The 72,089-nt window shown below is 43.8% G+C and overlaps 1 protein-coding gene across 1 annotated transcript; it reads left to right on the forward strand.

The window, feature by feature from the left end:
• The first annotated feature begins 3,966 nt into the window (after positions 1-3,966).
• Positions 3,967-29,786, forward strand: Clec4f (C-type lectin domain family 4 member F). Its single transcript, XM_036181921.1, is given in 9 exon segments — positions 3,967-4,042; positions 4,453-4,554; positions 6,665-7,606; positions 9,456-9,607; positions 10,253-10,371; positions 10,950-11,100; positions 29,154-29,253; positions 29,364-29,467; positions 29,775-29,786. Coding segments are annotated over 9 exon segments (1,758 nt in total).
• The last annotated feature ends 42,303 nt before the right edge of the window (positions 29,787-72,089 follow it).

Below are 72,089 nucleotides of genomic sequence, written 5' to 3' on the forward strand. Positions count from 1 at the left end.
CTGTGGGATGATGTCCCTCTCCTGCCCAGACTCTGCCCTTCTGCTGAGCAAGGGATCCCTAGTGTTCTGCTTTCCAGGACCTCCCAGCCTCTCAGGATGTCAGAGGAAATAGTTTCTGAGTTGGGTCCAGCTTGACCCTTCTTGTGTATGGGGAAATAGAAACCAAGACCAGCCTTTTCCTCTCTCTGTGGTGCCTGGGAAGGCATTGCCTGTGGCTCCCAGCCCCACAGCGGGAGGGGCTTGGCAGACCCTGCTGGGGTTGAGGTAGGGCTTCTGACTGACTTAGAATGGGTGCACACAAGGCCAACATTCAATAGGCAAGAGATGAAAGGTCAACAGTCAGTGGTTTTGAGAGCCTACATGTTCTGTTCTTCCCTGTGTAGTTTTACACACACACACACACACACACACACACACACACACACACACACAATCAAGAGTTTGAATGAAGCTTGCCTATTTCTTCCCTACCCAGCAGATCTACCTCCACAGGTCTATTTCCCACTGAGTGGACAGCAGCACAGAGCTATGACACAGGCTTTTCCTTGACCAACAGGGCCACTGCTGGTCCCTGTCAGAGTGGCTTCTCTGATACTGGTCTTGCAGAGGTCTCAGTCACTGCCCATGGGCCTATGGGAAGCTGGCTTGAAGATTTGGGGGAGAGATAAGGGAATGAGATACAGGAACTAAGTATGAAAACAAGAAACACCGTATAGTATACATGGGACAAGGTATCCACAAGTTTGTAACTGACAACTCCTGAGAATTGTGATACTGGCCACTTACTGTCATTGGGATTGTAAGCTCCCCGAGGCAGGGGATTAGACTCTGCCAGGCTCCCCTGACTTTGGAGGAGTGTCTTGGCTAGCAAATGGCACTATTGGCTCTACTCCTGGTTCCCCCCTCAGTGGGATGGGAATACCACCCTGAAGAATGCCATACTGTTCCCTGGAGGCTCCCCTTCTCATCCTATGGCCAATGAGCAGCAGGAAGCCCTAAAGCAGTGTTTGTTTTCATTTCATGGTTTTGGGTTTTGGAGACAGAATCTCTCTCTGTAGTCCAGGTTAGCCCCAAACTCACTATGTAGTCCAAGTTGGTCCCAAGCTTGATGATCTTCCTGCCTCAGTCTCTGGAATGCTGGGACTACAGACATGTCTTGTCATGTGTCTTAGCTATTTTTCTATTGCTGTGATAAGGCACCATGGCCAAAGTTACTTATAAAGAAAAAGTTTCATTTGGGGCTCATGGTTATAGAGGGTTAGAATCCATGACCATCATGATAGGGAGCATAGCAACAGACAGGCAGGCATGGTACTGGAGCAGTACCCGAGGGCTTACATCTTGATCCACAAGTATAAGGCAGGGTGAGAGAGCTAATTAGGAATGGCATGGGCTTTTGGAACCTCAAAGCCCACTGCCAGTGACACAACAAGGCCATACCTCCTTCCTTCTCAAACAGTTTTACCAACTGGAAACCAAACGTTCAGATACATGAGCCTATGGGGGCTGTTCTTATTCAAACTACTACCACACCAGACCCAAAGCATTGCTTATTCTCCTGGAAGAAGCGTTACAGATCTCATTTAAAGCAGTACTTTGAGGCCAGTCTTCTCTGTTTCTTGTAAATTAATTCTGAGAACCTGGAGATATTGAACCTGATTGTTAATGAAGGCTTTATTATTGGTTCTCAATATGTGTGTAGCAACCCCTTTGACAAACCTCTACCTTTGAAAATATTCACGATTCATAATAGCAGCAAAATTACAGTTATGAAGTAGTAACAAAAATAATTTCATGGTTCAGGGCACCACGCACGACATGAGGAACTGTATTAAAGGGTCGCAGCATTAGGACAGTTGAGAACCGCTGGCTTAGATGAAGGTGGATCCTGCTTCGTGTTCTCTGACAGCTCTTCTGTTTGTTCCTGCAATCAGTCAGTCCCTTTCCAACACCCGGGTGCAGCATTTGATTGCTCCGATGTTAACTTAAGGTGGCTTCTTTTATTGATTTATTAATACAAAATGGTCGTGAGTCAGATATTAGGGCAAAACCTGATAGAGGCGCAGAGCAATGGAGAAAATGATCAGCGACCTCTACTCTCCATGCTTTTCCTCTGAAAGGGCTGGCACATCTCCTTTGGTCCCTCCTTATTCCTCTTACTCCTTTGAGTTCAACAGGAAACTCCATGGCCCATTCCTGCCAGCAGAATGTGGACCCTGCCTTCCAAATCAAGGCCAAAGGCCAGACTCCCAACTCCACTGGCCCTCTCCAAGCAACAACACAAACAAATCTCCCTTAACTCTAACTCCCCAAGATAGCAGAGACCTCACAGTCTGAGAGCTCTATCTCACAGGTCTGCCTCCATTTCAGAAACCGGTGACTGTTAGGTTGCCAAGGGACCTGCTCTTCTGCCTATCTTTATAGCCAATGTCATAACATTCTCTCAGTTTTGATGGTTTTCTAGAATAAGCCATAGAGCTGTATAAACACTAAGTAGACTATTAGAGTTTATTGGAAGGGATAGCCTGAGCCAGTGGAAAGACATGGGACAAGGTTTAGGAGGTCCTGAGCACAGAACTTCTGTGTCTGAGGAGTCAGGGTGGGATTGATCCCTCTTGGATTTTCTTGTTCAAGTTTTTTGTTTGTTTGTTTGAGACAGGGTCTCATGTGTTCCAGGCTGGCCTCAAACTCTCTCTGCAGCCCAGGATGACTTTGAACTTCTGGTCCTTTCCTGTCGCAGTCTCCTGAGATGGACAATCAGTGGCATGAAGGCTGCTTGGGATGGAAGCCAGGGCCTTATGCGTGCCAGGCAAGCTCTTTACCGACTGAGCCAGAGCCTGAGCCTTACCTTGTTTTAGGTATTAGTGTTCTTGTGACTCCCTTGAAGTGGGATGGCTGAGGGGAGCGGGGATGGAGACTTGTCATCACATATGGTCTTTCTGGGACCAGTGGCTGTCTTGAGAGAGTGCAAATCATCTCACCAACAGGAGCTCACGTGTGCTCAGAGGAAGCTCATTATGGATAACCAGGGGCGCTCCTGTCACTCAGGAGTCGGGGTTGCAGAAACTCTGGACCAGGATCCAGCCAAAGCTGGATATAAATATATACAAATATAAAGCCCCTCAGGTCCTTTCCTATGACCTGTCTGCAACGTTCCGGAGTTCTGAATGGGCAGTCACCCACCCTTTGCCCATCCCCCAATCCTCTCCACCTCATGCCCTGCTTTTGTTTGTTTGTTTTCGACACAGGGTCTAACTATGTGGCTCTGGCTGCCCTAGAACACATTTCTGTAGACCAGGATGACCCCAGACTCATAGACATCCTCCTGCCCTTGCCTCCCAAGGGTTACCTCAAGCCTCAGGGAAATCAGAGGTCAATATTGTGTGTCTTCCCTATTCTCTTTCCACCCTTATTGAAAAAGAATTTCTCGCTGAACCCTGTGCTCACTGATTCAACTAGGCAGGCTGACTAGAAAATTCTAAGGATCTTCCTGCCTCTACCTCCCCAGCACTGTAACTATAGGCGCATGCTGCCATGCCCAGTTTTTGACATGGGTGCTGGAGATCCAAACTCTGGTCTTCATGTTTGTGTGGCAGGTGCTTTACTGACTGAGTCACTCCTCAGTCCCACAAGATGCTTCCCCTACAAGGTTGGTGCTCCCCTTTCTGGTGCCTGTCTCAGACCCCACTGAAGAGGACTGGGGAGTATGTGGCTCAGAGGGTGGTGTGTAGGGAGCTGAGGGGGGAGGGGCAGAGAGGAAGAGGGCTGTTGGGCTCTTGGCCTCTGGTACTCCCAGAGGAGAGACCAGTGGTGACACTGGGTTTCTGCAGAGTCAGAAGGGAGGAGGCAGGGCTGGGGAGTGGTCATGACCTCCTCAGGAGGACATAAATCAGTTGTCTCAGCTCCCACTGCTGCTGGCCCACAGGACGGACCTTTGGGGACCAGTGGTGGGAGCAGGACAAGAGGATGAAGGAGGTGGCGTTGAACAGAGATGTGGCCAGATTCTGCAAAGGCAACCAGTGTGTCTCCCTACAGCCCCGAGGTGAGGACGCTTAGAGTTCTTTCCTGTACCCCTGCCTTCTGAGCCCATCCTTGTCAGTCCCGAGACTCATCTCATCCCCACCTTGGTCCCATAGTAAAGAGGTCAGGGTGCAATAAATGGGTGAGCAGAGGGCAGAACTCTGAGAGCCCAGCCTCTATATGGAACCTTCAGGAGACCCTCCGCTGGGTACAGTAACCCGATGGGAAAAAAAGAGTGCATTTTGCATTCAGATGGGCCTGGCTTTGAACCCCAACTTTGCATACTGCCTACCCCTATGTCCTCTGGGGCTGGTGGTTTCTGAGGTCATTAGTGGGTGCACCCCTGGCCATTAATCACAGTCTCTAGAAGGCAAGCACACCTGTGGCAACAGTTCAAGTTCCTGCAACTAGGCCTTGGCTTCTCCCCTGCAGGGCTGGACCCTATACCAGCTGCTCCCAGGATGCTGAGGCATGTCCAGGCCATCTTGACATTCACCGCTGTGTTCTTCTCTCTCCTGGCTCTTCTTGTGGTGGGTAAGTTCTCAGGTGACCTGAGCCACCACCCAGTCTCTGTGTAAAGCCCCAAGGGATCCAAAGGCCAGGCCTCTGGACATTCATGCTCTCCAAAGCAACAATTTACTACCAGACTAGGCCCGGACCTGGAGCCCACTGAGCTGTGAGACGGCTCACAAGAACGGAGGCTTTCCAGAGAAACTGTGGGGGTGGTCCTCGTGACCCTCCCTTTGTCTGGGCCCTAATTGGTGTGGGGCAGCCTGTGGTGGCAGGGCTACAGATTGAGCTTACCCAGGAATGACTGCTTTACAGCTTTACAGACTTGGAGACCCACGCAGAATGAAGATCACTCGCCTCTGGGAAACAAACTTAATGAACAGGAGGACAGTGAGTAGTCACAATGAGGACAGAGCTGAGGAGCCCGGCCCTGGGGAGCCGGGTCCTGGGGAGCTGGGCCCTGGGAAGCCGGGCCCTGGGAGCCGAGCCCTGGGAGCCGGGCACTGGGTTCAACTTCTATTGCCACATCCTAATTCCACCTCCCAACCCCCTCCTTAAAAGAACATCGTTTAAACTTATTTTTTGATACAGGGTCTCATGAAGTCCAGGTTGGCCTCAAATAAAAAAGCTAAGGACTTGGGGAAATAGCAGGGGTCAACACACCCCAAGTGCAATGGGTGAGCCTCGGCCTTGGAAAACCACCTACTTGATCATGGTGTCATAGAGTCTCCCCTGATAGGCCAGGCTGTGGTAGCACACGCCTTTAATCCCAGCCCTGGGAAGCAGAGCCAGGCAGATCTCTGTGAGTTCTAGGCCAGCCTGGTCTACAGAGTGAGATCCAGGACAGGCACCAAAACTACACAGAGAAACTCTGTCTTGAAAAAAAACCAAAACCCAAAACCAAACCAAACTAAAACAAACAAACAAAAAACCCAAAAAGCTAAGGAGGATGACCTCGAACTTTTGATCCTTCTGCCTCTACCTCTCTAGTGCCAGGATTACAGGTGTGTGTCACCACACCCAGATTAAGTGGTGCTGGGGACTGAACCCACAACCCTGTGCAAAATAAGCAACTCTTCTATCAAATGAGAGATGTCCCCAAGCCCCAAATTGCTGTTTTAAGCACAGCTTTATTGAGGTATAGTAGGTGTAAATGTTGGGCACACACTTAAAATCTACCATCTGATAAATCCTGGTGAGGGCTCCTGAAACCATCTCTATGGTCAAGATGAGGAGCCAATTCACCATCTCCATCCTCCTTCCCCCCCCCCCCTTCTCCCCCATCTCCCCACTTCCCCATCCCCACCCGAGCTTACTCCCATTCCCTCCTGACTTCAACCTCAGGTAGCCACTGCTTGTCATGACTAAAGAGCAGTTTTGTTATAGAGTTTCATACAAAAAGGCATCAAAAAATCATGTTTTCCTTTTTAGTGCTTTTTCAGTTGTATGAGCTGAGGAAAATATTCTGGGTAGTGCTGGGAACTACACCCAGGCAGAGTTTCAGTTTTTCCTACTCCTTCATGTGTGTGCAGCAGCCAGTTAGCACTCCATCCACCTTGTTTTTAGGCCTGCATCCTTGGGTGGTCCATCCTTGGAGTCTAGGAAGCTGCAGGGACCAGTGGGCCACCCTAGGATCATCCAGCGCTGTGTGTGGAGGTTTCTCTAACATATCACACTGCTACAACAATCACGTCACAGAAGCAGCTTAAGGAAGAGTTTGCCATGGCTCACAGTTTGAAGGCATAGTTCCTCATGGCCGGAAGGCACGGAAGCAAGAGTGTGAGGTTGTCAGTCACATTTGCACCAGGAAGCCAAGAGCTATGGCACTGGTGCTCAGCTCATGCTCTTTTTTCTTCAGTGTAGGACCCCAGCCTATGGGATGGTACAGCCACATTCCACCCCCCGGCTCATGGGATGGTACATCCCCCCCCCCCCCCCCTTACAGGTCTTTCCATCTCAGTCAAACCTTTCTGGAAACTATCTTATAGACACACCTAGAGGTTTGTCTTCTGGATGATTCTAGATCCTTCCAAATTGATAGTATTAACAATCATAACCTGGAACATTCTGATTTGCCACCTGGACCTCCTTACATAATGGGCTTCTGTGGGCACCTCCTGTTTCCTCTTTTCAGATCATCAACAGCTTGACAGGATGGCAGAAAAGCAAGAGGCTATGCAGGGGTTCAGGGGCTATGTGGGGAGTTCTAGCACTTGGCAAGAGGAGCTACAGATGCTGAAGTACCAAATGGACAATGTTAGTTCTCAGGTCCAGTTGCTCGGGAACCATCTGGAGGATGCCAGTGCTGACATCCAGCAGGCAAAAGGTGTGCTAAAGGACTCTGGTTCCTTGGCTTTGGAGACCCAGGCACTGAGAAGCTCCTTGGAGTTGGCCAGTGCTGATATCCATAATCTGAGAGGAGATTTGGAAAAGGCAAATGCCATGACTTCCCAGACCCAAGGACTCTTAAAGAGCAGCACAGAACGCACCAGTGCTGAACTCCTCCTGCTGGGCAAAGGCCTGGAGGAAGCCCAGACTGAGATCCAGGCATTGAGGGGAAGTCTGCAGAGTTCAAATGATCTCAGCTCCCAGACCCAGAGCTTTCTCCAGAGCAGTGTGCACAACACTAGTGCTGAGATCCAGGCCGTGAGAGATCACCTGGTAAGGGCTGCTGCTGAAATGAGCTCCTTAAAGAAAGGTCTGCAAACAGTCACTGCTCAGGCTCAAAAAGTGAACGGCCACCTGGAGGAGACAGATACCCAGATCCAGGTGTTAAAAGCTGAGCTGAAAAGCACCAGTTCCTTGAACTCCCATATCGAGGCGGTCAGTGGTCAACTGAAAGACACCAGCAGGGAGTTACAGACCCTGAGAGGAGACCTGGGGGATGTTGCAGCGTTGAAGTCCAAGATCCAGGCGCTACAGAGCAATCTGCAGAAGGCCAAGGTGGAGATGCAGAGTTTGAAAACAGATCTGGAGGCTACCAAAACTCTCACTGCCAAGATTCAGGAAGAGCGGAGTTGCCTGGGGGCCCTGCAGGAAGCCGTGGCTTCACAGGGGCAGGTGCAGAGGAATCAGAGTAAGTGAGAGATGTGTGTGTGTGTGTGTGTGTGTGTGTGTGTGTGTGTGTGTGTGTGTGAATCTGGGGAGGGACAGCCTCTGGGGAGGATGCTGGCCTATGACCCTTTAGCCTCTTTTCTTACCTAAACATCTGGGGAGGAAGATCAGGACTTTAGGAAAAGCTAATAGTTGATTCTAGTAGCAGCCATCCTTTGAACTTTTCTCCTCCTCTTCAGTGTGTGTAATGTAGGTACATGTTACATAGGAGTGCACATGAGTATAGAGGCCAGATTATCTTCCTCAGTGTCTTCCCACTCAATTTGTGTTATCATCTAGATATTATCTCTATCTATCTATCTATCTATCTATCTATCTATCTATCTATCCATCCATCCATCTATCCATCCATCCATCCATCCATCCATCCATCTTTGAGACAGTCTCTTATTCCTAAGGCTGTCTTTAAACTTGCTATCTAACCATGGATGACCTTGAACGTCTTATCCTCCTGCCTTCACCTCCATGAGTTCTGGAACCACAGAAGTGCCTTACTGTGTCTGGACTGTGCAGTACTGTGGCCAGAACTCAGTGCTTTCGGTACAATAGGCAAACACTCTACCCACTGAGCTGCATCCACAGCCCTCCCACCTCATTTTTGGAGACAATGTTTCTCATCAATTCCATTAAGCTGACTGGCCAATGAGTTTAAGAGACCTGCCTGTTTCCACCTCCCAACACTGAGATTACAGGCACACCATACAGCACACTGGACTTTTATGTGGGTGCTGGGAGTTGAATGAGGTTCTTAGGCTTGTGCAGCCATCTCCCAAGTCCTTGAACTTTAAGGGAAAAATAGAGAGTATTTTAGGCTTCTGTGTTGGAGGGTCTCTGTCAGAACTGCTTCCTGCTGCTGTACAGCGGAAGCAGCCACAGATACCACAGGGCTGTGCTCCAGTAAGACTTTCAGAGAAGAGGCTGCAGGGATGCAGTTTGCCCATCTCCATTTCCACCTCAGACCTCAGACAATGCCAGAATCACCCACAGGGCAGGCAGAACCATGCATGCATGGGATGTGTCAAAGGGCATTTGGGAGTTGAGCAGAGAAGGAACGTGCACCTCGGCCAGTTTCCAGACCATGCTGGCTCAGCCAGGTTGGGACTGCATGATGAGAATCCCTGTTTCCCACACTCACCATCTTTCCTTCAGACCTCAGTTCTTGTGTTGTCCTTGATGTTTCTGACTGATTAAAAGTGTCTTCTTCCTGGGTGGGCCAGCTGGCTCAGCAGGTGAAGTGCTTGTCACCAAGACTGACCACCTGAGTTTGCTACTTGGAACCCACATGGTGGGAAGGGAGGAGCTTCCTGCAAGCTGTCCCCTGGCTTCCACATGTGTGGTGCCCTTCTAATAAACAAATTAAAAAATGTGAGCTGTGCCTCCATCCTGCTCTGTTTTCTCCAGTTTGAACATTCTTACAGAGAACGTGGGTGTGTGCTGGAGTCTGTGGGTAGAGATGAAGTCGGGAAGTGAAAGAGGTTACATGTTGTAGGATCCAAAGTGGACTGAAATGGCCAGCGGCAGTTATGAGTGGGAGAGTGTTGTACACCAGAAAGCAGGTATCCGCAGAGAGTGCTGATGGGTGACAAAGCTGAGACTCCCCAGGAGTGACAGAGACACCCAGGTGTCTTGGACAACTGCTTCTAGGATGGGGCAATGGGACTGGGGTGTGATGTCCCAAACCTGCTCCAGGAGCGCTGAGCATTGGGAATCGGCAGGGCTTGTGGTCATCCAAGGTGAGATCTGGTAGGGTGGAGGCCAGCTTTGGGACATCCATGTCTGCTTCTGACTCTTCCTCCCCACCTTTGTTCTAGATCAGCTTCTCCAGCTGATCCTGCAGGGCTGGAAGTTCTTCCATGGAAGCTTGTATTACTTTTCTCATGAGGAGAAGTCGTGGCATGAGGCTGAGAAGTTCTGTGTGTCCCAGGGAGCGCACCTGGCATCAGTGACCTCTCAGGAAGAACAGGTCAGAGCTGTGGGCCTGGGGCAGGCTGAGGAGTGGTGTATGGTCAGGGACACACAAACTTAGCCTTTTGTCCCCCGGATGGGTGGTGGCTCCTCATGTCCCCATTAGGCAAGGAACACGTATTTGCTGAGTGCTCGAGAGAACTCTGTACTGAGGTGGAAGTACAGCCAGCTAATGCCACCTGCTTAGGGAGGGAGGAAGACCTTCCAGCAGATACCAACAAGGGCAATGGTCTGGATCAAAATGTTTAGTGGCTGTAGAAGGCTGCTGAAAAGGAGATATAGGCCCTCTGAGAGCTTGACTCACTCCTAACGGAGGAGGACTCTCAGAGGAAATACTGTCCTTAGAGGGCCTTCAGTTTAGGGCCTGGAAGGAACTCAGTATCCTAACAGGGGACTATGCAAGATTCAGTTTGGTTCAACTTGCAGAACTGTCCATTCCTTGATATTCTCCCAGGACTTGTTACAGATCACCTAAGAATAAACTAGGATGAAAACTTCTGTCCCAGCAAAGCCGTACCCCTTAAGACAGTAAATATGAGGGAAGCTGCTCCAGGTGTTGGATAAGCCATGGAAGGTTCTGGAGGGGTCAGGGAAGGGATGGTCCGGAGAGTCAGTTCTTCACAGCCCTGCCTCCTTTGCACAGGCATTCTTGGTAAAGTTCACAAGTACTGTGTACCATTGGATCGGGCTCACTGACCAGGGTATGGGAGGCAACTGGCGCTGGGTAGATGGCACACCATTCAATCATGCCCAGAACAAGGGGTGAGTCTAACCTCTGTTTGGCACTGTCTGGGCATTGTCTTGGGCCATTTACTGTCCTATGTGTATGATCCTGTCCAGTGAGTGTTAGTTTTGTGTGTGTGTGTGTGTGTGTGTGTGTGTGTGTGTGTTATAGAATGTATATGTGATGTGTGCATGGAGTGTATATATGTGTTCATATATGTGGTGTGATGTGATGAGTGTGACATGTATGATGTGCAATGTTTGTAATGTGTGATATGACATGAAGTATGTGGACCTATGAGGCCAGAAGACCAGCATCAGGAAAGGACAGGCCCTGGGGCTGGCAGCCCAGTTGTCTTCTTGTTTCTCCGATTTCATCTGTTCATCTGTTTCCTGCCTTCTTGGCCCGGGCCCTTCAATGGAGAGCCTCTGAGTGTGACTGCTGTGGAGGATGCCCCTGCAGACCCCGGATGATCTGTAACAGAGGGCAGGCAGCCTCAGCAGGGCCACTCTGAGGCCTTCTCCGGCCCCAGTCCTGCCCCCATCCTGAGGTCTCTCTTTATGCATGGGAAAGGATTCCTGCTTTCTCCAGCAGAGTAAAGCCATGTTGCTTCCAGGTTTTGGGGAAAGAATCAGCCCGACAACTGGAGACACAAGAATGGAGAGTTTGAAGACTGCGTCCACATGCAGCAACTGTGGAATGACATGCTCTGTGGGGCCACCTACCCCTGGGTGTGCAAGAAGTCCATAGGTCAGGCTGCAGCCTGAGTGGGCCAGAGCTGAGTCCCAGAGCCTTGGACTCGCCATAGGGCTTCTTGTGTCCGGCACTGCCCCTTGTTTAACCATTTCATGCTTGCCTCTGGTGGCCCCTCCAGCGAGATGGCTTCTTAAAGATAAGCCTGCGTGCTTGTGCGCCCTTGGCACCCCAACATCCTTGCCCTGTCAGGTCTTCAATAAACACTCACTGAATGGAAGAAACTTGGTACTTGTTTGTCCCGTGGCTGCCCTCCTCCTTGCGTCTCCCTGGACTGGCCCTCCTTTCCTTGGGGCCCTTCTGTTCTTCCAGGCTCACTTTCCACAAGTGTGGCAGAGTTGTGCAGGCAGCGATAGGGGTCCCTACAAGAACTGCAGGGCCTTCCTAAGTCACTCCAGGTGTTACTTGAGTTTCTTTTGGGTGCAGATGGGGTCCTGTTTCTCTCCCTTGTCCCCTGGAGGTGGGTGGGGTCTCTATCCTCTGGCTTGTCTCGGTAATCTTTACAGGGATTCTATGTTCTGCTCACCTTTGGATGAGAACCTCAGTAGCTCTCTGTTGGTGTCTGTGGAACACAAGGAATCCCATGCAGGGTTCTGGATCTCTGTCTGTCGTCTGTCTTTCTCTCCTTTGGCTTCTTCATTTTCTGCCCACAAGTTGCAGTGAGCTCTCTCTTTCCCCAGAGTGGATAGAATGCCAGACCTTGGTTAATACTCTTTCCCCTGCTCTGTGGAAGAACTTTCAGAAAGAAAGCCATGGGGGCCACAGGTTCCCCATTTGCTTCTCAGCTCCCTAACTTGGCCCAAAGTTTTAGTCTGCCTGTTGTCCAGTATCTGGAAATAGTGGCTTCCTGTATTAGTATGATGAGTTTTTTAGCTGTTTATGGCCAAAGGGCTCCTCTAGCTATGTCCAGAACTGGAAATCTGGGGCTGGAGGAGTGGCTCTGTGGTTAAGGGTGAGTCTTGCTCTTGTAGAGGACACTAGTTCAGTCCCCAGTACTCTTGTCAGGAAGCTAACAACTGCCTGTAGCTTCAACTCCAGAGAGCCCACGCCCTCTTTTGGCCTCTGTGGGCACTGCACTCATGTGCACATACCCTACACAGATGCATGCACATACACATAATTAAAAATAAAGTAAATATTAAAAGAGAAGTGGAGCTTGTTAATTCTGTTATTATTTTTTGGCTGAATAGAACTTTATTTTGTTCGTACTCATTTTTAACATATTTTTTTGTTTATTTCTTCTTCCTCCTCATCCTCTTCTTCCTTCTTCTTTGTGTGAGTGTGTGTGTGTGTGTGTGTGTGTGTGTGTGTGTGTGTGTGTAGCCATAGGAACCAAGTGGCTCCATGTTTTATTTTATTTTATTATTATTAAAAGTTCATATAATATATTCTAATCATAGTTCCCTTCCCTCATTTCCTCCAGATTGTCCCCATTTTTCCATCTACCCAACTCTATGCCTTCTTTCCCTGTCTCTTTAGAAAACAACCAGGCAAGTAAAAAAAAGAAAATGGATTTAAAAAACAATAAACAAGCACAAGAAACACACACACACACACACACACACACACACACACACACACACACACTTGAGAGAGAGAGAGCAAAACCCATAAAAATACAAAAAGGGAAACTATGATATAAAGACCAGTAAGGTAAAAAATGCCCAAACGAAACAATACGAGACAAAAAAAAAAATCTACAAAAACACCATTGAGTTCATGTTTGTTGGCCACCTATGACATGCAGCCTACCCTTAAGTGTAGTTTGTATACCCAGTGAGACTCCATTGGAGAAAATTGATTTTTCCTTTGTAAGGCTTGTCAGTTGGAGATAGCGTCTTGGTTAGGCATGGCAGCCTGTGTCCACTTCCCTCTCTAAATGTTCAGACCCCATCTGGCTTGAGCCTGTGCAGGTCCTGTGCATGCTGCCCTGTCTCCATGTTCATATATGTGTCAGTCCTGTTGTGTCTGGGAGGCAGTTTCCATGGTGTGATCCACCCTCTCTGGATCTTACAAACTGTCTGCCTTTTCTTCAAATTGTTCCCTGAGCTCCAAGAGCAGAGACTTGATGGAGTCACCCAATTTAGGACTGAATGTCCCAAGATCTCTGTACTCTCTGCGTGTTGTCCTTTTGTGGGTCTCTGTATTAGTTCCCTTCTACTGCAGGAGGAAGCTTCTTGGATGATGTCTGAGCGAGGCACTGACCAATGAGTATATCAGAATGTCATTAGGAGTCATTTTATTGCTTGATTCCTTCCTCCCTTCCTCCCTCCCTCCCTCCTTCCCTCCCTCCCTCCCTCCCTCCATTCCTTCCTCCTTCCTTCCTTTCTTTCTTTCTTTCTTTCTTTCTTTCTTTCTTTCTTTCTTTTTTTTTTTTTAGTAGAACAATAGTATTTGGTTTTCCCTCAGGCCTATGACCTATCTAGTCTCCATTTCTTGGTCAGTTTCAGGCATGGGTTCCATCTCATGGAATGGGACTCAAATCCATTGAGAGATCAGTTGGTTACTCCTGCCATGTTTGTGCCACTATTACACCAATGTATCATTCAGGCAGGTCACCATTGTAGAGCAAAGGGTGTGTAGCTGAGTTGGTGGTTACCTTTTCCTCTGATATCATGCAGAGTACCTTTTAGTACCATGAACACTAGTCAGTAGCAACAAAGACTCTAGTTGGGCACCAGCCTAACTTCTCTGGGTTCAAAGAGATATGTATTATCTTCATCATTAGGACTTTACCACCAGTTTGTAGAGTTCAACAAATAGTCTTGGCAATAGCCTGAGATGCTTGGGCATTTCCTTTGGCCAATGATTGGAGTAGATGTAGCTCATTCCTGGAACTGGAAGGTCCACTTGGTGGGAAGATATCTAGGTGGGGCATGGCCTCCCCTGTTATTTGGTGACTCCATTTTTATGTATATACTTTAAGCAGCTTCTACTTTGGTAGGTTCCCAGTGGCTCTGTAGATGTAACCATCTTGTTAAATAAGAAACACAGAGCCAGTTGCAGAGTTAAAAGCCAAGAGGTCAGAGCAATAGCTGAGAGCTGAAAACCTTACCCTTCATTGCTGCTCTGTCTTTCCTCTCTGCAAGAGACCTACTTCTGTGTGTTTTTTTTCTTTTTCATAGACATTCTGTTCTGCTTTCTTATTGGTTGTAAACCCAACCACATGACCTCCTCGTCACTGCCTGTCTGTACAGACCTCCAGGTCTTCTATGGTTGGTATTGAGATTAAATGCATGTGTTGCTATGCTGGTTGTATCCTTAAACACCTAGCTCTGCCTCCCAAGTGCTAGGATTAAAGGCGTGCACCACCACCGCCCAGCTTCTGCTATGGCTTGCTCTGACCCCAAGGCAACTTTATTAATATACAAATAAAATCACATTTTACAAATAAAGTATCATCACATTTCCCCTTTTCTATTTTAATAAAAGAAAAAAAGGAAAAAAATTATAACTAAAATGTCTAGTCCATTTGTATTGGACAAATTCAGAGAAAATAATTCCATTATTTATCCTATTTTGGTAAGTCCAAAATGTACCTGATTCACTTTCTATCCTAACTTATATTACTAACAGAACTGTCTTAACGTCTTTCAAAACTATACACTTACAGCTCTTAGTGAGTTTTTCTGAAATCCTTAACAAAGAAAATTATTACTATAACTAACTGATCTTCAACTCTCTCAGAGACCCAAGGAGGAAATAATACTACCTAATAAAAAGTAAAAACAGGATGTACATGCAAGCAGCTTCAACAAAAAAAAAAAAATGTGAGTTGACAGAAACAGCCAGCTGCCTGGACAGTCACTTGAGGTTTCTCCACAGTGTTGGGGCATCATCTTCAGCCTATAGGCTTAGCATATATGACAGACTCATTTGTGAACTAGGATGTATACAAGGTCAACAGTTTGACCTCACATTTGGTGAGAGCAGTCCATGTACCAGCAACACCTGAATTCCATTGGTGTCATGTCATGATTCAGGATTTTAAATTCTGGAAATTATTGATTTAAATGCCAGCCTACTATTGAGAGGGGTGAGCTTAGTTATTCTTCAAGAATAACTGTTTCATTTGCTGTTCCACTGCATCTCAGAAGTCATCGTCCCACTGCCTGTCCAGCTGCCTTCGAAGAAAAGGGCATGGTACCTTTTCCAGATTGCAAAGGCCACTCACTTCAGGGATGGTGCCATATTGTCCTGGCTTCAGAAGATGCCTTTTGTTAAAGCCACAACCACACTTGTTTTGGCAAGAATCGGTAGTCCTTTGTTTCATGTCCTGTCTGTCAAGTTTGTCAGCAGTTGATTTGAGGATACTTTGTTGTCCAGTGGCTAACTTTTGCCATAATGAAAGTTAACTCCATCTGTAGTTTCTTCAATGCCCATATTATCTCTGAAGTAGATTGGTACTGCCAGGAGCCGACATGTCTCATAGTTATAGCAAAAAGGAAAAATTCCTAAGTTATTAAAACATTTTAAATGCCATATTCTGTAGATCTCTGAAGATGACCTGTCTATCTAAAATATATCTGTTCGATCTTGAAAACACACCTAATATGACTACAAGTTCAATTGTAATGTCTAACTACTAACTTTCATTTCAATATATCCTAATAGTTGGTAATAATAACATTCAAGGATTAGCAAATTGCATTACATTGTTAAATGAATGGTATAAGTATAGTATCTCGAGCAAGATTAGAAATATGTGTATGGCATATTCTAACAATCTCAATATATGTATATTTGTATATATTATAAAACAATCCAATCCAATGTAAAATATTTAAAACTAGTAATTGTCTTTTTCTTTTCTCTCTTTTGTTTTAAACAAGCATCTTAAATCTCCTTGGCCTAGCCCTTTTCCTAACCCTTAACAACAACTTGTAACCAACCCTCCTAAACGATGAAAACTATTCCAGACCCAAAACCCATTAAAAGACCAAAAATCCACCCGCCCCACACCACCTCTTTGGGAATGTGGATGTCATATTCTTAAAATTGTTTCCTGATGGGTATGGGCTAAGGTATCTTTATTCTGAAATGAAGAATTTTGGGTTAATTGTCATATTCTAGGAAAGGTACCTATATTCTTTGTTATCCACAATGCCAAAGTTCAGGGTTTATCTCAAGTCCTTATTCAAGTAGTCTTTGAAACTGGATCATCTCAGCTAGCCATCTCAGAATTGCCATAAGCACTTTGTAGTCCAAAGCTGATCTGTAGATGATGTTTGACAACTTAGTGATATTACTACTGTCCATGTGGAATTGTCGTTGTGGGGCCCCATCTTCTTCCTGGAGATTTCAGTTGATGTTAGGCCTGGCCATGATTTCCTGCAGAAAACTGATAAGAGACTTGAACACGAAGACATGTATAGGCAGCTAATTGAAGCCTTTCTTTCTAGAATTAGTTAGTACTCTATATGACCATTATTATCTTAATGAAGTTTAATATATATATATATATATTAATCTTGTAAATTTTGATATAAAATTCATACTTTAAGAAAGGTTTAAAGAATTACAATAGAATCAAAGAATTGAGATTAGTAATAGAATAGTCCCCTTAAGAAAGAGATGGCTCTTTCTTCTGGCATGATACAGGGAGTTTGCATTTTCCTTTTAACAACATGCTTTAGTTTAAGGAAGGAGAGAGCCATTTTCCAACTCCAAAGTCAGCTTTAAACTTTCATTGAATTGGGACTACAAGAAGACCAATAGTGTTAATTTTTTTAAAGAAAAGCAGAAACAAACATTTAGGAAGACTTATGAAATTTTGTAGATGATATACCAATAGGCCATGTTACTCTTTTTCCTGGGATAGATGATTTGTTCCTTTTCTTCAGGTGTCTCATTTGTCCAGTGTTCTTCAGATTCCCCAGCCTTCATTCTCCTAAAAGACAAAAACAAAAACCCTTCCCCAAGACTAATTTTGGGGAGGTTCCCTTTTGGCAAGTTATATCTGATTAAATGAAAAGGCATGTATTAATGGTATAAGTTAGTTGGATGGTCATGTTGGTTGATGAACTATCACCTCCTCTTATTAAGAGGTCTCTCTTGTTCAAATCAAACCTTTATCAATTTTGATGGTACCCACAGCTTATCTTCTCCTGCAGAAACAAAAGCAAAACCTCGTCCCCAACATAACACATATCCTGGTTTCCATTCTGAGGTCAGCACATCCTTGAAGTATATAGGCTTATTTACTTCTGTAGTTTTTTTTATTAACCAATGTCTCTCTGCAGCTGTTGTTCCTTTCTCATTAGCACTGAGAAAATTCAAAGTTAATAGAGCATTGTGAAGTCTATTTCTGGGGGTTTTTGTTACCCCTTTCTGTTTATTTATCATGTCCTTTAGAGTTCTTTTTGATCTTTCTATAACTGCTTGGCATGTAGTATTATGTGGTACACCTGTAATATGCTTTATATTATAAATAAGCAAAAAACTGTTTCATTTTAATAGAGACATATGCTGGAGCATTGTCAGTTTTAGTTTATGCAGGTATACCCATGATAGCCATAACTTCTAGCAAATGAGTGATTACAGAATCAGCTTTTTCAAAACTCAAAGCAGTTGCCCATTGAAATCCTGAATAAGTATCGATAGTATGGTGTACATATTTCAATTTTCCAAATTCTGCAAAGTAAAACACATCCATCTGCCAGATTTCATTCCTCTGAGTACCCTTTGGGTTACATCCTGCTGGTAATGGTGTCTGATTGTAGAAGGAACAAGTAGGACATTTCTTTACAATTTCCTTGGCTTGTTGCCAGGTTATGGAAAAATCCTTTTTTAAACCTTTACAATTGACATGGTGTTTTTTTAAATGAAATTCTGAGGCCTCCAGCACATTTCCTATCAATAATTTACCAATCTCATCATTACCTTGTGCTAGAGGGCCTGGCAGACCAGTATGGGATCAGATGTGAGTTATATATAGAGGATGAATCCTTTCCCTGAGTGTATCTTGTAATTGAATAAATAGTGAAGTTAATTCTGAAGCATCAGGGATAAATTCTGCAGTCTCAATATGTAATACCACTCTTTCAGCATACTGAGAGTCAGTAACTATGTTGAGAGATTCTGAGAAATTCATTAGTATCAACAGAATAGCATACAATTCTGATTTTTGAACTGAATTAAAAGGACTTTGAACCACTTTACTTAAATTTTCTGATTTGTAACCTGCCTTTCCTTGTTTGCTAGCATCTGTATAAAATGTACAAACTCCAGATATGGGTTTTTCACGTACAATTCGAGGCAAGATCCAATCAGCTCTCTTTATAAGATCAATTCTTTTGGGATATTTGCTGTTAATTTCTCCCAAAATATTACTGCAAGTTCTTTTCCAAGGTTCACTTTCTGTCCATAATTTTTCAATGTCCTCTTTAGTTAAAGGTACAACAATTTCTGCTGGGTCTATTCCTGCTAATTGACGAAGTCTCAATTTTCCTTTCAAAATGAAGTCAGAGATTTTTTCCACATAAGTTTTTAATTTTTTATTTGGTTTATTTGGTAAAAATATGCATTCCAATATAATATCTTCTCTCCGCATTAACATTCCTGTAGGAGAATGCTAGAAGATAAAATAAACAAAATGCAATCCAGCTTTGGATCAATACGATCCACATGTCCTTCATGTACTTTCTTTTCTACCAAGGCCAATTCTTTCTCAGCTTCAGGTGATAATTCTCTTGGACTATTTAAGTACTTGTCACCTTCTAAGGTTTTGAACAAATTATTCAGTTCATCATTTTTTACCGTAACAATAGTTTGTAGATGAGAAATGTCTCCAAATAATCTTTGAAAGTCATTAAGAATCTGTATTCGATCTCTCCTAATTTGCACCTTTTGAGGTCTAATTTTTTGTAGCTCTATTTTATATCCTAAATAATTAATAGAATCTCCTAATTCTATCTTCTCAGGAGCAATTTGTAATCCCCAGCAAGGCAATATTTTCTTCACTTCTTCAAACATTCTTTCTAAAGTATCTGCATTTGAGTCAGCTAGTAAAATATCATCCACATAATGATAAATTATAGATTTGGGAAATGTTTTACATATCAGTTCCAATGGCTGTTGTACAAAATATTGGCAAAGGGTTGGACTATTCAACATTCCCTGAGGGAGAATTCTCCGTTGAAATCTTTTAACCGGTTGAGAATTATTGTAAGTAGGCACTGTGGAAGCAAATCTTCCTCTGTCTTTTTCTTGTAGGGGTATTGAAAAGAAACAGTCTTTTAAATCGATAACTATGAGAGGCCATCCTTTAGGTAACAGAGTAGGCAAAGGAATTCCAGATTGTAGAGAGCCCACTGGCTGAATTAGTTTGTTAATTGCTCTAAGGTCTGTTACCATTCTCCATTTACCAGATTTCTTTTTAATAATAAATACAGGAGAATTCCAAGGGCTGGTAGATTCTTCAATATGCCCAGCATTTAACTGTTCTTCTACCAGCTCTTCTAAAGCCTGGAGTTTCTCTGTTGTTAAAGGCCGTTGGTGAACCCATACAGGATTGTCTGCTAATCATTTTAAAGGTAGAGCTGTTGGTGTCTTTGGAAGATCATTAGTTTTTGTGCCCTGTTCTTGTATAATATGGATGGCTGGTGACCACTCATTAGAATAATACCCTCTAATATGTCTCTCAGAAACATGTGCTAGTTTATGATTTATTTCTGATGTTGGAGGGTGTTAATCTGAGCCATTAGCTACCAAGAGCTCCTCAGCAATGGGTAGGGCATCACAAACCACTCTCCCATCTATGCCAGAACTCTGAATGGCTTGATCCTGTGCAGATCTTGTGTAGACAGCCATGGCTGCTGTCAGTTTGTGAGTACAGTGGTCTTGCCAACTCCAGATGCCAGCATTTAGCAGCACTCCCCTTTCTCTGACTCATAGATCCTCCCCAGCCCAGCTTCCCCTGTGTTCCCTGAGCCTGGATGGGTGGGGGATGGTGGTGGAGATGCAGATGTTTTGTTTAGGCCTGAGCACTCAGTACTCACTTCTCAGCAGCTGTTACATTTTCCTTGTACAGCCTTCCATTCTTTGTTTTAGGGTCTCCCAGCTTTGTAGCCTGAGAGGCCAGTATTAAATAATGTCCTGCTTTGGGGAAATTTTCTGAGCACGTTAACAATTTTTTATAGATGTTCCATCAGCACATTGTTTAGGTTAAGTTTAGCTTTTATAATGCAAATTATCCTACATCCTTATTTATGCTTTCTCTACTCAAGCTAGGAATTTTTGTGAATTAAAAAAAGATTCATTTATTTTTTTTTCATATATGTGAATGTGTTTGTGTGTGGTTATATGCCCGTTAGAGGAATATTCACTGTGTGCCTTCTGTGGGCCAAGTACTTTCCTAGGTTTTAGGTACTCACCAGTGAACCAATACCACAGTCCCAGTTCTCACAGGGCCAGACCTCTGGCAGGGAGAAGAGGAGACAGAGTTAGAACATATGCTCATAGGAAAGACCCTGTGAGCTAGCGATCTGGGGTGCTGGTGTGCTGGAGTACAAGAAGCCAAGCATTGCTCTAACCACCCACTGTCAAAAGACAGTAGGGCAATCTGGGCATGATGGGGCGCTCCTTTAATCCCAGGACTCAGGAGGCAGAGGCAGCATATCTCTGTGAGTTTGAAGCCAGCCTGGTCCAGATAGTGAGTTCCAGGACAGCTAGGGCTATGTAGACAGACTCTGTTTAAAAGAAAAAAAAAAGAGAGAGAATTGGGAGGTGGGAGGACAAGATTGTTGATAATTTCCCAATTTCCCAGGGTCAGTGCTCAGGCCCAGGCTGGCTACTTCTCCTCCAGAGATGACAGAGGCAGAGGGGTGAAGTTCTCCACAGACTGATTGGAGCCTTCTGAGGAGACAGAAATCCTCAGCTGATTTGGGGGAAGTGACCACCTTGTCATCCCGGGGTGCTTGTCCGCCTGTCTGCCCTGTGAGAACTCCATACAGCTGCTGTCTCTGACATGGATTACTTGGGGGTACTAGCAGGCTCTGGCAATGCCCAGCACATGTGTTATACTGTTGGTATCCCAGGGCCCCCAGTCTGGAGCTCACCATTGACAGAAGTGGGCTTCTACAAATTGCCGAGAGAGCATGACTCTAAAAGAGAAAAGCTGTTGACCTCACAGTTGGTTTTCTGGGGATGAGGAACAGTTTCTTAGTCAAGAGAGTGAGCACTCTGAAGAAAAATGTCCTAGCATTAAACAAAAAATGATTTTTGTGTGTGTTGCTGTGCTTGTAGAGATCAAGGGTCAACTCTGTGAAGTGGGTTCTCTTGTTCCCTTTACTTGGGTTCCAGGAGTTGAACTCAGGTCAAAGTTGCTCAAGGAGTGTCTTTGCCCTAGCAATCTTGCCAGTCTTGGGATCTGAAGGAGACCCAAGACAGAAGATGACAAGAGAGGCAGGACTTTGGGGAGACTCAGAAGGCAATAGGAAGCTGGGGAAAAGGCTCAGTAGAGTGCTCAACCTCAGGAGCCTGAAATGTTGGTTTGGATCTCTGAAGTCAGTGGAAAAGCTATGTCTTCAATTCTAAGGATGGGAGGATGAGGGCAGAGACAGAAGGACAGCGGGAGCTTTCAGCTAGCTCGGCCCACACAGCAGTGATGCCAGTGAGAGATTGTCTCAAACAAAAGGTAGAAGGTGCCTGAGGACTGGCACCCATGGTGATCTCACGACTGCCACATCTGCACACATGCACACGTGCACACATGCCCACACAAATGCACACTGGGGACTGAGGTGTAGTGGGGGAGATGGAACTGTGCCATGGACACTGCAGATCACAGCCTCATTCTACAGCAGGAGAACCACAGGGTCCTCCCTCTTCTACGGGTTATGGGGCTCAGCATCCCCCGTGTGCAGCCCAGGCTCTTCCCTCCCCTCTGATTGTCACTGAGGCATAGAGCTTGGATTGAGGTTTCTAGGGCTGGTGGCATTTGAACTCATGAGTAGTTGCCTGTAGCCCACTGAAGAACCACTAGTACCAGCTGTTCTTACTGAAGGCTGTGAAGGCGGAAGACACCTGTAACAGGTGTGTTGTCCACCCAGGCACTCAGGCAGGGGCAGTAGACCTAATTTTAAAGATTGGGCACATACAAATTTGCAGCACAGAATGTGGGGATGACTTGCTGGAGGACTGAATTACTTTGCACTTTCTTTTCTCTGCTGGCCTCCCTCATCATATGTCACAGAGCTAGCAAGATGGCTCAGTGGGCAAAGGCACTTCCTGAGCAATCTTGACCTGAATTCAATTCCTGGAACCCAAGTATATCAGAGCTTCAATTTACCTCATGGGCTGTGCCAAGCAAGAGGGACGGGTACAGCTCCACCTTAGCCTTTGTAGCTGAGAGAGTAGCTTCCTGTGTCTGTTTCCTCCTCTATGGCGTGACAGTGGCTAGAGAAGACCCTCTTGGGGCTAACGTGGGAATTGGAGCCACTGCATAGAACCCTGGATAAGCACTCCTGGGTGACATGATGGTCACTTCCCCCAAATCAGCCGAGGATCTCTGTCTCCTCAGAAGGCTCCAGTCAGTCTGTGGAGAACTTCACCCCTCTGCCTCTGTCATCTCTGGAGGAGAAGTAGCCAGCCTGGGCCTGAGCACTGACCCTGGGAAATTGGGAAATTATCAACAATCTTGTCCTCCCACCACCCAATTTTATTATTTATTTATTTATTTATTTATTTATTTATTTATTTATTTTACAACAGAGTCTGTCTACATAGCCCAGCTGGTCCTACTTGGGAGCTGAAGGCAGAAGGATCAGGAGTTCAACGTCATCCTTCATGACAGCAAGTTAAAGGTCAGTCTAGACTTCACAAGACACTCTCTGTAAAAGACAAGTTACTGTATAGGATGAGTTTAAAATAAAAATTTCCACATAGACCCCACCATCCACATGTGCAGAGCTCACTGTGCTTTACACATAGATCCCACTATCCACACGTGCATAACTCACTGTGTTTCCCACATAGATCCCACCATCCATGTGTGCAGAGCTCACTGCAGTGAAGATGCACTTTCTGACTCCCTACTCACTCCAAGGAGAGTTCTCTCTAGCCCAGTGCTCAGCAGATGGGGAGACAATGCTTCCGAGCTTTAGAATGTGCACAAAGTTTAGTCCAGACTTCTCTGGCCCTGTCCCTCTCCCGTGGCTCCCAGCCCTGCCTGAGTGGCAGCTCCTCTGTGGATAAAACACGCACAGGGTTCTGCACGGGCATTGTCTTGTGACTCGTGGCTCTGAAGGCCCACGTGGAGAACAAGAAGGGTCTGTCCTGAGGGTCCTTGTGAGGAAATGATCTCTGGCTGTTCCCTAGGGAGGAGCTGTGGTCAGCGTCTGTGTGTCTGTTCCCCTTCTCTGTTTCTGCTGGAGATGCGCTTTTGACCACTGTGAAGCCTGTGGTGGTGTGCGCAAGACAGTCACCCCAGCTGGCATGTGGTGAAGGTGCAGGAAGGGAGCCAGGGAGAGCAGAAGGTTGACTCTTTACTGCATTCCTTCCTGAACAAGCAGCTTCCCCAATTTTATCTCATTTTTTTAATTAGTTTTTCCAGAGGTGTGGGTTGACCTGTGACCACAGTATACTAGAGTCGGAGCCAGAAGGATGACTTGCGCCCAGAATTTCAAACCTACTTTATGCAGTGCATGATGAAATCTCAAATAAAAAAAAATTAAAAACAGTTAAAATAGTTTGGAAAATAGAATGAAAGTGGCGAGCCAGGAAGATAAAGGAGTTGCAACAAGTAGCCAGTGTGAGAGCTGAACCAGGGGGCCTCACACCAGGGAGCATGGGGGCTCTTTGCAGCCTGGTAGTTTTGTCTGGGGATGGAACCCAGGACTTTATCATTGTCGGGCAAGAGGTCTACTTCTGAGAACTTCTAGAAGCTTTATATAAATGTTTACAGAGTGTGTAAATGTGTGTTTGTACCTATGTGTATACATTTGCATACATCCAGGACCTCAGGCCCATGAAATCAGAACCTTAGGCACAGGCCCCTCAGTATGTGTATGTGAAAGAAAACAACACTCGCTTCCAGCTTGTGGGCCAACCTGAGTCCTGGTGATGTGACCCAGTGTTCATAATCAGTACCTGGGGCTTTTAGGGGTCACGGACAGGAAACACACAGGTCTGGAGCACTGAGGCCTGATACCGGCAGGTGGTGGATCCTCCTGGGTCCTGCCCTCCTCCTGATCCCTACAGAGGCATCCTTTGTCTCCCTTCTGCCTTTTGCAGCTGAAGTGAGACAGGTGGAAGGCTCTTTGATTGCACACATCTTGTTCTTCATGGGACCCTGCCAAGGCCTCCTGCAAGTGTAAGGAAGATGTAAGATCTTAGATCATGGACCTGCTTGTGTTCCAACTGGAACCTAGATCACTGTCTTTGATCTCATGCATAGCATGGCCTTCTGAACTCAAGGAGAAGGTGCAGAGGGTCTAAGACCCTTTGACCTTGGATCTGTGAACATTTAGTCTAGTTCTATAGTGCACTGAATTCACAATTGCAATAGCCTCTCCATATCCAGAAGAAAGCATCTCACAGCACCCCTCCCCATCTTCCAGCTCATGCTTTCTTTTTATTGTCCCTTCCCAATGCACCCTGAGTGATATCACAGCACGGACGTCTCCTGTAGTGCTGAGCACACAACTGTCACTTATTCTCTGCATTTTGACAAGTTAGGATTATTTATTATGAGGGGATTTTGAGACAGGTCTTCCCTGAATGCCCAGGCTGGGTTATAACTCAGAATCCTCCTGTCCTCTTCCTCCCAAGTGCTGGGATTGCAACTTTGATAACTGGTCTAACTGTGGAGCTTTAAAAAAGCTGCATAGAGGGGACTGGAGAGATGGCTCAGTGGTTGAGAGCACTGGCTGCTTTTCCAGAGGACCCGGGTTCAATTCCCAGCAACCACATGGCAAATCACAGCTGTCTGTAACCCCAGTTCCAGGATCCGACTCCATCACACAGACAAATGTGCACATAAAAAAGCTGCAAAGAGAGACAGAAGAATCCTGCAAAGAAATCATGCCACAAACTATGTTATTTCATAGTGCTGGAGTTATGTCTGATTGTTGTGACAAATGTTTATATTCAAATCACATATACACATACAAATCATGTTTATGATTAAAATCTAGACTGTACCAACATTGACTGAAAACAGAAAATTCAGGGGCCAGGACAAACTCTAAAGAGAGAACCAACTGCACAATGACAAGAAGATCCTGGCAGTACTCAAAGTTCAGTTACACCAATGAACTAAAAAGAAAGAGGAGAAGCATCTAGAGGCACAGGAAGAAGCCCCGCTGCTTTAGGCCAGCCTGTGGTTGACAGTTATATAAGGTGTGCAGCAAAGGCACACAGGCAGCATATGGAAATGCACTCACCTAGACTTTCACTGGCCGTTCTTTCAAAAGTACTTTGCTGGACTTGTTCTGAGATTCCTGCTGTGTGTTCATAAGGACCAACAAAATGGGGGAATGGTGTTTGTGTTTTCTCATGCCGGGGAAAGAATCCACTGAAACTCTCACTCAGTTCTTGCTTGGTATGGTTCACTCACTCAGCACAGAAAATCTAAGAAGTGGAGGTCATTGGGAGCTGGTGCTGGGGAGAGGGGCTGGGGCTGGGAAGAGCAGTGTTTCATGATTACAGGATGTACTTGAAGAGGAGGAACTATATGTAGGCACAGTGAGTGAGCATTACAGTTCCATTCCTGTCTCCAATGTCTCTTGTTTGTGTCTGCATGAGCATGTGGGTACATGCATGTAAATGTGCTGGTGTGTACATGTATATAAAGGCCAATGGTCAGCCCTGGGTGTCCTTCCTCAGGAGCCACCCAACTTGCTTTTGGGAGACAAGTGTCTCTGATTGACCTGGACCTCCCTTAACTGGGTAAGAACTTTATTGACTTAGCTATCTTCCCAATCCTGTTTCTTTGTCTCCGCAAAGGGTTTCATTATATAGCCTAAGCTGGCTTTGAACTTATGATCCTCTTGTCTTAGTCTCAGAATCCCAACCTCCATTTGCAACAGCAAGTAAAAAACATGTAATTAGGAAACGATTAGTTTCCCTGTCAAAATCACCCATGAAAGAAGGCCAGACTTTACATCAGCATAAGGTGGAAACCAATGAATTCCCAAAGAAAATAAAAATTTTAAATACAGAGTTCTGGGGATGAAGAGAAGTCTTGGTGCTATAGAGCATGTGTGATGCATGCATGTGGACCAGAGTTCAGATATCAGAACTTCCTTAACAATCACTGTGTCCTATGTGCACCTGTAAGCTGAGCCCTGACCGAGATGGAGACAGAAGAGCTGCGAGGCTTGTTGACTTCCAGCCTAGCAGAAAGACACATGAGCTCCAAGATCCAGGAGAGAGCCCGCATTAAAGGAGGTTTCTCAAAGGAACAGGGAAAGAGTGATAGAGCAGGACATGCAATGACCTCCGCTAGTCCACATATGTGCACATGCACACCTGCACACACATAGACTACACTCAGACAAAGATATGTACACTGAAAGCTTCACCAAAATTCTTAGAAAATAGTAGTGTTCCACTTAATTCTACTTATGACAGTATTTTGTACACATCAAATCAATTCTCAGATTTTCTTAAAATCCTCAGATTTTGTTAAAATGATCAAAGGGAGAAAAGCATTCTTCAGGAGCAAGCTCCACTTCAAATTTCTGTTAGAGAATGCAATGAGAGAATAAACATGTTCTTAAAATCCTTCACCACATGATATGGACACACAAAGAGACCCATAAAAAGGGCAAGTTCTACTCTTCCAGAAACTCCATTACAATCTTTCTTCCATGCTGGGAAGAAAGAAAACTCACATTCAGATATGTGTGAATGGCTTGTGTAGTTTGGGGTAGGTTTTGTGTGTGTGTGTGTGTGTGTGTGTGTGTGTGTGTGTGTGTGTGTGTGTGTGTTACCTGCACATGTGTGGGTACACACAGTTGTCCACATGTGTAGAGGGCAGAGCAGGATGTCTGGTGTCTTCCTCCACTGCTTTCCATCTATGGCCTTGAGACAGATCTCCTACAGAAAGGGAAGCTCATCACGTTGGCTAGGCCGGTTGGCCAGCAAGCTCTCAGAATCTGCCCATCTTCCTCTCCACCTCTATCCTGGGGTTAGAGTCACATGCAGCCATGCCTGGCTGTTCAGCCGGGTGCTGGATATTCAAACCAAGGTCCTCACACTTGCATAGCAAGAATTCTCACACGTAAGCTATTTCCAAGCCCTTATTTTGAATTCCGTGAAACAGATAATTTTCTGTAGTCCATGTTAGTCAGGAACTTGCTTTGAGAACCAGGCTGGCTCAGGCTGTAATCTCAGCTGACCTACCTTCCAAGTTCTGGGATTACACATGTGTACCATAATGCCTGCCATGATACACATACACCCATGGAAACATATATTCATCTATGTATTTTTGTGCTCATTTGTGTCCCACTCTTGAATGAGTTTAGAATATGAAAATGAATACAGGAGAAAAGTTCCTGTTTATTTATTCTTGAGCATATAACTCCATTCCACAAATGTTCATAATGTTTTCTTCCCCACAACTTTAATTTTCATTGGGTTTCCAGAACTAACCATCTTATTGACAGAGGGAATACTGTACTATTTATGTTTCTAGGGTACTTAAACCAACACATTCATACACTGAAACACATTTTCATAGAGTGAGGGCAAGACATCTATGTCCTTTTCTTATAATTATGTGAGTGTAAATTATACTGATCTCAGAATTTCAAGTTAGTAAAGTGACATTACAAAATGTTTGCTGTAAGAAAAGAAAACGTGGAATCTAAATTTAAATATACACACATGACACATATATGCATATACATATATAAGAATGAACATATAAGGTGACAGTTTGGGGAAGAAAAATCAGTGGGAGGTGCAAAGGACACAGAGCAGAGTAGCGGGGGAGTTACTGTGAGCAAAGAGCAAGGATTATGTGCATGAAAATAGAATGAAACCTTGTCTTTGGTATGCTAACTAAATTTTCAATGAACATACTAAGGAGTAATGGGAGTAGGTACACACTGGACGAAAGAGCTCAGATTCTATCCTTTCCTTGAAAAGTGTCTTCAGTCTCCATATAACTGACATCAATTCCATCAGTAGAAAGCTCCAGGTTCTTATAGGAGTAGACAACCTGAACTTCAGCCACGCCAGGGGTCGGTGGTGTGGAGAGTGAGAGCTGATGTAGTTTATGTCCATGAATTGCAGCTAAGCAGGGTTCATTCAGTATACATGAAGATCGGAAAGTGAGGACTGAGTGGCAAGAGACCCAGGCTGGAGAGAAGAGGACCTGGCATTGGAAGGACTTAGTGTGGTAGTCCATGACAAGGAGTTGATTTTTAATTTGCAAAAGTTTAAGGTCTTGGAGAGGTCTCCCGACTTGATTTCAGTTTTAAGTAATTCACCACATTTAGAGTTTCTTGTGTAAAAATGCGTGGAGGGAAATGAGACTAGATAAGTGGACACATACAGGTCAGTAAGATCTGTACTGGGACGCTGAAAGAGGGAAGCTGTCAGCCTCTGAAGATGTACGTACGTTCGGGAGATAAAATAACCGGTTTAGTGACTCAGGGAAGGGGAGCAGAGAGTGGCAGGAAGTAAAGGGGACAACAGCCAGCACCTGTGGGGTAAGTCATAAAACCATCCAGTGGCAATGACAAGGGAAACGCCCTCAAATGGCACCTCCGCCTCCAGCATCCTAGAAGTGACAGAGCCTCTCCAGCTGGTACAAGGGCAGGGCGTCTTCAGCTTAGACCAGGTCTTTCAAGCTGTCTGGGTCTGAACAGCCACCTGTGGACTGCGGTCCCTGTGTTGAAAGGACGACTCAGTACTGGCAGCTGCGCCCCACGCTGGCCGAACTCCACCAACAGACCTGAGATCCCAGATTTCAGGGTAGCGCGAAGAACTCTGGGGGGCCACAGGGCCAAGGTGGCGGAGATCATTGAGATTCAAGGTTGCCAAGGCTGGAACAGAGCGCCTTCCCATTCTAGGATGTGGTTTCTGCCCTTCTTGTTCGGTGGGGCACTGCCAGCTACGTCCAGGATCCCACCGTGGCCACCGTGGCCGTGATGTCATCCTGGCTCACGTGGGCAACGTGACACCGCCCACTCCACGCAGGCCGGCCACCAACCGTTAGAGCAACGATCTCGGGATCATCATCAACGGCCTCAGGAGCATGCTGCAGGCTATACAGCAACCTTACTGCAAGGCACTCCGGGTCCTGTGCTTCCCTGGTGTGCAGGCCGGCCAGTCAGCCAGCTTCCACTGACCCTGGACACAGATGCAAAAGAGCTGGATTTATCAACAGCCTTTGGGGACCACAGCGCCCTCTGTAGCTCGAGTCCGGTAGGGCAGGTATGGAAGATAGAGTCCTCACCTGCAGAACCCCATTTGCTCAGGCTAGGAACAAAAATTCAGTTCTCCCACCCCACCCCAGAACCAGTGCCTTCTTTATGAAGTAGTATTTCGTGTACATTTTGCATATTGTTCAGGTATTTACTTTCACGTATGTATAGTCTCTTTCTGTTCAAAAGCAAACACTATACCTTTACAACATTTCCTCCTCTGTTCTTGCCAATGGTTGGTTTTGCGACTGTGCTCACAGGTACTAGTGACTCCTTTACTTCTTGTGACTGTCTGCTCTGTTTTCTAGAGTCTTCAGTAAGCCCTTTATCTCCTGAATATCTATGCAATATGTATGTGCAAATATACATGTATTTTTATTTCTGTTCTAGTTTCAAAAGCCTTAAGGGATTTCATTGGTTATAATTAATATAATTAAAGGTACCACAGTTCATTTAATCTATCCAGTAGTGACATTCCTTTGCATGTTAGGGAGTTGTTTGCTTGCATTTTTGTTTTGGCTGTGGTTTTGATCTCCTGTGACAGAAAATGCTGAGACTGTGTGAACATCCTTATGACCATAGAACTTTTCTAAATTCAGAGACATGGATGGAATGAAGGAAGTGTATGCTAACATTTTAAACAATTCCATCTAACTGCCAAAAAATGGCATAATACACTCATCCACTGACAGCCAGTTTTACTGGCATCACGCAGCAGGTGCCATGACACCTTTGCACAGCATGGTTTTACGTTCAGTACACACCAGAGAGAACAGAGAAAAGAGGAGTTCAAGTGCAAGACTCCCACAGCACTCAGGCAGAGGCTCCTGTGTCTGCTACAGAATCTCTGATTCACCTACAAGAGGAACCGAAAGCTGGAACACTGACGTCAGAGCAGTGGACTAAGTCCCTGAGGAGACTGCAGGAACTCATGGTGGCCGCTAATAAAAACGTTTACCTTCGTTTACCTTCCATCCACTCATGGTAATGCCCACAGCAACTTAGATCTGTGTAAGCTGACAAGAAAAGTCAGAGTTATTGGATGAGTGAGTGAAAGAATGAGCAGACACTCACTAGTCAAATCTTTTGGGGAAAGTTACATTTTAGTCAATTTAAATTCTGTGTGTGTTTACCATTCTGAAAATCATCCCATAATGAAAAACAGGTCAATATCTGTATATTGCTATTTGGAAAGGTAAAAGCTATAAGTAAACAGAGCAAAGTTTGTTTATAATTGAAGAGATTTAAACATAAATTAGGCACATACCAAATTGACATTAACTGATAAAGTAGTTTGTTGGCAATGTGTAGAAAGTATGAGACTTTAGAAAACTCAGTCCTAAATGGGATGTCTTCATCAAACCCCTGGGCTCAGGTACCAATTTGGCAGAGGAAGCAGAAAGATTGTAAGACCTAGTCTGGTACATATGTGTTTAGAATAGTTTTTAAAAGCCCAGTACTCTGGAAACTATGTAAAATTGTTTGTGACTCAAAGAACAAATAATAAAAATGCCTATAGGCATGATAATAATGTGAAAATACCATCTAGATTCATCAGGAACTATAAAAGCCAAATTAGTCTTATTTATGTGACAAAATTTTCTTGGGGAGATTCAACACACACACACACACACACACACATACACACACACACACACACTCTACCCTTCCCAGATGGGGATTCCACAACAGATCCAAGTTTGGATACCAGCAAACTCCAACTTGGTGAACAAATGAATTTTATTGGGTTTACTTACACAAATATGGGTGAGGGGTTACTTATAGGAGCATGAAATGACTCTTAAAACAGTCGCATTACTAAAGCCCACATCAGCATGGGTGACAGGTCACAAAAGCTGAAAATCTGGATCACACTGCACACACAGCCTGCAGGCAGCTCAATATACGGGGACATGTTCTTTCCAGGTGGCTCAGAGGGTCTAATCCTCTTCCTGGTAGCTCTGGTTTCTGCTTCCCAGACAGTTGGTCTGGTCTCAGCCTTCTTTGCAGCTTATCTTAGCTGAGAGTCATAGTAGTCTTTATTGTTTACTATTGGGAGGGAGGGACGTAGTGAATCTGGTCAGTTTTAGGGACTTCCTGAAGCTATTTTGAGTTGTTATTTTTCTGTCTAAAGGATCTTTCTGGCAGGATGGAATTATTTTCATTTTGGAGCGAACTGCTATACAGCAGCGTTTTACTTTAAATCTTCTAGAGCTCACCAATTTAGGGTGGGAAAAACTCACCTTAAACTGGCCCAAGAAAATCAGAGTTATTGATGAACAGAGATGATGTCAAAGACTGCTCATAAAATATTTGCAAGTGGAATTCTAGGAAGCATCAAAACAGTAATTCACCACGATGAAGTTAGCTTCACCCCAGAAATGCAGGGATGGTTCTAAATATGAAGGGCAATGAATGTAATATGTCAAATAAATGGGCTGAAGAGCAGAAATTACATGGTCATCTCAGTTTGTGTACTAAAAGCTTTTGACAAAATTAAGTGTCCTTTCATGATAAGAGCCTGGGAGACACTTGGAATAGAAGGAATATATCTCAATATAGTAACTGGTATATGACAAACCAAGAGCTAATATTACACCAAATAGGAAAAAAAATCAAGCCATTGTCACTAAATATGGGTGAAATAAGGATGTCCGCTTTTGTCACTCCCATTCAGTATTTGACCTGAAGTCTCAGCTAGAGAAAGAAGACAAGTGAACAAAAGAGAGGGTCCACGTGAGAAAGGAAGGGATCCAAGTGTCCTTATTTTCAGAGGGTGTCATGCTGTATGTGACATCAAAAGACCATCAGAAAACTCTAGGCTTGATCAACACTCAGAAAAACAGCAGAAAGCAAAATTAACACGAAGAGACTAGACCCAGAGAGTGTAAGCTCAAACTAAGTGCTGGAACTATGGACAGAAAATTGCTATAGACACCCTACAAGCTGAGAACAGGGAAGGACGCACAGCGTTCGCTTACATGGAACTGAGCACACACGATACTCATATGTGCAAACATCAAATTTCCATGAAACCGACACCTGTGGATGCTATAGGTGGATCAGGAATGCTTCTACATCTCCATATACTACCCAGCTGAGATCTATTAGAAAATGATGTATCCTTTGGGAATGTCTAGGCATCTGTCCATTGAGAGCATGCCCTGGCAGGGATAAGGTGCCCCAGCCTATCTCCTCTCTCCCATCTCTCTCCCTGTCTTGTTAAACACAAGATCTCTTGCACCTCCATCAGCCTTGAACTTACTATGCAGGTAAGGATGTCCACGGACTTCTGATCCTTCTCCCTCCACAAACACTGGGTTTATGGGAAAGTATCCGCATGTTAAGGATCATAGGATGCTGGAGGTAGAGCAGTGGGCTTTGTGCAAGCTAGGCAAGCAACGGAGGTGCATCCTCAGTGTCCCTCTTTGTCTTGTTTGCCCAGTCTATGAGGGAGAAACTTGCTATGCTGAGTGTTCCTTGCCATGACACTCTTCTTTACTACAGGACAAAAATCCACAGGACCAAATGACTGGTTGTGGACTGAAGCCTCCAGCACTGGGATCCAATATAAGCCGTTTTCTCTTCATAGCTAGCTCTCTCTCCTGTTTCACAAGACGGAAATCTCCCTACCATACCACACTTCCCTCAATATATTACTATACCACTTTTACCTGTTAGTAGTGCATCTTCTCCCCAAGGGTTCACATCTCACCTTCTTGTCTTTTGCATCGCAGTGGGCTCATAGCCAAGGGGTCAATACTGTTTGCCTTTAAAATGCATCACACTTCTCACAAACACCCTCACTCCCCAGCAGAATTCAAGACAGCCTTGTGCAGTGCTGTGGCACACGGAGCTCACACCTCTCAAAGGTTTATTTCCCTCTGCTGCTTCTTAGCCCTAGTCCCTGGCATCCTGAAAGAAGAACTGAATTTTCCTTCTTCACTGTTCCTGGAGTGTGGATACAGACTTGAACATGATAGTTACTAAATGAATGAGGGCATCGGCCTTGATGCTTCTGGCTCTGACTGCATGGTAGAAGGTGTGAGTTGGGATCCTGCCCCACCGAGTTCCTCTCTCATAAATAGCCTTGGTGACAGCAGGAGAAGCCTGTGTGTGGTGACTGCCGGGTTTATGTTTATGCAGAACCCTTGGATAAGCGTCTCACTCATAACTACTTAAAGTCTTCTAGTGATAATCTAAATATCCAGGCTGTTTGTGTTCTCACCCTTTAAGTCAAATTCTACTCAAGAGCTATTTCGCATTATGTTCTCAAGGGGTACAGGCGTTCCTAGTGACTTCTCCACCGCTGGGGCTTCCTTACTATTAATGTCCCCAGATGGATTTGTTCGCTGAATTTATTTGAGTCATCATTGCATCTGGTGTTTTATCTTCTCTAATATTTTTCAAAAAGATTTATTTATTATGGATACAGAAGAGGGCGCCAGATCTTATTATACAGTTGGTTGTGAGCCACCATGTGGGTGCTGGGAATTGAACTCAGGACCTCTGGAAGAGCAGTCGGTGCTCTTAACCTCTGAGCCATCTCTCCAGCTCTAATATTTTAAGAAGAGGTCTGTGATAGACATTCGTTCTGTGCTAGACCACTGGGATGGCTGTTGCAGGGATTAGATATTCTCTCTCTCTCTCTCTCTCTCTCTCTCTCTCTCTCTCTCTCTCTCTCTCTCTCTGACCCAATCTTCGTCTTTGTCTTCTACCACAGAGGGAATGAAGAATTTTACGAACCTGGCCACAAACTCAAATTCAACCAAGACTTTTCTTGTGCTTGCTGCGTCGCCTGTGGACATGCCATCATCTGCATGGTGCTAGCCATTATAAAGGGCAACACAGAAGAGGACTTCCCCTTATACAACAAATTTTAACGTGAGAACCGGCAGCTTCCACCTCCTTTCCAGTGATGGCTCCCTCACTCATCCTGCCTCCTCTTCATGTTTCTCATCTTTGCAGACAGTATGGAACTTGACATTGTCATCTTTTAACGAGGTTTCTGGTCGCTCACACACATGCTTGTCCTTTCAAAGACATGGGGACCACAGGTGGTGGTGTCACAAATAAGGAATTTCATGAGTAGGAGACTTGGTTCTGTCTGTGCCCACATGGCCCAGCTGTTAGACCTAAGAGTTGGCAGGTGAGCAGGGTGTGTCCACATCGGTGAGTGTTTGGACTGCTTTTTCTCTGATCAGGCAGCTAGTCCCAGGCTTATCACTGGTGTGTGGCAGAGACCAGGTCCCTCTTCTCCTCTTCCTGTAGTCTGTAGGAAAGGGATTTCCTTCTTAGCCTTCACTATGGCCACACAATCGCCAGATGAGTATGGACTAATTGCTGTCTGTGTGGATTATCTCATAAGACCTTTCCTGAGCTGTTCATCGTCTTTGGGTAGGCATATGAATACGAAATTTCAGAGCTGTCACAGGGAAGGACTCCTAAAGCCTCAGTGAAGACTGCTTATCTGTCATGGCTAGTCTACACTTTAGGATCCCGGGATCTGAAGAGGTGCCCATGACTCTGAGGAGCACAGGGGCTCAGGAGGGATTTCCCTGGCAGAATTTCCTTATCTACACAATGTGCATCGAGTAGGTGCCTTGCTATCCAGTTGTAGTCTACAGAAGAGCAAACTCAGGGTTAGAAATGAGCCTGAGTTTTAGTTTGTAGTGACAGTTCCCAGGCTTTATAACTCCTATTTCAGGCTCCATTCTAGAACATGGGTTCTTTTTGTTTTTCATATAGACTTACAGAAGGCACTCTCTTGAGATCAATGTAAATCTCCCTCTCCATTCCTCCCTCCATAAAAGACTGACTCTAACCTCTTCTGCATTTGTCTTCCCAGACAGACAGACGTACATCAGTCCTCACCCTGAGTATCTTAGGAGTCCATCAGCCATGAAACCCTGAGTCCCCCTCCATGTTGTCCCCCTCCCACCTCCCGTGCTGCCAGACAGGGTTGAAGGTTAGCAACGTCCCTGGGGGAAGCATCCCACTCAGTGACAGCAGCACTAACAACCCCTGTCTCTGCTGTCTTTGCCCAAAGCTATCTGAGGTGGAGTGTAGCCCTGACTGAGAGTTCCTGTGCCAATTACTGTACAAGCAGAGATCCGAACTGTGACTCGAGAGTGGAGGAAAGGGACAAATGATTCATTTCTGTTTTCAGTAATGAGTGTGGACTGTTTCCTCTAGGTTCTGGTGGTCCACTAATGCCATCCACAGCCTCCTGAATGCTGGGTTGACAGGTATGCGCCACTCAGAGACCTGGGGTTTACTTTCAAGTGCCTGCTTCTAGAGAGGATCAGAGGCCTCTCTACCCGGGCATAGGGAGAGGGAGACAAGGACTTTCAAGGGGTGCCTCTTCTCACTTCAGGGACCTCTGGAACCTGCCTCCAGGGGTCATGTCTTTCCTGGGTATTTGCACATTTTCTGGTCTGTTTCCTTAGACTTTAGAGAAGTTTCTTAAAGGCAACAGGTTCTGATCATCTGCCACCGCTGCAATGAGAAAGAACATCCTCATGGTGGGGTGTCATTGCCACTGTGTTCTACCTGGAATCTGTAGAGCAGGACAGAGTGCCTGAGACCAAAGTCATAGTCCCTGAGCATTGGGTGGGAGAGGAGCTCATGCTGTCTCTGCAGAGCAGAACAGAGGACGGGATGCCAGGGCAGAGGTTCACATCCTGTCGGAGACACTGCACCTCTCCTGACCTGTCTCCTTTCTCCTTTAGCTGACATTAGACCTATCCCGATTCTCTATTTCTGCTTTGTGTTGCAGACTCAATAAAATTGTCTCTCCTGAAGCTGAGCCATTGAAGCCCCAGGACCTAAGAGGCCCATGAGTATGAATGGCATGCGGCAGACAAGGTCAGTGTGAGCAGCACAGAGATAGGAGGGCAGTGTGTTGTCTTCCCAGAATGTGCCCTGGGTTGTGCTGTGCCCCATCAGTGGAGGTTTTTATTTAATGGGAAAGTTCATTTGGGGGCCCACAAAGACCAGTTACTCAAAAAAGCTGCTCACCAAATGGTAATACAGTTTGAGCCTATGTGTCCAAGAGGATGACTTGAGGAGAGATGGCTGTGACCTTTCTGTCATATCAAGCAAGAAAGAAACTTGACCACAGTGAACATTGTCACCAGATCATAAAGTGTTTTAGATCTCAGGAGTGGGAAGTTTGGATCATGTGCTTATTCCTAAACTTTGTGTAGTCACTGACCTTCCCCAGTGGAAGTCTTTACCTTAATCTCTATCATTCTAATTATGAATAAGACTTGAGATTCAAAAGCTGGGGTGACAACGTGTGAGCTCAGAGAGGCTGAGTAGCAACTAGCTACTCTCTCTCTTTGCTGGCGTCCACAGGAGACCCAAGCTTCTGCTTCGCCAACCAAATATCCTGCACCACCCCAACTCCCAGCTACTCTTCCTCCCTGTCTCTCCCAGAGACACTCTGAGGCTGAGTGATTGCTTTCTGTCAACTAGCTGCTAACACAGCCTCCTGACTCATGGTAATTTTATTTAATGAACACAAATAGAAACTCAGGTTCACTGTGTGATCGAATATCCCCCAACAGTGCAGACAGCATGGAAACATGGGGGAAAATACTGAACTAAACTCTGGTATCATAGCATTCCTCTTGGCCCTGATATACCTGGGGTTGTCATTTTGGACAGACATTTCCTCTTTCACTAAGTGGATCTTCACCTTCCACCAGGGAATAACTGACAGGCTTCTCTGAGCTCCCTGGAGTATTGAGCGTTTAGGAGTACAGAATAGAGAAGGAACCCGGCGAGTTCCCCAGTGTTTCAACAGAAGCAGAGAAAGAACTGGTTTGCAGACAGACACACTCAGAGCCAAGATGCTTCACTGCAGGAGCAGCCCTCCACTCAGTTTTCCACATTAGCATGTCCATGTTGGTGCCGTTCAGCAGTCATGTTGGGATATGAGGGAAATGCCACATCTGCCACCCTCCATGAGCAGGGTCTCCTTGGCAGACATGGAGAGGCAGCTGTGTCCCGCTCAGGGCTCAGTGTGCGAATCTCCTGGACCTGAGGTTCACAGTTCGGACTGGACCTTCAGGAGAGAAAAGGAGACTGTGTTTCTGTCTAGGTCACAGGAGCATCTGTGCTCCCTGCTGTGACCCTCCAAACAAACTCTCTAAAAGTACTGTCATCTCAACACATGTGGTCTGAGGCAGCTGGGTCACCACACTTCATGGCTAGCTTCTGTTTCATACTGAGGTCCTAGCAAGTCTGCTCTATGAAGAAAAATTCTGTTATGTTTTAAAGGAATCTTTTCTTCATGGTAAAATTCATTGTAAATTCATGACAAAAAGCATTGATTCAATCACATTTTTACAAATTTAAAATTTTTTTTAAAGTGTGTCACTCTACACTGCAGGTTGACTACCCTTCTGCCTCAGTCAAGAATTACATGGCCATAGTGGTCATTACTTTAGCAATGTACACATTTAAATAAATAAATGTAAGTTCCCAGACGAACAAAGGAATCTGCTTTCCCAACTACTTGTTTATCTGGTGACAGGCAATAGCCTTATTAAAGCCTGGAGCTCAGACCACCAGAGCCCTCAGGTGCTACAGAATACTTGAAAGCTGGAGCCTCAAGTGAGCCAATTCCCACTGGAATTAAAAAAAAGAGGTAATTTGCACGCCAACACATGTGGCGAATTAAGGTCCCAAGGCCTTTTTTCTGTGTTTAAAACAGTTAACTCTATATCGTTTTGTCCAAGGGGCTACACCTCACCTCACTTTTTCTTACTTTGCCAGTGGGATCACAGAGAACAGGACAATACTGTGACCAGTTTGTCTTTAGAGTGCATCACATTTTTGAAATTAAACACCCTCATTCCTGAGCCATGTTCAAGATAGGCTTGTGCAGTGCTCTGGTCCATGGAGCTCATTCATGGCTCTCAAAGTAGTGTTTCCTTTTCCTGCCTCTCAGCCCTAGATCCTTAAACAACAGGGAGAGAGTTTTCCTTCCTCGTTGTCCCTCAAGTGTGCCTGAAGACCTGAGCATGAGAGATACTAAGTTCATGAGCACACCCATCACAACGCCTTCTGCTTCCAGCAGGGATTGCACTGTGGAAGACGTGAGTTGTGCTCCCTCCAAGCTTAGGTGCTCCCTCCTTACTAGTGACATCAGGGGAAGCCTGTGTGGTGACTCTGGGTTTATGCTCATACACAACCCTGTGACCTGTGCGCAACCACTAACAGCTCCTTAAAGTCTTCTAGTGCTGATCTCCACAAACAGGCAGTGTGTAAGCTCTGCTTCTTAATGCAAAGCTACCCAAGAGCTCCTTCACATTATGTTTTCAAGGGGCACACACACTGCTAGTCCCCACACCACCACGTTACTACCATATTAAGGGTATGCCAGGCTGAGTTTGTTCACTACATTTGTTGAGCTAAACAACTCGATGTGGTGTTTTGTTTGATCTAATTTCTTTAGTGAGTGGTCACACACACACACACACACACACACACACGCACACACGTGTGCTCGCGCACACACGCGAGGACACACAAGCGCGCACACACACGTGCATACGCGCATGCACAAACACACACACTCACACACACACACACATACACATGAACACACAGAGTATGCTAGACCACTGGATGGCAGGATGGCAGGAGATGGGTTTTCATGTTCCCTGTCTTCTCTTTTCTCTCTTAGAACAGCTCCATTTTTATACATGAAAATCTCCTGCCCCAAGAGTGATTCCAAATTTTACATGCTTCTGGCCAGTGTGTTGAAATAAATAACAAATCATCCTGGGCCTCTTACATTGTCTTGGGGAAAAACACACTAGGAATGGCAGCAGCCCACCATAAACATGGACCTCCAAAAGATGCCTTCATGCTTTACCACCAATTTTTAGTGTGAGAACGGGCAGCTTCCACCTCCTTTCCTGTGACGGCTCCCTCACTCATCCTGCCCTCCTCTTCATGTTTCTCACCTTTGCAGACAGTATGGAACTTGACATTGTCATCTTTTAATCACACACAAGCTTGTCCTTGCTACTCAAAGACATGGGGACCACAGGTGGTGGTGTCACAAATAAGGAATTTCATGAGTAGGAGACTTGGTTCTGTCTGTGCCCACATGGCCTAGCTGTTAGACAAAAGAGTTGGCAGGAAAGGTATAAGTAGGGTGTGTTCGGATTGGGTACTAGTTACAGGCTTATCGTTGTATGTGGCAGAGCCAGATTCCTCTTCTTTTTATCCTGTAATTCATTGAGTGGTATAGGAAAGATGTTAGCCTTCCCTGTAGCTACACAGGCACCAGAGGACTGTGGACCACCTAAGCAGATGTGTGTGGATCTCAGGAGCTCAGACACTGAGGAGGGGTTTCCTGGCATGACTTCACTGATCTTCACAACTCTGTGTGTGCTGAGTAGATACATTACCTTCTTGTTTCACAGAGCGGGAGGATAAACTCAGGTTTAGGATGAGCTCAGGTTCCACCGTTTGCATTTCCCAGGTTGTGCAATTCCTACATCAGAGTTCATTCTGGAACATAGGTCCATTTTTGGTATTCTGTAAGAGGAAGGCAGTCTCTTAAGATCGTAGTAAAACTCCCTCTCATTTCCTCCTGCTCCAAAGACAAGTCACTCTTACCAGGGACTCATGTGTCCTCCCAGACATCAGTTTGTCACACTGAGTTTCTGAGCACAGCCTCCTCTCAAGCAGTTTGTGACACAGCCATGAATCTTTCCTGGTTCTAGGACTGAGTGAGTGTTGAAGCAGGTTAGCAGCATCCCTGGGTCCAGCATCACCATAGGTCTCCACAGCACAGCTCCTCCTAGCTCTGAGAACCCCCTCTGTCAACTGTCATTACCTATTGATCTCTAAGGCGAGGTTGTGTCTTGTTGAGAATCAATACACTAAGGTGCTGGATGAGCAAAGATCCATGTTGTTGCTCAAAGTTTCCCTGGTTCTGTCTGGCTCCCATGGCCCCATGGTCTGCAGCCAGGCAGACCCAGGTAAACACACAGAGGCTTATATTAATTAAAACTGCTAGGCCATTAGCTCAGGCCTACCGCTGACTAGCTCTTACACTTAATTTAAACTAAGCCCATTTCTGTTCATCTATATGTCACCACATGTTCCGTGGCTTTACCGTGTACCATTCCATGCTGCCCCCTGGACAGTGGGCTGGTGTCTCCTTACTCAGCCTTCCTCTTCCCAGAATTCTCCTTGTCTGCTTATCCTGCCTGTACTTTCTTTCCTGCCTGGCTACTGGCCAATCAGTGTTTTATTAAACACTGTGTAAAAAGCATTATCCCACAGCATCTCCCATTTTCTGTTTACTTAAAAGGAAGGTTTTAACTTTAACATAGTAAAATTATATATAACAAAACAGTTATCAAGCAAGAATTACAGTTACAATATCTATATATATTTGGCACATTCAAAGAAAATATTTTATTTATCCCATATTTGTGAGTCTAAAGTTTCATATCTAATTTATCTTTTACCATAAGCAAGGAAAATTATAAATATCTAGTCTTCAACTACATCAAAGAACTCAGAAGGATATAATATTACCTAAGTAAACAGGAAATGCATTGTAAGCAACTTGTAAAAATCTAGAATGACAGAGACAGCTGGCTGCCTGGAAAGTTACCCAAAGTTCTTCTGCAATGTTGGGGCATCCATTCTTTAGCCTACAGGCCTAGAGTCTCTCAGTCACTTCTTTCTGTGTCCTGTAGAATGTCTGGCAGTTTCCTCTGTGAAGCAGGAACTTGAAGGACCATCTCATCTTTCAAAGTTCAGTGGTCATCTTCCTATGGGTCCTGCATGTCAACATTTTGTCAAGCAGTCCAGGGAAGAACAGTTTCTTGCTCAAATGGCTATTTATGACAAAAAGAAGATAAATTCCATATGGAGTGTCTTTGACACCCATCTTTCTCTTTGAAGTAAGTGGTGCTGTCAGGAGCAAGTGTGTCTCATTGTCCAGAAAAGTCTTAAGTTTCTAAAAACCTTATTTATTTATTTATTTATTTATTTATTTATTTATTTGTTTGTTTGTTTATTTATTTATTCTTTATTATTATGTGTTTTAAATTTTATACATCAGCCATGGGTTCCCCTGTCCTCCCCCTCCCGCCGCCACCCCCACCTTCCAGCACCTCCCCTCCATTCCCATGTCCTCCAGGATCAAGGCACCCCTGGGGATTCATTTAAACCTGGTGGATTCAGTACAGGCAGGTCCTGTCCCCTCCTTCCAGGCTGAGCAAAGTGTCCCTGTGTAAGCCCAAGGTTTCAAACAGCCAGCTCATGCACTAAGGACAGATCCTGGTCCCACAGCCTGGGTGCCTCCCAAACAGTTCAAGCTATTCAATTGTCTCACTTATCCAGAGGGCCTGATCCAGCTGGGGGCTCCACAGCCTTTGGTTCATAATTCATGTGCTTCCATTCGTTTGGCTATTTGTCCCTGTGCTTTTTGCAATCTTGGATTCAACTATTCACGCTCTTGCAGAACCTCCTTTTTCTTGACAGTTGGACACCTGGAGCTCCACCTAGGCCCTGGCTGAGGATCTCTGCATCCACTTCCATCAGTTATTGGACGAGAGTTCCAGCACGACAGTTAGGTTGTTTAGCTATCTGATCACCGGACTAGGTCAGATCAGGCTTTCTCTCGACCAGTGCCATCAGTCTACAGAGGATGTATTATTGTGGATTTCTGGGGACCTCTCAAGCACTCTGCCTATTCCTGTTCTCATGTGGTCTTCATTTATCATAGTCTGTTATTCCTCATTCTCCCTTTCTGTTCTTGATCCAGCTGGGATCTCCTGATCCCCTAAGCTTTCTTTCCCTCAAATCTTGCCCTTCATTACTCCCACTGTCGTCCAGGTTGTTCATGTAGATCTCATCCATTTCTCTGTCATTGGGTGATCCTTGGGTCTTTCCTAGGGTCCCGTTTTCTAGGTAGCCACCCTGGAGTTGTGTAGCAGTCTAGTCATCTTTGTTTTACATCTAGTATCCTCCTATGAGTGAGTGCATACTGTGTTTGTCATTCTGAGTCTGGGTTACCTCTCTCAGGATGATTTTTTTTTTTGATCCATCCATTTGCCTGCAAACCTCATGATGTCATTGTTTTTCTCTGCTGAGTAGTACTCCATTGTGTATATGTACCATATTTTGTTTATCCATTCTTCAGTTGAAGGGCATCTAGGTTGTTTCCAGGTTCTGGCTATTACAAACAAAGCTGATACGAACATAGCTGAGCATGTATCTTTGTGATATGGTTGAGTATTCCTTGGGTATACCAAGAGTGGTATGGCTGGGTCTTGAGGTAGTTCAATTCCCAATTTTCTGAGAGACTGCCATACTGACTTCCACAGTGGTTGTAGCTGGATTTATGTTGAGGTCTTTGATCCACTTGGATTTAAGTTTTGTGCAGGGTGACAGATATGGATCTATTTGCAGGCTTCTACACATTGACATCCAGTTATGCCAGCACCATTTGTTAATGATGCTTTTTTTTCCCATTGTACATTTTTGGCTTCTTTGTCAACAATTATATGTTCATAGGTGTGCGGGTTAATGTCAGGTTCTTCAATTTGATTCCATTGGTCCACATGTCGGTTTTTATGCCAGTACCAAGCTGTTTTTATTACAGTAGCTTTATAGTAGAGCTTGAGGTTGGGGATTGTGATGCCTCCAGAGGTTGTTTTATTGTACAGGATTCTTTTGGCTATCCTGAGTTTTTCGTTTTTCTATATGAAGTTGAGTATTATTCTTTCCAGATCTGTGAAGAATTGTGTTGGTAATTGGATGGGAATTGCGTTGAATCTGTAGATTGCTTTTGGTAAGATCGCTATTTTTACTATGTTAATCCTGCCTATCCATGAGCATGGGAGATCTTTCCATCTTCTGACATCTTCTTCAATTTCTTTTTTCAGGGACTTAAAGTTCTTGTCATATAGGTCCTTCACATGCTTAGTTAGAGTAACCCCAAGGTATATTATATCATTTGTGGCTATTATAAAGGGTGATGTATCTCTGATTTCCTTCTCAGCCTGTTTGTCTACTGTGTATAGGAGGACTACTGATTTTTTTGAGTTGATCTTTTATCCTGCTATGTTGCTGAAGGTTTTTATTAGCTGTATCAGTTCCTTGGTTGAATTTTTGGGGTCACTCATGTATACTAACATGTCATCTGCAAATAGGGAAAGCTTGACTTCTTCCTTTCCAATTTGTATCCCCTTAATCTCTTTATGTTGTCTTATAGCTCTGGCTAGAACTTCAAGTACTATATTGAATAAGTAGGGGGAGGGGATAGCCTTGCCTTGTTCCTGATTTTAGTGGTATTGCTTTGAGTTTCTCTCCATTTAATTTGATGTTGGCTGTTGGCTTGCTGTAGGTTGCCTTTATTATGTTTAGGTATGTTCCCTGTATTCCTGATTGCTCCAAGACTTTTATCTTGAAGGGGTGTTGGATTTTGTCAAACGCCTTTCTGCATCTAGTGAGATGATCATGTGGTTTTTTTCTTTGAGTTTGTTTATATGGTGTATTACATTGACGGTCTTTCGTATGTTGAACCACCATTGCATCCCTGGGATGAAGCCTACTTGATCATGGTGGATAATTGTTTTGATGTGTTCTTGGAGTCTGTTTGCCAGAATTTTATTGAGTATTTTTGCATCAATGTTCATGAGGGATATCGGTCTGTAGTTGTCTTTCTTTGTTGCATCTTTGTTTGGTTTAGGAATCAGGGTAATAGTAGCCTCATAGAAGGAGTTTGGTAATATACCTTTTGTTTCTATTGTGTGGAACAATTTAAAGAGTATTGGTATTAAGTCTTCTTTGAAGATCTGGTAGAATTCTGCAGTGAAACCATCAGGTCCAGGGCTTTTTTTGGTTGGGAGACTTTTAATGACTGATTCTATTTCCTTAGGGGTTATTGGACTATTTAAATGGTTTATCTGGTCTTGATTTAACTTAGGTATGTGGTACCTATCCAGAAAATTATCCATTTCTTTTAGATTTTCCAGTTTTGTGGAGTAGAGGTTTTTGAAGTATGACCTGATGATTCTCTGGATTTCCTCATTGTCTGTTGTTATGTCCCCGTTTTCATTTATGATTTTGTTAATTTGTATGCTCTCTCTCTCTGTCTTTTGGTTAGTTTGGATAAGGAATTGTCTGTCATGTTAATCGTCTCAAAGAACCAACTCTTTGTTTCATTAATCCTTTGTATTGTTCTCTTTATTTCTATTTTATTGATTTCAGCTCTCAATTTGATAATTTCCTGGCATCTGTTCCTCCTGGGAGACTTTTTTTCTTCCTGTTCAAGGGCTTTCAGGTGTGCTGTCAAGTCACTAGCGTGAGATTTCTCCAGCTTCTTTATGTGGGCATTCAGTTCTATGAGTTTCCCTCTTAGCACTGCTTTCATAGTATCCCATAATTTTGGGTATGTGGTGTATTCATTTTCACTGATCTCTAGGAAGTCTTTAATTTCTTTCTTTATTTCTTCCTTAGCCCATTGGTGATTCAGCTGAGCATTATTCAGTTTCCATGAGGTTTAGGATTTCTGTAGGTTTTTTGTTGTTGTTGTTGTTGAAATCTAACTTTAAACCATGGTGGTCTGATAGAACACAGGAGGTTATTCCAATTGTTTTGTATCTGTTGAGATTTGCTTTGTGGCCAAGTATGTGGTCGATTTTAGAGAAGGTTCCATGGGGTGCTGAGAAGAAGGTATATTCTGTTTTGTTTGGGTGGAATGTTGTGTAGATATCGATTAAGTCCATTTGAGCTATAACATCAGTTAAGTCCATTATGTCTCTGTAAAGTTTTAATTTGGCCAATCTGTCCAGAGGTGAAAGTGGGGTGTTGGAGTCTCCCACTCTTAATGTGTGGGGTTTTATATGTGATTTAAGGTTTAGTAATGTTTCTTTTCCATATGTGGGTGCCCTTCTGTTTGGGGCATAAATGTTCAGAATTGAGACTTCATCTTGGTGGATCTTTTCTGCCGTGAGTATGTAATGTCCTTCATCATCTCTTTTGATTGATTTTAGTTTGAAGTCTATTTTGCTGGATATTAGGATGGCTACACCAGCTTGCTTCTTAAGACCATTTGATTGGAAAGTCTTTTCCCAGCCTTTTATTCTTAGGAGGTGTCTGTCTATGAATTTGAGGTGTGTTTCTTGTGTGCAGCAGAAAGATGGGTCCTGTTTTCGTATCCATTCTGTTAGTCTGTGTCCTTTTATAGGTGAATTAAGTCCATTGATATTAAGGGATATTAATGACCAGTGATTGTTCGTTCCTGTTGTTATTTTTATTTTTTGGTGGTAGTGTGTGTGTACTTCTCTTCTTTGTGGTTTACTGCTGTGGTGTTATCTATTGCCTGTGTTTTCATGGATGTATCTGCCTTCCTTAGGTTGGAATTTTCCTTCTAGTGCTTTCAGTAGGGCTGGGTTTGTGGATAGGTATTGTTTAAATCTGGTTTTGTCTTGGAAGGTCTTGTTCACTCCATCTATGATGATTGAAAGTTTTGCTGGGTATATTAGTCTAGGCTGGCATCCATGGTCTCTTAGTGTCTGCATTATATCTGTCCAGGTCCTTCTGGCTTTCAAAGTCTCCATGGAGAATTCGGGTGTTATTCTGATGGGTTTGCCTTTATAAGTCACTTGGCCTTTTTCCTTTGCTGCCCTTAATAGTCTTTCTTTTTTCTGTACATTTAGTTGTTTAATTATTATGTGGCAAGGGGACTTTTTGGGGGGCTCTAGTCTGTTTGGTGTTCTATAGGCTTCTTGTATTTTCATAGGCATTTCTTTTTTTAAGTTGGGAAAGTTTTCTTCTATGATCTTGTTAAATATATTTTCTGTGCCTTTGAGTTGGTATTCTCCTTCCTCTATCCCTATTATTTGTAGGTTTGGTCTTTTCATGGTGTCCCAAATTTCTTGGACATTTTGGGTCATTACTTTGTTGGTTTTAGTGTTTTCGTTGACTGATGAATCTATTTCTTCAACCGTTTCCTCAACACCAGAGATCCTCTCTTCCATCTCTTGCATTCTGTTGGTTATTCTTGCCCCTGAAGTTCCTGTTTGTTTACTCAGATTTTCTATTTCCAACATTCCTTCTGCTAGTGTCTTCTTCATTTTTTCTATTTCCCTCTTCAGGTCTTGGATTGTCTCCCTTGCTTTTTCATGATTTTCATTCAGGGATTTATTGTTTTCTTCTGCTTTAATTGTCCTTTCCTCTAGTTTTTTATAGCGTTCTTCCCATTTTTTTGTTTGTCTGTTCCTCTAGTTTATTTTTGATTTCTTCTGTATAAGGCTCTAGCCTCTTCATGATGTTACTTATAAGGTTGTTTTCTTCTTCTTCCATTCTGTGATGGTCAGGTCTAGCTGTTGGAGAAGGGCTAGGTTCTGGTGGTGCTGTATTGCTCTTTATTTTGTTGTATGTACTTCTGCCTTGACGTCTGCCCATCTCCTCTTGTGTTCCTTCATGGTCTAATCAGTGTACTTGGTCCAGAGAGAGTTGACAGATTTAGGGAGCTCTCTCTGGTCCAGATGGAAGCTCTGGGACAGATGGGATCGCTGGTCCAGATGAGAGTGCTGGCTGGATAGGAGCTGGGGGCTAGACTCTGAGTCTCGGGAAGTCCCTGGGGTCTCCTTATTTAGTTCAGGTGGGAGCTCCTCTTGTCCAGATGGGAGTTCCTCTGGTCTCTGGTCCAGATGGGAGTTCCAGGGCAGGATGGAAGCTTGTTGGTGGTCTCTGATTCTCAGGAAATGGCTGGGGTCTCCAGAAGATGGGTGTGCGGACAGGGTGTGGAGACTGCAGTGTCTGCCTGCAGTCTTGGAAAAGGGGAGCCTTCCCGCTGGGCCCGCCGAATGGCAGGAAACTGGGGCCAAGTTGGTCAGGTCCTCCTGGGGTGGCCTGTGTCCAGCAGTGGGACCCAGGCGTAGTTGCCTCTCTGACTATAAACCAGGCACTCACCTCTGGTCCAGATGGGAGTTCTGGGGCCCTAAATACATTTAAAATGCCATATTCTGTAGGTCTTTGAAGTGTTTGAAGATTTTCTACCTAATTGAATTATATCTATGTATAGCTAGAAAACTAAACATGACTGTGTTTGTCTATCACAGAAGACTAATTATTAATCTGTATTTCTTAATTATCCATTACAATTTAAATGAGCTGTGCAAACATAATACCTTGAACAATAGTAGAAATATATATATATACAGTATAACAAATTAACTTTAAATTTGTATCAATAAACTAAAATCCATAGCAATGTAAAACATTTCAAAGAAGTTGTTGCTCTTTAAAATTAGATTCACTAATCTACTCTTTCATCCTACTATATCTATAACATCCTTTTTTTTTTTTTTTTTTACTTTAGAAAGAGATTGACTAAGACCAATAACAATTTGTAAACTAACAACCCATACAAAAACAAATATCCATAATCCATTTTTTGGGAATGTGGTTATAGTTTTCTGGCTACTTCCTGTTGATAGAGGGTGCTGCATTCTTATGGGGATCCTGAGAAAATTAAGAATTATAATTAAAATCATGGCTGTAGTCTGTGAGGATGAATTATCTCAGCTAGTTGCTTTGAAGCTGATTTTGGATGTTGGATGATCTAGGCCATGGTGTCATTGGTGACCTTTCAGGGGAATCTTGGCTGATCAATTCTGACGTATCTTACCCTGGAACAAATCCATAGCTTCTTGCTTTCTGTGGAAACAAAAGCAGAGCCTCCTTTCCAAAGCAACATAACCTTAAATCCACATTTTGAAGTCAATATACCTCTAAAATATACATATTGGTTTAACTGAGCGGGCTTTATAATCAAATATCTTTCTGCAGTTAAAAATCCCAAAGACAGCCGGGCGGTGGTGGCGCACACCTTTAATCCCAGCACTTGAGAGGCAGAGGCAGGCAGATCTTTGTGAGTTCGAGGCCAGCCTGGTCTACAGAGCCAGATTCAGGAAAGGGGCAAAGCTACACAGAGAAACCCTGCCTCCAAAAAAAAAAAAAAAAAAAAAAAAGAATCCCAAAGACAATATAATCCAGACTCTCTGCACAATTTCCATCTTTATGTGGCTTATTTTTATATAACTTTTGCTGTCTCTTTAAAAGATTTTATTTTTTCAAACTATTTCTTTCTGGGAAACAGTGGGTCTATGCTTTCATTTAGCAGCATATAGCCCAGAAGCCTCTTTTTTTCCCCTTGTAGCAGCAAAAGCTAAATTTGGCACAATGCAGTGCACTGTGCTGCTTGGAGACACCACTGTGTACCACGGCAGAAATCTGCCATGCTGCACTCAAACCCACAGGCCCCTGTGAACCTGCCATATTGTAGCTCATAGCTTGCCTGAAAGACACATCTAGGAAGCTGTTTTTTAGCTCTGCTTTAGAATCTTTTATTTTAAAGCTTTCTCAAGTTTTAGGTGGAAACACTTGCGCCATGTTTTGGTGCCATTTGTAGCTGAATGTTTTCCTGGTCCTGTCCAGCTACCTGCAGCCTCATGGTCTGCAGCTGCTCAGACCCAAGTAAAGAGACCCAGGCTTATATTCATTAAAACTGCCCCACCAGGCCTACCGCTGACTAGCTCTTACACTTAATTTAAACTCAGCCCATTTCTGTTCATCTACGTGTCACCACATGTTCCCTGGCTTTACCGTGTACCATTCCATGCTGATCCCTGGACGGTGGGCTGGTGTCTCCTTACTCAGCCTTCCTCTTCCCAGAATTCTCCTTGTCTGCTTATCCTGCCTGTACTTTCCTGCCTGGCTACTGGCCAATCAGTGTTTTAGTAAACCAGTGTACAAAAGCATTATCCCACAGCACTGTATTGTTATTGGGAGTGGAAGAAAGAGCCCGCTGTCTTTATCTCCTGTTTGGAAGTTGAGCAGTATGGCCTGTTTCTTTGAGGTTCTAGGGATCATTAATTGTATCCCCAGTCCCCTTAGTTCTGGGATGATAAGCAAGCACCACATCAGCTTAGCCACACTTCTTGATAGCTGCTGTTTGCAGAGGGTGCAGGTTGACTGAGAGTGTGAGCCTCTCTCTCTCTTCAGGCACTGGGATGGAAGGGATTCGGGATTTCGGGGTGTGCCTCCAGACATCTCTGAAATACTTTGTACAGAAACATGTTTCCTCAGGACCTCATTTAGACATTTGGACCTTTTCTGTAGTCTTAGTGACTCTGCTCTATTCTCTTAGATGTTTTGTTGAGAAACTGAAAAAAGACAGTACACATGGAAACACTGTTACCACTGGGAGAAGAAACAACATCCTCAGGTGGATCTTCAGGGAACCAGTATCCTCAAGGTGGGTCTTCATTGTTTATGTAGCTGACCTAAAATCTTCAGAGCAGCATAGAACTGCTGATAGAAAAGCCAGAGATCCTGACCCTGGGTGGGAGAGGAACTGATGCTGCCACTGCTGAGCAGTGCAGAGCTCAGGGTGGCAGGGAATGAGACATGGCTTCTCAACTTGACTTCTTTTTCTCCTTCGGACACTAGAACTGTTTTAAATCTTCATTTTGGTTTTGTATTGCAGGTTGTAAATCGTATTTTAGAAAGGGCTGAGAACCTGAAGTGCCAGTTCCTGCAGAGGCACACCAGGGAATATGAACAACACCTGGCAGATAAGGTCAGTGCAGAGATCACAGAGACAGGAGGGTTGTGTGTCGGCTACTCAGCCTGTGCTGGGACTGTGCTGTGTTGCACCAGCAGAGTCTGTCATTCAATGGACTGGCTCACTTGCACACATGTGTACAGACAGCCATAGAAGCCCCCAACCGCCCTCTACAAAGTGCAGTGGGATTCTGAGAATATTGAGACTTAGCTGTTTCTGAAGACAGCCATATAGCAACTGAGTAAGGGATGGTGACTGTGTTTCATGGCACCAGAGTTATGGAGGGGCATATGGACTCTATGCTGAAAGGTCAGGCTTGAAAAGAACTGCCCTTTGGTCATCTCTGTGCTGACAAGGCTTTTTCTTCTAAGATTTGAAGTATTGGTATCTTAGTTATGGTTTCTATTGCTGTGAAGAGACACCATGACCAGGGCAACTATTATAAAGGAAAACATTGGAGTGGCTTACAGTTCAGAGGTTTAGTCCATTGTCATCATGGTGGGACATGGCAGTGTTCAGGCAGACATGGTGCTAGAGAAGAAGCTGAAAGTTCTACACCTTGATCTGCAGGCAACAGGAGATGAATGGTGTCACTGGGCATAGTTTGAGCATAGGAGACCTCAAAGCCCATGCCTACAGAGACATACTTCCTCCAATAAGATCATACTTATTCCAACAAAGCCATACCTCCTAATGGTACCATTCCTTATGGGGGAACATTTTCTTTCAAACCACCATAATTATCCTGAATCCTTTTCTTTTTCTGTAGAAGAAGAAAAGAAGAGAAAGTGGTACAGAATGCTGCTTTCTGGGAAGACATAAAAACCATTCTACAGAAAACTTCAGAAGTGTTTGCCAAGGGGATCTGTCATCCAGCTGGGTCGATGGCTGGTCATGAAAAAAGTCAGAGTGAGGAGGTGGACCATGGAACAGCATGATCATCCACAAGGGCTGAAGTCTCTTGTAGGAACCGCACCTGACGAAACATGCCTGGTGTGGTCTAGAGGAAGCCTCCGATGAGTTATTCCCCAGCACATCGGCATCAGCCACTCAGCCCGGGGAAAGTGTGAAGCTGACAAGGCCAGGTTAGTCACCACAGGTTCCTGACTTGGAAAAGACTTGTGTAGAAGTGGTCCCCATTGCATCTGGGTCAGCCACACAGGAGTGAGACTGGAGCCCACTGGTCAGCTGAGGCAGTGCTGGTGGACACGTGTCTGGCCTGGAGCACTGAGCACCACAGAGAATGCGGTGTCCCCTTGTCCATGTCCTCAGGCTTTTGCTCCGTGATCCACTGATTCTGCTGTCGGGACAGAACCTCGTGTGGCAAGTGCTATATTTGTGTGTCTAGATACTCTCTCTTGTAAAAATGGCCTTTAACTTAGGTTAAGCCAGTTCAGTTCCTTCAAAACTTGTTGGAAGTCAGACACTCATCTTTTAAAATTTGCAGTTCAGAGGCTCAAGGACCTGTGCCCCGTGGTCATTCCACAAGATTTGTACAACCTGTACCTCCATTTTGCACCAAGGAACACCAAGAGAAAGGAATAGACACACATGGTATCCTGTGTGGTAGACTGATAAAGATATGAAAACTCCCTGATCTAAGACTACTTGTTCCCCCTCGGCTGCCAGTGACTCTCCAGAAACTATCCAGGGTCTGAGTCTCTATATATCACTCCACAGAATGAACAGTGGGTAGAAAGGCCTGGGCACTTGGAATTTGACGACTTCATACTTGGTTGCTTTTCAGAGATCCTTGAATTATCAGTTTGTTTCAATGTGATAGTTAGAAATATTCTTCTGGGAACTAACACCAGTATTCCCAGCCCTTTGCAAACTGAGGCTAGAGGCTCAGGAGATGTTGGAATTGTGAGGAAGGCAGAGCCACTGAAGGGAACACACTCGAACCCACCCCTCAATTCCAAACAAGTCAATGAGTGATGCAAAGCAAACCTCACCTTGATGTTAATGAGGAAGCTGGAGCAGGGAAGCTGCTTTAGGCAGCAGAGGGGTGGCGCTCTTTCCAGAACACTTCAGGAACACTGAGCAGGCCAGCTAGGCCCAGCATGTTCTAGGGGGACATCTCAGGTCCACCTTGGCATCTGTGGGTTAATATTGTACCCCAGTAAACAGAACAGCCAAGGCTGTGAACCACTGAGGTGAGGGAGAACAATGAGAGTCATTTACTTGGGGTGGGGTGGGTTCCCATTCTCTATGAGTGGGATTGAGAGCTCCAAGAGATTGTGACAAGTTGTTTTCTCTTGGCAGGTGAGAGAGGAGTACATTATAACACATGTGATTGTCCCAGAGCAGAACAGAGGGCCTGAGCGTTGTCACAGACAAAACAAGGAAGATCTTGACCTCCTCCTTAATGGCAGCTCCTCCTATCTCCTAGAAGGACACTGGCCAAGTCTGTCTCTGAGCAGACGCTCCAGATCACCTGTCTCTGAGCATTTACAGTCACTAGTGTTCTAGTGTTGAGTCAAAGGAACATTTGCTTTTCTAATTTTATCTGTTACTGAGAGTGACTCTTCAAAGTTCCAAATCCTTGTGAGTCTGCATGGTGACAAGTAGCTTGCCTGGGATGTATGTGAATTCAGTATAGAGACCATGTACTGCATACGTGAAACTATTTTAAATAACTCAAGGGAGTTCATTCTCTGTGGTTGCATTCCATTTTTATGAAGCAGCACTTGCCTTTTGCACACTCAAAGTGCTCCTGTATGCATATTTTCAGGTGTTGGCATGTGCCATGCATTGTGGGTGTCCTTGCAAGCATTATGGCCAGCAGGGAAACCATCCAGGTAAGGTAAAATGAAATTTGGGTTCAGCATGACTTCAGTTAGCCAGCACTGGGTGTAAACTTCTGCAGTCTGACATAAAGCAATTTATTTCTTACACATTTAAACATAGTCAGATTTTGTGAAAAGTTCCCATGTGACACAAAGCTTCATAGTAGCACCTCATATGTCAGATCAATTATGAGTCAAAGCTCTTCAGTTTTGTTTTTGTTAAAACAATCCAAAGGAGAAAAGCATTCTTCAGAGGAAGCTCCACTTCAAGTTTCTGTCAAGCATGAAGTAGGAGAGAATAAGCATGTGCTAAAAGTCCTTTGCCACATTATGTGTTCTTCCAGCCCCATGACATGCAGGAAAGGGCAGAGATTCTTCTGGAAGACCCATTACAACCTCTCTTTCAGTGCTGGGAATAAAGAAAACTCACTTTCAGCTATGTGTGAATGTCTTGTGTAGCTTGGGGGAGTTTGAGCATATGTTACCTGCATCTCCTTCCCCTACTCTCTTCCTATGGCCTTACTAGGGTCTCCCACAGAAAGGAAAGCTCATCATTTTGGCTAGGTTGGCTAGCCAGCAAGCTCTCAGAATCTGCCCATCTGTGGAGGGGGGCTACCTACCACCCCCATATTTCCCCAGAGTGCTCTTGAGCACTTGAAAATATTGCTCTTGAAATATTAGATAGAAGGATTTAGAGTGTGGAGATAAACAGATAGAAAATATAGGATAGCCTCGAGGGCCTGGAACCTACTCCATTGGGCCGACTGTGTCTCCCTAGGGTATTTAAAGGAATGCCAAGGGATGGAGCAAAAGACCTCCCCCCAGCACAGCCCAGTACAGAGCATCTCAGACACCTGTACTTAGGCACGTGGTCCAATGCAGACCTGCTTGGTAAAGCCACTAGGAAATCTGAAAATGGGCTCCCATAACCATCTTCCCACTCAACCTCTAAACTGGGGTTACAGGAACATGCCTAGCTAATTACACAGATGCTGGATATTCAAACTGAGCTACCTCCAATCCCTAATTTTGGATTCTTTGAAACGTATTTGTCTGTAGTCCATATTGGCCCACAACTTGAAGACCAGGCTTGCATAGACATTGTGACCTCCTCTGACATACCTTCAAAGTACTGAGATTACACAGGCACCACAATGCTTGCCTCTCATGGCTGCCATTCTAGTGCTGTGTGATGAGTTCTGCCCCTTTCCATGATTAGGACTAAAACCTTATAGAACTTGACTGCTTAGGTTTGACGTCACCAACATTTGTAGCCTTCTGAACTTTTGGTGACTTCTAACAGGAAAGGACACTGGGTAATGGGGCACACAGCTGTCTAACCAGGCCTACAAGGACCTTGGCCTGCTCAAAAGAATCTTGACATTTCTATACCAATACCACATAATACCCTTCAAGTTATATAAAGGATTTGTAGTATGGGAGATGGGGTATGAAAATCTGCCAATATCCCAAGAGCCCCCCACCAAATATTTCTAATTCCTTTACATTTACATATAGGAGCTGTTGTAGGATTTTCTCAAACAACATTGTCATATACATTTCTTACCAGACCACAATACCCCATGAACTTTATAGCTCTGGGCCCCATACCTTGTGTGGATCTCACAGTCTTCTTCCTTTAGATGTGCCTGTACGTCTCTCCCATGGCTTTCCAAATCTGCAAAACACTCCAAGGTAAGCATCGTGCCACTTACACAAGAAAACCTCCTCCAGAAGATGGGCATGTCACGGCAATATCCTGAACCACCATCCTACAACCAATAGTGCAATTACAAAGATAATTTTGGTGAAGCACTCTGAAAGTCCACTGTCATGGATTCTGAGTAAGTGTCAGCAGATCCCAGAAATTTATAACTCAGATGGTACTAAAGTCCACCATAAGCAAGGTCTAAGACTGTGAAAGTTTCCATCCATTTCTATCAGTTGCTTCCTCTGCAGATCAAGGTTGGGTACAAAAGCATGGAAATGAGGAGCTAATAGAATTAGCTCTCTGTGCTCCTCGGTCATTCTCTCTGAGCCGTTATATTTCCATATCCTAGTGATCTTCCATGGCACCTCTGTTCATCTCTCCACCCTTGATGAACTCAGCGGGTTTGACGGAATTTGCTCAGACCTCCCCAGGGACAAGGAACATGGTGTTGCTCTCCCCTGCTGCACCTGCTAGATCCCTGGGTCCAGGAGGCCCTGGATTGGCACTGTACCTGTAGTCATAGCTGTTGCCTCCATTCACTAGAGCATGGCTGGGCAAACCATCTCCACCCCTAGCATTGCCCATTACAGGAAAGAAATATCCCTCCTCAGTCTGGGAAGGATAGTTATCCATTCCTGAGACAGGTTTGTCTGTCCTCATCCGCATTGTTCCATCCCAGACTTCTTCTGTGATGCCTCCTTGGGCTTTCAAGGCTCCCAGAAGCTCCTTAGCCTAGGATTTGGCTATTAGTGCTTTTCCGTATGAACTCTGGATCCAACCAAAAATAGCCACATTTGTCTTGAAGTGAGCAATACAGACCTTTCTTCCTTTTCTCCTCTTGGTTTCTCTCTCTTCACAGACACTTTAGATGTCACTAGATTGGAGAAAGACTTTCCCAGTTTATAAAGATCCTGCCCCTCCAAAGGGCTCAGAACAATTGCTAAAGCACCAGACCAGCCTTGAGGTCCCTGCTGGATCAAACTCTTCTATAACTTTGTCAACATGGTTCTATCTGCCTTGTGAAGTGGGGTTCAAACACAGCTTCTACGCCCAGTTTGCACAATAGCATCTGCCCATCTTGTGTGGTCCTCCAGCCCCTGGCATGTACTTGGACCTCAGATGGAGATCACCAAGTGTTCCTAAAGGCTCTAATAGGCCAGTTCATCAGGGACTTATTTCCCTCATACTGTCTCACTTTATGCAGCCATTGCCTTCAAGAGGGATAGGTGGTCATGTCAGTCTGTTCTTCTGCAGTCAGACTGACCCCATGTTCCAGCATCTCACAAGCCAAGCTGTGTCAAGTCTTTTGCTGCTTGTTTAAAAGTCTGTTCTAATTCCAACTGTTCAAGGGCTAGGTATTTCCTTATGGCCCTCATTCCTTGGTCAGAGCTATTGTTAAGGTCCTTATCTGCATCGCAACATATATTCCCCTCTTTTTCTATTAGAGGCATCTTCTGTCGCTCTGACCACTCTCTCATCCTCTCACTTATCTAACTTACTTGCCCTATAGAAGGCTTACACTGAAGATGCTAACTGTATCTCCCTCTCTCCTCCTTTACACAATTTCCTATGCGGCCACCTTATCAGCCTCCGATGCATTTCTTACTACACCAAAGAGTGGACAGGCAACTTATGCCACGGCTTGCATACAAACTCTACGTTAGTGCACAAATCTCAAAGACTCCAAAACGTCTAAGTCCTTAACCTTTTCTGGGCATCTCCATATACAGGTGGTGGACTCTGCTTGTCAAGCAGTCATGCCACCTTGTAGCACATAGATGAAGACTGCCATCCTGTGAGTCTCCTGCAGATACTCCTAATGACAGCTCAGCCTCAGTTGCATGTGTCACTACACATATCCAGAAACATGCAACTGCTGCCATAGCAATAAGGAACACTTAGAAGCATCATACTGGAAAGGTCACATTGGAATTACCTCCTCAGCATCATTTGTTTCCTTGCTACCCAGAGCCAGTGCAGGGTAATAGGCCAGTGGAAAATCATCTTGCTCCTGGCCTGTATCCAAACCCAGGACTGGAATTCTGCCCCACCTCCAATGACTCAGGCTTAATGGTCAAGCATTACTAGGGGACATGCTGTGCTTTTCCACTAACTCACTGCATATGCCCCAAGGACCTAAAAGCCCATGCCTTCTGTCATTCTGTGTTTCTCCCCAATAAATCTCTTGTGCAAAGTTTGTTGCATGCTATGACTTTGTGGTATCCCTTGGCTCCTAATTGCAAAGATACCCTTACTATGGACAATCCTTATAGCCAGTACCAGGCATTCACTCCTCCCAAACTTGTCTTTGGTTCTGTTGAGTACTTGTTTGTGTGCCAATTATATTGTATGACAGACTTTTCCTGGGGAGATGCCACACGTCTACTCAACTCAAATAGACCAATGTACAGACACCACCAGTGTCTGACCTTGTGAACCAATGGGTTTTATTGGGTCACTTACAGGAATATGGATTGTTGGTTACTTACAGGAGCAGAAACGACAAAATCAGCTGCATCACCAAGGTCCACCCAGTGTGGATGACAGACACCTCACAAAAGCTGAAAATTGAGCACAGACTATAGGCAGCTCAACAGGTTGGAGAGTATCCTTAACCATTGGCTCAGTTGGTCTAATTTTCTATCTTTCAGGCAGCTCTGCTGTTCTCTGCTTCTTGTCAGGCTGCTTAGCTACTCAGCCTTTTCCAGGCAGCTGGTCTGGTCTCAGTCTTCCTTGCAGCTTGCCTTCTCTGAGTCTTTATTTATTTATTTATTCTCAGAGGTCTTTATTGTTTACTACTGGGAGGGAGGGAGCTGTGAACATGGTCGGTTTCAGGAATTTCCTGAACCTATTTTGAATCTTTGCTATATTTTCAAAGAGCTTCCCTATAGCATGATATATTCCAATCTTGGAGGAAATTGAAACACAACAGTTTCTTACTTCAAATCTGCTAGCACTTACCACTTAGTGAGTTTGCTTTCACTTCACAAAGAAAATTCAAACTTGATGAACAAAGATGCAAAAATTTCTCATGAAATCTTTGCAAATGGAATGCAAGAAAACACCAAAACATTCCAGAGATACAGTGATGGGTCAATATATGCAAATCAATGAATCTAACATGTAAACTAATGGACTCAAGGGGAGAAATCACACGATCATTGAAGTTTATACACCAAATTCTTGTTAAATTCTATTTAATTGAATTATTTCATCATTTTTTTTCATTTTTTCAGACAATATGTCCTAATTATGTTTTTCTCTCCCTCTACTACTGCCAGTATCTCTCCACCTCCCTCCCATCTGGATCCACCCCCATTCTTTCTCTCATTAGAAAACACATGCATTGAAGGAATAATAAAATATGATGAGATAAAATGAAAACAAACACATCAGAATAGGTCAAAACAAACATGAAGAAAAGAGCCCAAGGAAAGACATAAGAAACAGAGACAGATGCAGAGACCCACTTGTTTGCACACTTAGGAATCCCAGAAAAATCACAAAACCTGAAGCCATAATATACCCACAAAGGACATGTAGGTTTAAAACAAGACAGAGAGAGAGAGAGAGAGAGACAGAGAGAGAGAGAGAGAGAGAGAGAGAGAGAGAGAGAGAGAGACAGAGACAGAGAGAGAGAGAGAGAGAGAGACAGAGAGAGATAGAGAGAGACAGAGAGAGACAGAGAGAGACAGAGAGACAGAGAGACAGAGAGAAATTTAAATTAGAAAATAAAGTTAAAAGGAAAACAGAAAGACCTCTGACACAACAGTATGAGACAAGGAACCTCTAAAGATGACACTGAGTTTGTTTTCTGTTGGACATCTACTGCTGCGAATGTGGCCTACCTTCAAGAGTAGTTTGTTTCCTGTCTGAAACTTGCTTGGAGAGAACTAAATTTTCATTTGCAAGTGGCTATCCATTGGAGACAGCCTCTGGTTAGAGATGGGGGCTGGTGTCCACTTCTTTCAGCTCTAGGACCCCATCTATGGCCTGTGCAGTCCCCATGGATGTTACTTCAGTCTGTTTGAGTAAATATGTGTGTTGACCATGTTGGTCTAGAGTGCCTAGTTTCCTTGACGTCCTCCATCACCTCTGGCTCTTACACTTTCTGCCTCCTCTTCCTCCTCAGGGTTCCCCGAGCCCCAAGGGTAGGGATTTGATGGAGCTAACCAGTTCAGGGCTGAGAGTTCCAAGGTCTCTCACTCTCTACATATTGTCTGGCCATGGGTCTCTGTATTTGTTCTCATCTACTGCATAAGGAATCTTCTCTAATGATGCCTGAGCAAAGAACTGGTCTGTGAGTATAGCAGGATGTCATTAGGAGTCATTTTAGTGCCATGTTCCTTAAGTAGAGAAGCAGTATTTGCTTTACACTGTGCTATTGGTTACAAAAAAAAAAAAAAGTCTCAGGTTGTGGTCACCCAAGCAGTATTGGGCATGGGTTCTATCTTGTGGAGTGGGCCTTAAGTCAAATCAGACATTGCTTGATGCCTCCCACAAGCTTTATGTTAGCATTGCACTAGCATATCTTGCAGGCTGGAAACTGCTGTGGACTGAAGGGTTTGTAGCTGGATTGGTGTTTATGTGTCTCCTTTGTTAGTATGCAGAGGATCTTCCTGCATCAAAAACACTACCCAGCAGGAGTGAAAGCTCTTGGTAGATATCAGCTTTGACCTTGACTTCTCAGTGTTCAGTGAGTTGTGTAGGTGTTATCTTCAGCAATAAGGCCTGGCTGTCAGTTTGTGGAGAGCCACTTATAGTCCTGGCAATAGCCTGGGTGGTTTGAGGGTTCCCATGGAATCCCTTTGGCCAACAACCTAATTAGATGTAACCCATTCCTGGTATTAGATGTTTCATTTGGGTATAAAAGATGGCCAATTTGGGCTCTGTCTCCCCCATTACTTGCTCTCCATTATGTGCCCTAGGGTTTCTATTGCTGTGGAGAGATACCATGACAATGGCAACTATTATAAAGGAAAACATTTAATTGGGGCTTGCTTACTGGTTCAAAGGTTTAGTCTATTATTGTCATGGCAGGAAGCATGATGGCACACTGGCAGACATTGTGTTGGAGAAGGAGCCTAGAGTTCTACCCCTGGATTGGCAGGCAGTAAGAAGAGAGAGGGTGAGCCTCTGGGCCTGTTTTGAGCTTTTGAAACCTCAAAGCCAACCCCTAATGGCACACTACCTCCAACAAGGCCAACAAAAGGCTCTTTTCCCCCCAAATAAGGTAGACCCACTGGAAACCTACATCTAAAGCTGACTGTAGAGCTCTACTGTCTTAGTTAGGGCTAACTATTGCTGTAAGGAGACACCATGGCCACAGCAACTCTTGCAAAGAAAACATTTAATTGAGGGAGCTCACTTACAGTTTCAGAGGTTCAGTCCATCATGGCAGGGAGCATGGCAGCATGCAGGCAGGCATGGTCCTAGAGAAAGAGATGAGTGTTCTACATCTTGCAGGCGACAGGAAGTCGCCTGAATCACTGAGCAGTATTCTGAGCATAAGAAACCTTCAAGCCCACCCCTACAGTGACACACTTCCTCTAACAAGGCCATATCCACTCCAACAGGCAGGATGGGAAGAACATTACATGATGTTGTAATAGAGCTGGCTAGTTCGTATAAACAGAGAGCAGAGACTTCTAGGGCTGGGAGCTGGGGAGAAGGGGAATAATGTTTCATGGTCACAATTTCAGCTGACGAGGATGAGCTGCACTGACTAAACATTACAGTTGTATTCATGTTTTTAATGTATTTTGTTTTGTATGTGTATACAGTCTAGGTAGATTCATGTAAGTGTGCACATCCATGTAAAGGCCTATGGTCAACCTTGAGTACCCTTCCTCAGGAGCCACCGAGCTTGCTTCTGGAGACAAATGTCTCTCATTGAAACCTAAGTCTAACCACTGGCACAGGCAGGGAAACTCCCTCAAATGACACCTCCGCCTCCAGAGTCCTGGAAGTGACAGAGCCTCTCCAGCTGGTGCTGAGGGCAGGTCGGCTTCTGCTCAGACCAGATCCCTCACACTGTGTGCAACTAAGCAGTGACCTGAGGACTGTGGCCCCTGTGATCACGGGGGGACCCATTAGGGGCAGGCGTGCCCCCTGCCTTCCTCACTGCCCAAGCTCCACAGACAGAAGACAAATCCCAGTCCGGACAGACAGACAGACGAGACCCCAGAAGGCAGAGCGGCAGCGCTGAGAACTATGGGAGGTGGAAGAGATCAAGGTCACGGAGAAAAGGGTGACCCAGGGCTGCCAAAACGAGAACATAGTGCCTTGCCATTCCGGGATGAGGGGCCAGCGCTCATGTGGGCACCAGGACGCCGCCCACCCATCGCAGGACACAACCAACCACCAGAACATCAACCTGGGATATAGGAAGATGCCCCGAGATCAAGTAGGAACTCCAGGTCCTGTCATTGCTAGTATTCAGGTGGAGTGACTCACTGGGAAGACAGGAGTGGAGGCACCAGGAGAGCATGACTGGTCAGCCTGGCTTTGGTCCCACCGCGCCCTCTGTAGCCCAAGACGAGTAGTGCAGGTGTGCTTGGTAGCCTCCCTCCTGGGGTACTCCAATTCCTCAGGACAGGAACACAAGTTCAATCCTCCCACCCCGCCACAGATGCCTGTGTGTTCTTTACAGTGTAGGCAAATGTAGACATTTGTCTATACTGTTTACTTTCACACATGTATGTAATCATTTTGTACAAAGGCAAACACTACATTTACATTGCCCCCAAATGTACATATATACATAATATTACATACATATATACTATACACAACACACACGTAACACAAATTTTAAAAGGTATTAATAAAAAAAAAACCTCGGAGCCAGATATTGGGGTGAATTCTGAGAGATCAGAGAGACAGAACAAGCCACAGCCAACCTCACCTCACCACTCCTCAGCGGATCTTGTTTCCTTAGACTGGGAGCCTCTCAGTCCTCAACCCAAAGGGATCTCAGCTGAACTGCTGCTCAAAAGCCTAAAAACTTTAAAAAGCCTCTAGTTCTTGGTCCTCATGCCTTATGTACCTTTCTGCTTCCTGCCATCACTCTCTGGGGTTAAAGACATGTGTCTTTCCCAAGCAAGACACTAGATCTCAAGTCCTGGGATTAAGGTGTGTGCCACCATGCTTGGCTCTGTTTCCAATGTCGCCTTGAACTCACAGAGATCTGAGTGGATCTGTGCTTCTGGAATGCTAGGATTGAGGGTGTGTGCCACCACTGTTTGGCCTCTATGTCTAATCTAGTGGCTGTTTGTTCTCTGGCCCCAGATAAGTTTAATTAGGGTTCACAATATACTGGAGGACACAATATATCATCATCATCTATATCTATCTATCTATCTATCTATCTATCTATCTATCTATCTATCTATATTATATACATATATCTTTATATCCATGCTAGTTTTAAAAGCATCAGAGTATTTCACTGATAATGAATATGAGTCAAATGAACTGTAGTTCATTTAACCTGTCCAGTATTTACAGAAATTTTCCTGTTTGCAAGGTGGGCTTTTTTGGGGGGATGTTGATTGTATTTTTGATCTTCTGTAACAGAAAAGTGTGCAATGAACATCCTTGCAAATGTATACAGGGAAGAACAAAACACGTGCTAATGTTTTTAACAATTGCCAAAAGCTATGTCAGCCCACCCATCCACTGACAGCCAGTTTTACTGGCATCACACAGCAGGTGCCATGACACCTTTGCACAGCATGGTTTTACGTTCAGTACACACCAGAGAGAACAGAGAAAAGAGGAGCCCAAATGGAAGACTCCCACAGCACTCAGGCAGAGGCTCCTGTGTCTGCTACAGAATCTCTGATTCACCTACAAGAGGAACTGAAGGCTGGGACACTGAGGTCAGAGCAGTGGACTAAGTCCCTGAGAAGACTGCAGGAACTCATGGTGGCCACTAATAAAAACGTTTACCTTAGTTTGTAACTCTGGAGGCACCTTTCATCCGCTCATGGTAATACTCACAGCAACTTAGATCTGTGTAAGCTGACTGAAAGGGCAATTATTTTAAAAAAATGAATGACAGTGAATTCATTCAGTGAATGAATGGACAGATGACCGCTAGTTAAAATTTCTGGCTGATGGTCATATTTTAGCCACTTGTATAACCATGTATATTTATGATCATGAAAAGTCTCCCATAATGTAAAAAGGTCATTAGAAAATTGCTAATTGGACATAGAAGCCGTATGTTACCAGACAAAGTCTGTTTACCTTTGAAGAGATTGTAAGCAAGAATTAAGCATATTCTAAGTTGACATTAACAGAATAACTAGTCCTTTGGAAATTATAGAAAACTGTTGGCGTGTTGCCCTAAGAACAAATGGTACAGATGTTGACAGGCAGGAAAATATCTAAATGTGGCCTAAATATCTCAGGAACTACAAAAGCCAAATTGATCTTTTACTTTAAATCTGAAGCACCAAGTAACTCACTATAAATTGACCTAAGATGAACAGAAATGCAACAACTGGTAATAAAATACTTGCAAGTGGAATTCAATAAAACAGCAAAGAGTAATTCTCTGTGATGAACATGGCTTCATCCCAAAAGTGCAGGAATGGTTCAACATATGAAAGTCAATAATGCACCACATAAGAGGACTCAAAGACAGAAATCAGTAACAAGTTAAGGATGGCCAGTTTCTCCACTCTCATTCAATATTCTTCCTGAAGTCTTAACTAGAGCAATAGGACAAGTAAAAGAAGTGAAAGAAGACAGAAACCCGAGTGTCTGTATTTGCAAAGGATGTGAGTCTCTATGACATCTAAAGATTCCTCCAGAAAACTCTCAAGTATCAACACTCAGCACAGCTGCAGAACACAGAACTAACATAGAAAGTGGACACAGAGGGTGCAGGGAAGGGAAGGGAGCAGAGGACCTGCAAACTTCTATGTGGAAGCATCAAATTGCTATGAAAATGATCTTCCCACAGGCTGGGTTGGGTCAGCAATGCTCCCTCAAGTCCATGTGCTTCTGCTTAAGCCCCAGCTGAGGTCTATGCCTAGAGGCTGGAAACTTTAAGAGTGGTCCTAGGCTTCTGCGCATTGGGAGCTTGTCCTTGGAAGGGACCCAGCTCTCTCTCTCTCTCTCTCTCTCTCTCTCTCTCTCTCTCTATATATATATATATATATATATATATATATATATATATATATATATATATATAAAGATCTCTTGTACTTTCTCTGTATACAAGGATGGCTCTGCACTTCTGATTCTCCTGCCTCCTCCTGCCTCCACCTACCAAACACTGGGATTTTGGAGCACATATCATCACACTAAGTACTTTAAGTTGCTAGAAACCAACCAAGGGCTTTGTACACACTAAGCAAGCACACCACCAACTGAACCACACACCCTAGCGCCTCTGAGTGTCCCTTGCGTTTGACAACCTTCCCTCACCACAGGACAATAATGCACAGGACCAAGTGCCTGTGAGGCAAAGCAAAACTTTACAGTTCTAAGTTAGGTATCTCAGGTGTTTTTCATGACAGACAGCTGACTGTCACACCACACTAAGTTGGGTCTTACTATACCACCCACCCTAATCTGGGCAGCTGTGCATTCTCCTGATATCCACAGGAAATAGAGATTATCCTGACTTACAGAATCATCACATAAAGGAGGATGTGCTGTCACATGCTGTAGATGTATCCGGCTTGTTAAATAAGAAACACAGAACCGATTGCAGAGTTAAAAACCACGAGGTCAGAGCAAAAGCGGAAAACCTTACCCTTCACTGCTTCTGCGGTTCTTCCTCTCCTACTTCTGTGCGTCCTGTCTATTTAAAGACTTTCTGTTCTGTTTTCTCATTGGTTGTAAACCCAGCCACATGACCTCCTTGTCACTGCCTGTTTGTACAGACCTCCAGGTCGTCTATGGTTGGTATTGATATTAAAGGCGTGTGTCTGCCCTGCTGGCTGTGTCCTTGAACACACAGAGATCCGCCTAGCTCTGCCTCCCAAGTTCTGGGATTAAAGGCATGCCCCACTACTGCTCGGCTTCTACTCTGGCTTGCTCTGACCTCAAGGCAACTTTATTGACATACAAATAAAATCACATTTCAATACAAATAAAATATCACTATATTTCCCCTTTTCTATTTTAATAAAAAGAAAAAAGGAAAAAGTTATAACTAATATAAGAAAAACTATATACAAAAGTACAATAACTATATATATACCATATATACAAACAATAAATACCTAAACAATGTCTAGTCCATTTGTATTTGACAAATTCAGAGAAAATAATTCCATTATCTATCCTATTTTCATAAGTCCAGAATATACCTGATTCACTTTTTATCCTAACTTATATAGCTAACAGAACTGTCTTATAACGTCTTTCAAATTTATACACTTACAGCTCTTAGTGAGTTTTTCTGAAATCCTTAACAAAGATAATTATAGCTATAACTAACTGATCTTCAACTCCCTCAGAGACCCAAGAAGGAAATAATACTACCTAATAAAAAATAAAAACAAGAAGTGCAGGCAAACAGCTTCCAAAAAAAAAAAATGTGAGTTGACAGAAACAACCACCTACCTGGACAGTCACCTGAGGTTTCTCCACAGTGTTGGGGCATCATCTTCAGCCTACAGGCTTAGCGTATCTGACAGACTCTTTTGTGAACTAGGATGTATACAAGGTCAACAGTTTGACCTCACATTTGGTGAGAGCAGTCCATGTACCAGAAACACCTGAATTCCATTAGTGTCATGTCCTGATTCAGGATTTTAAATTCTGGAAATTATTGATGTCTTTTCAATTCAGCTGTCCATTTTTCTTGGCTGTGTATATGTGGCTTCATCTTGGCATCCTGTTCTTCTCCACATCTCTCTATTAAATTCCAGTCTACTATTGAGAGAGGTGAGCTTAGTTATTCTTCAAGAATAACTGTTTCATCTGCTGTTCCATTGCATATCAGAAGCCATTGGCCCACTCCCTGTTCAGCTGCCTTCGAAGAAAAGGGCACGGTACCTTTTACAGATTGCAAAGGTCACTCACTTCAGGGATGGTGCCATATTGTCCTGGCTTCAGAAGATGCCTTTTGTTAAAGCCATAACCACACTTGTTGTGGCAAGAATTGATAGTCCTTGGTTTCACGTCCTGTCTGTCCTGTTTGTCAGCAGTTGATTTGAGGATACTTTGTTGTCCAGTGGCTGACTTTTGCCACAATGAAAGTTAGTTCCATATGCAGTTTCTTCAATGCCCATATTTTCTCTGAAGTAGATTGGTACTGCCAGGAGCCGTCATGTCTCATAGTCATAGCAAAAAAGAAAAATTCTTAAGTTATTAAAACATTTTAAATGCCATATTCTGTAGATCTCTGAAGGGTTTGAAGATGACCTGTCTATCTAAAATATGTCTGTTTGATCTTGAAAACACACCTAATATGACTACAAGTTCAATTGTAATGTCTAACCACTAATTTTCATTTCTATATATCCTAATAGTTGGTAATACTAACATTCAAGGATTAGCAAATTGCATTACATTGTTAAATGAATGGTATAAATACAATATCTCGAACAAGATTAGAAATACGTATATGGTATATTCTAACAATCTCAATCTCAATAATAATAATTTGTATACAATATAAAACAATCCAATTGAATGTAAAGTATTTAAAACTAGTAATTGTCTTTTTCTTTTTTCTTCTTCTTCTTTTTTTTTTTAACAAGCACCTTTTGCCTAGCCCTTTTCCTTACCCTTAACAACAACTTGTAACCAACCCTCCTAAACAATGAAAACTATCCCAGACCCAATACCCATAAAAAGACCAAAAAACCACCCACCCCACACCACCCATTTGGGAATGTGGGCGTTGAATTCTTAAAATTGCTTCCTGCTGGGTATGGGCAAAGTTATCTTTATTCTGAAAAGAAAAATTTTGGGTTAACTGACAAATTCTAGGAAAGATAACTATATTCTTTGTCATCCATAATGCCAAAGTTCAGGGTTTATCTCAAGTCCTTATTCAAGCAGTCTTTGAAACTGGATCATCTCAGCTAGCCATCTCAGAATTGCTCTAAGTACTTTGTAGTCCAAAGCTGATCTGTAGATGATGTTTGTCAGCTTAGTGATATTATTTTCCACGTGGAATTGTCGTTGTGGGGCCCCATCTTCTTCCTGGAGATTTCATTTGATGTTAGGCCTGGCCGTGATTTCCTGCAGAAAACTGAGGAGAGACTCGAACACGAAGACATGTATAGGAAGCTAATCGAAGCCTTTTCTCTAAATTAATTAGTACTCATATGACCATTATTATCTTAACAAAGTTTAATATATATATATATATATATATATCTTGTGAATTTTGATATAAAATTCATACTTTAAGAAAAGTTTAAAGAATCAGAATAGAGTCAAAGAATTGAGATTAGTAATAGAATAGTCCCTTAATTAATTTGGTTTTTCTCCTGTCCCATGTCAGAAGATGGCTCTTTCTTCTGGTATGATATAGAGACTTTTCATTTTCCTTTTAACAACATGCTTGAGTTTAAAGGAGGAGAGAGCCATTCTCCAACTCCAAAATCAGCTTGAAGCTTTAATTGAACTGGGACTACAAGAAGACTAAGAGTATTAATTTTTTAGAGAAGAGCAGAAACAAACATTTAGAAAGATTTATGAAATTTTGTAGATGATATACCAATAGGCCATTTTACTCTTTTTCCTGGGACAGATGATTTGTCCTTTTTCTTCAGTTGTCTCATTTGTCCAGTGTTCTTCAGATTCCTTAGCCTTCATTCTCCTAAAATACAAAAACAAAAACCCTTCCCCAAGACTAATTTTGGCGAGGTCCCCTTATGGCAAGTTACATCTAATTAAATGAAAAGGCATGTATTAATGTTATAAGTGAGTTTAAACTGGATGGTCATGTTGGTTGATGAACTATCACCTCCTCTAATTAAGAGGTCTCTCTTGTTCAAATTGAACCTTTATCAGTTTTGATGGTACCCACAGCTTATCTTCTCCTGCAGAAACAAAAGCAAAACCTCGTCCCCAACGTAACACATGCCCTGGTTTCCATTCTGAGGTCAGCACATCCTTGAAGTATATAGGCTGATTTAATTCTGTTGTTTTTTCTATTAACCAATGTCTCTCTGCAGCTGTTGTTCCTTTTTCATTAGCATTGAGAAAATTCAGAGTTAATAGAGCATTGTGCAGTCTGTTTCTGGGGGTTTTTGTTACCCCTTTCTGTTTATTTATCATGTCCTTTAGAGTTCTGTTGGATCTTTCTATAACTGCTTGGCCTGTAGGATTATGTGGTATACCTGTAATATGCTTTATATTATAATAAGCAAAAACTGTTTCATTTTAATAGAGACATATGTTGGAGCATTGTCAGTTTTAATTTGTGCAGGTATACCCATGATGGCCATAACTTCTAGCAAATGAGTGATTACAGAATCAGCTTTTTCAGAACTCAAAGCAGTTGCCCATTGAAATCCTGAATAAGTATCGATAGTATGGTGTACATATTTCAATTTTCCAAATTCTGCAAAGTGAAACACATCCATCTGCCAGATTTCATTCCTCTGAGTACCCTTTGGGTTACATCCTGCTGGTAATGGTGTCTGATTGTAGAAGGAACAAGTAGGACATTTCTTTACAATTTCCTTGGCTTGTTGCCAGGTTATGGAAAAATCCTTTTTTAAACCTTTACTATTGACATGATGTTTCTTATGAAATTCTGAGGCCTCCAGCACATTTCCTATCACTAATTTATCAATCTCATCATTACCTTGTGCTAGAGGGCCTGGCAGACCAGTATGGGATCGGATGTGAGTTATATATAAAGGATGACTACTTTCCCTGATTGTATCTTGTAATTGAATAAATAGTGAAGTTAAATCTAAAGCATCAGGGATAAATTCTGCAGTCTCAATATGTAATACCACTCTTTCAGCATACTGAGAGTCAGTAACTATATTGAGAGGTTCTGAAAAATCCATTAATACCAACAGAATAGCATACAATTCTGATTTTTGAACTGAATTATAAGGACTTTGAACCACTTTACTTAAATTTTCTGATTTGTAACATTGACTTTCCTTGTTTGTTGGCATTTGTATAAAATGTCCGAACTCCAGATATGGGTTTTTCACGTACAATTCGAGGCAAGATCCAATCAGCTCTCTTTATAAGATCAATTCTATTGCTTTTAGGATATTTGCTGTTAATTTCTCCCAAAAAATTACTGCAAGCTCTTTGCCAAGGTTTACTTTCTGTCCATAATTTTTCAATGTCCTCTTTAGTTAAATGTACAACAATTTCTGCTGGGTCTATTCCTGCTAATTGACGAAGTCTCAATTTTCCTTTCAAAATGAAGTCAGAGATTTTTTCCACATAAGTTTTTAATTTTTTATTTGGTTTATTTGGTAAATATATCTGTTCCAATATAATATCTTCTCTCTGCATTAATATTCCTGTAGGAGAATGCTTAGAAGGTAAAATAACCAAAATGCAATCCAGCTTTGGATCAATATGATCTACATGTCCTTCATGTACTTTTTTTTCTACCAAGGCCAATTCTTTCTCAGCTTCAGGTGATAATTCTCTTGGACTATTTAAGTCCTTGTCACCTTCTAAAGTTTGAACAAATTATTCAGTTCATCATTTTTTACCCCAACAATAGTTTGTAGATGAGAAATGTCCCCAAATAATCTTTGAAAGTCATTAAGAGTCTGTAGGCGATCTCTCCTAATTTGTACCTTTTGAGGTCTAATTTTTTGTAGCTCTATTTTATATCCTAAATAATTAATAGAATCTCCTCTTTGTATCTTTTCAGGAGCAATTTGTAATCCCCAGCCAGGCAATATTTTCTTTACTTCTTCAAACATTCTTTCTAAAGTATCTGCATTTGAGTCAGCTAGTAAAATATCATCCATATAATGATAAATTATAGATTTAGGAAATTTTTTACGTATCAATTCCAAGGGCTGTTGTACAAAATATTGGCACAGGGTTGGACTATTCAACATTCCCTGTTGGAGGACTCTCCATTGAAATCTTCTAACCGGTTGAGAATTATTGTAAGTAGGCACCATGAAAGCAAATCTTTCTCTGTCTTTTTCTTGTAGGGGTATTGAAAAGAAACAGTCTTTTAAATGGATAACTATGAGAGGCCATCCTTTAGGTAACAGAGTAGGCAAAGGAATTCCAGATTGTAGAGAGCCCATTGGCTGAATTACTTTGTTAATTGCTCTGAGGTCTGTTACCATTCTCCATTTCCTAGATTTCTTTTTAATAATAAATACAGGAGAATTCCATGGGCTAGTAGATTCTTCAATATGCCGAGCATTTAACTGTTCTTCTACCAGCTCTTCTAAAGCCTGGAGTTTCTCTGTTGTTAAAGGCCATTGATGAACCCATACAGGCTTGTCTGTTAACCATTTTAAAGGTAGAGCTGTTGGTGCCTTTGGAAGATCATCAGTCTTTCTGCCCTGTTCTTGTATAATATGGATGGCTGGTGACCACTCATTAGAATAATACCTTCTAATATTTCTCTCAGAAACATGTGCTAGTTTATTATTTATTTCTGAGGTTGGAGGGATGTTAATCTGAGTATTCCATTGTTGTAACAGGTCTCGACCCCACAGGTTCATGGCTATGTTAGCCACATATGGTTTTAATCTGCCTCTCTGTCCTTCTGGGCCTATACATTCAAGCCATCTTGCACTCTGTTTAACTTGAGATAATGTTCCAATTCCTAACAATTGAACATTTACCTCCTGAAGAGGCCAAGATGGATGCCAAAATTCTGGTGCAATTATGGTAACATCAGCACCTGTGTCTACAGACCAGACAACAAAACAGCATTTATTTTTATTGTTAATTTTGGTCTTTGTTCATTTATAGAAGTTTGCCAAAAAATTTTCTTTATGGTCTCTCCTGAATTTTCTGTTCTCTCTGTCTCAGTTGTTCCATTACTCTGAGTAGCCTGGTTTATTCCAATAGGCATTTGGTCATTTAACTGCTCTGAGTAGGGGTCTCCTCTACGATTGCAGGAAAAGTCTGAACTGGATTCACTGTAGGGGCCTGCCTGAGGCCCCTCTGGGAGTTTCCCAAAGACTGAGGCAAAGTATTTCCTTGTCTGTCCCTTGTTGATCTACATTCATTGGTCCAATGTCTTCCCTTACCACACCTTCTACATACTCCTGAAGGAAGGGGCATTCTGTTGCCATTGTTCCTTGAAGAAACGTTGTTTCTAGAAGTGCCCTGTTTACAGTCCCTTTTCGAATGTCCTTGCTTTCCACATCCAAAACATCTAACATTCCTCAAACCTCTTGAAATTGCTTCTCCTACCCACATATTATCATGATCATGAGCCTCAGCATTAACCGTGTCTCTAATCCAATCTTCCAAGGGTGCAGATCTCGCCTTTAACGGCCTGATTATTCTCTTGCATGCTTCATTTGCGTTCTCAAAAGCCAAAGATTCAATTATTATCTGGCTAGCTTCTGAATTTGGGACCATTCTCTTTCCTGCTGAAGTCAGTCTTTGTAAGAAATCTGTGAAAGATTCTTTTGGGCCCTGTATAACCTTTGTAAATGACTCAGTTTTCTTCCCTGGTTCCTCAACTCTGTCCCATGCATTCAAGGCTGCCATTCGACATAGAATTAGAGTTTGCATATCATATAAACATTGTGTTCATACTGCAGCAACATGCCTTTAATCCTAGTACCCAAAAGACAGGAGCAGGTGGAGGATCTGTGGGTTCAAAGCCAGCCTGGGCTACATAGAAGCTTTGTGGGTTTTAGTTGCAGGTATCTGAAGTATGGTGCTGAGCTAAATACAAAACCAAACAAAAGTCTGAAAATATTATAGCACTTTAGGCTCTGTCTCTGTACTACCTGCTCTTCCACACACAGACACACAACGAATTCCTACTTCATGATAAGCGTGAGAACCCTAACTAGAAAAGATGAATGAGGATCTATGCATGCAGTACTCATCTTCATAGGTCCTTCCGTGAGTATGCAAAGAATGCAAAGTCAGGTTTATCCATGAACAATTTCTACAGTTAGGCAGAAAAAGAGAAATAAGAAACAGGTGTGAGGATGAGCTGACCCAGCCCAGCTCAAGTAAGGTAGGGCTTGAGGAGAATAGGAGATCTGCAGACAGGAGGCTTGGACCCTAGACAGCTACACTTAGGGAGCATCACTCTCCTCAACTGAGCTCCCAAAGGAGCTCCCCAACTCCCCTCTCTCCTCCCTTTATGTTTAGAGGTGGTTTTTAAAATACATGTGGCGGTGCACCATGTGGATGTCTGGTGTGCAAAGGAGCTAGAAGGGGGCATTAGATCCTTTGGAAGTGGAGTTACTGTGTGCTAATGAATGGTGGCTGGGAAAGGAACCTAGGTGGCCTGGAAGAGCGGTCCATGCTTTTAACTGCTGAGCTACTACCTGGGCCATAAAAGGAGCTTTTCAAACATATCCTCTGGTCC

This window comes from Onychomys torridus, chromosome 3 (genome assembly GCF_903995425.1).
Source record: "Onychomys torridus chromosome 3, mOncTor1.1, whole genome shotgun sequence".
NCBI classification, from domain to species: Eukaryota; Metazoa; Chordata; class Mammalia; order Rodentia; family Cricetidae; genus Onychomys; species Onychomys torridus.